The following is a 71,559-nucleotide window of genomic DNA, read 5'->3' as shown; positions in this document are numbered from 1 at the left end:
GAAAGCACTGATCTGAAAGGATATATGCACGTCTTTGTTCATTGCAGCATTATTTACAATAGCGAAGATTTCACAGCAGCCCAAGTGCCCAGCAGCAGATAAGCGGAGTACATCATACACAACGGAATACTACTCACCCACACACCCAGAAAGGAAATCTTTCCTTTTGGAACAGCACAAATGGAGCTGGTGAGTATCATGCTCAGTGATGGGAAGTAAGCCAGTCATAGAAATACAAGTTCCTTATGGCTTCACTTATATGTGGAATCTAATGAACAAATTAAACTACATCAAAATAGAAACAGGATCATCGATATAGAGAACAGACTGACAGTTGTCAGAAGAGAGGGAGGTTGGGGGACTAGGTGAAAAAAGAGAAGGTGTTAAGTATAGAAAAGAATTCAAAGACACAGACAGCAGTTTGGTGATTCTCAGAGAAAAAGGGGTGTGTATAGAAGAGGGTTTAGAAAGGATAAATTGTGATGGAAGGAGACCTGACTTGGGGGGAGGGGCAAGAGCAGTGAGACACACAGTTCAAGAAACAGATGATGTATTATAGAACTGTTTATCTGAAAGCTATATAATGTTATTACCAATCTCTCCCCAATAAATTCAATTTAGAAAAATAGCACATGTGACAAACGCTACAACCTGGATGAACCCTGAAGACATGACTCAGTGAAAGAAGCCAGTCACACAGACAAATATTGTGTGACCCCGCTCACATGAGGTCCCTGGATCTGTCAGTTATAGAGACAGGTAAGATAGAGGGTAGCAGAGGTGGAATGGATGCAGTGTTGTTGTTTAGTGGGGCCAGAGCTGCAGTTGGAGAAGATGAGAACAGTGATGGAGATGACTGTGGTTACAGCAGCCCCACAATATGAATGTACTTAACACCACTGAACTGCACACTGAAAAACAGTTAAACTGTTAAATTTCATTGTGTATATTTTTCTGTGATAAAAATGTACCAACAAAAACAAGAATAGAAGGCAGTTTCCTCGGTGCTGGGAATCTGATAGAGAGCTGTTCCTTATCTGGACAGCATGGCGAATGCACGTGATAAAAGAGCACAGGACTCAACACTCACACGAGAAAATGTGCGCAAAGGGAATCAGGAAGCTTGTCCTTACTGGGTGGTTGGGTCACAGCCAATTACCTGGTTGTGAGCTTTTTATAAGATATTATTGAGGAAAACCGGATTAGATTAGCTGGGCCACATCTGCATTATCTCTTACAAATAATGTGAATCCACAATTACATTTTTTTTTAAAGGTTAAAGGATAAAAGGGGTGACCAAGATTTGGTTTTCTTGTCTCAGAGATTCAGGCCCAGCAAGTCCAGTTGGGGCCCGGGCTGAGTATAAGGAATTGCTGAGGGAACTGGGAGTCAGTGGGGTTGTGAGTCAACCACCAGACCAGTGACCTCCACAGCTATGTTCTCGTCCCATCACAGGCTTTCCTCGGCCTTTAATAAGCTGCAGTGTCTCAGCCACTCCTTATGTGATCACTAGTGGGAACAGCTCCTTCACTGTACCACATGGTTTCTTAAAGGAGCTTCCAAACCTTTAACCTTCTCACAAACACGACATGGGCAGCACAGTCCTCCCACAGTGACCCTCTGCTTCATTAACCACATCCCCCAAGTGACAAGGATGGGAGTGTTGTGCCATTCCAGGAACGCTGGGCCAGGGTCCTGTCAACAGAGCAGATTCACTTCTTGGTGTCTTGGTTGGGTTGAGAGACGCTACCCAAGGACAAGGATGAAGGAAGGCAGTGTTGTCATTGGAAGAACGTGCTTTTAATCATCTACAGATCCCAACTCCAGAAACGACACATATGCTCTGTGAAAGGTCAGGGAGGGTAAACAATTTTTCTGTGTGTACTCGGCAGCATGGTGCTCAAGTCAAGGTAATAATAATACCTTGTCTTCATATGCTCTCTCCCTCCAGAGATGGCTACAATTTATCTGTCAACTTTACCGGAAGATGAAAAAAAAGTAATGCTGGTGAGTGAAATCAACACATCCCCATTTTTAGGGGGTTAACCAAAGATGAGAGACAGAGCATTGCTCATCAAAGGTCTGACACTTTACTTTGTGGTCCAGTCAGGGAGGGTCTGCTTGTTCATCAAAGACTGAGACATTAGGGCAATAATGTGGGCTGTCATGAAAAATATTTCAGTGTCTGAACCCAGTAAAATCTTGCTCCTGTGTACCGTGACGTAGGCCAGGGAGCCACCAAATCTTGTCCTCTCCACACAGTGACTCAGGGCTCCAGCCTCCTCTGGCCTGTGGATTCAGCTGGCAATGAGCACAGACCACAGGGTAGAGGTTGGACAGAGGAGTGCTGTCAGGAAGCCCTGGGAACAGCCACTCATGGCTGTCCTTGCCTCTGGCCAGCCCTGACTCCCATGGTGAGAGAGGCTCAGAAACGCAGAACACCACAAACACCCTGCAACTTGGCACATAGGACAGCACACTCACCCTCTTGTTTCTGTACCTGAGCAGCCAGACAATGCAGTCACCTCCTTCAGGAAGAACACCCAGAGAGAACAATAAAATAAAAGTACCTCATGCCAATCCACATGGCATTTCAAAGTACTTAGAGAAAAGAAACCCCTCCCCATGTATTTCTACTTGCTGTCCAAACCCTTTGTCTTCCTTCCATTTCTTCTTCTCAAATGAAGAGAACACATCATTCTGGAGCCACCGACATGGAGCAGGTCAATGGCCAGCTGTCCACCCGATGATGACAATACGGTTTCAGGACAGAAGAGTAACTCGGACTCCAGAGAGAAATAGCAGTGGGGAGACGGGGATAGAAGTGAGAACCTGACGAGTGACCAGCGCAGTGGTGAGCTGATTCATCTTGAAGGCAGTGAGTCCTAGCACTGCTCTGTGAGCAGGACAAAAATGACTCAGAGGGGACTGGGCCAGGGGCCTGTGGGAGCCACAGTGGGTGCTGCCCTGGACCCTTCCCTCTTCTCTCCTGGCCTGGCTCTAAAGCCATGGCCTGGGCATTAGCCTCTCAAATACTGAGAAATAAACCATCTCTGGTTAGGACATGGGAAAACGCGGCCCTGGACTCTAAAGTATTGGGGGAAATCCTTCTAATGTTTGTTTTTTTTTTCTTTTCTCTTGCCAGTTTTCCCTGAAAAGCATCCTGTTATATGAAGCTTCAACACAGCTCATGGCGGGTGAGGAGTCTAAGTTCTGAGAGAACCAGAGCTTCTAGCAGAAGGAACAGGAAGGTGGCTGAGAAGCAGAGGGAGAGGAGCTGTGGGTGAGCTGGGCTTGCACAGAGCACACCCCAGAGGCCAGCACAGGCTCTGCACATGGTGGTGCTGAGGTCACCCCCAGAGCTGCTGAGGTGTATGCTTCATATGCTCCACAGCCTGACACAGTGGGCTCTCACCTCTGCCACCCAGTGGTGGGAAGACAGACTGTGGAGCCTGCCCAGTAGGGGCAGCGCATCCATGCCCAGCCTCATGTGAAGTCTGGAAGGAGAAAGGAACCGCATGTGAAAAGGCAGAGGTCAAGGGCAAGAGGCCAGGGCTGTAGAGCCCCAGCCTGCAGACCCACTACACCCTGCGCTTTAATTACAAGCACAAGCTCATTTTTGCCAATAGCACAACATTTTTGCAACAGTAAGAATTGTAGGTTTGCCTTTGAAGAAAAAACTAAGTCAAATTACATTAGAGATTTCAATGTTGGTTTGTCACATCTTTGATAGGTATTAGCTGAACCCAATGTAGTCATCATTTCACAGTGTGTGTAAATCATACCATTGTGCTCTCTGCCTTATACTTGTATACTGCATATCAGTTATTTTTCAATAAAGCTGGGAAAAATAAACAGTGCCTTACTAAATGGAAAAAATGGTTATAGATGTAGTGGAATGCATACACCATAACTAAAAGAAACAAATCAGGATACACAGGTAATAAATAGTATCCTCTTGCCCTGGAGACAATGCTCAGTATTGAGCATTGATCTAGGAACCAGGAGGTCATGCATGGAGTCCACTTCAGGTCACATGCCCTGGCTGTGGGTCCAACCCCAGTAGGGGGCTTTTAGGATGAAGCTGATCAATGATTCTTTCTCATCCATATTATTAGTTTTTTAAATATATTTTATTGATTTTTTTTACAGAGAGGGATAGAGTTAAAAACATCCATGAGAGAGAATCATTGATCTGCTGCCTCTTGCACAACCCCTACTGCAGATGTGCCCGCAACCAAGTACATGCCCTTGACTGGAATCGAACCTGGGACCTTTCAGTTCACAAGTCTAAGCTCTATCCATTGAGCCAAACCGGTTTCGGCTCATCCATATTATTATCTCTCTTTCCCTCTTCATCTCTGAAGTCAATACAAATATATTAAAATAAATAAATAAATAAATAAATAAATAATATCACCTCAAAATGGTATTTTAATATATAAATTTACAAAAGACCAAAGGAAATAATTTGAAATGTTCACAATGGTTAACCTTGGATTGTGGAAATATGTTCTTTTACTTTATACTATTCTTTTTAAATTTCTACCCAAGATCCTGTATTATTTTTATAATGAGGAAAAAAATTTAAAAACATTTAAGGAACTCTTTTTAGTGTAGATGCATTTTGTATCCATGTTCAGTGACATTCCACTTATCTTTGAGAAACTTAAAAAAAGTGCTTTGGGTTGTGAAATGCCCTTTGAAAAGCATTCTTGCACTCTACCAGTTCCTGAATGAGAACACTGCTCTTTGGAGATGCTGGGTCTGTTTGGAAAAAATAATGGGGCAGGGTTGTGGGTGGGGTAGGGCTGGGGGCAGTGCAGAGCTGGAGGTGAAGTAGGGCTGGAGGTGGGGTAGGGCTGGGGGCAGTGCAGGGCTGGGGAGGGGCAGGGCTGGGGAGGGGTAGGGATGGGGGCAAAGCAGGAACTATGAAGAGAGGCTCCTGGGCAGGATGCCTCAGGTAAACAGCTCAGGCTGCATTTGAAGAATTTCACATTGGAAGGCTAATGTCTTCATAAAGGCTCAGACTTGATAAACTTCAGACATGAGCCACAGCAAATTTTCTTTTTAAAACGGTTTTTGCTATTCTTACTGCAAAATAATTGAATAATGCTATATAGATCATAAGAGGAGCATATTTATAAATAAAAGATTTTTAAAGGATTAAGAGCTCCTAGGTCACAGCTCTATGGCTCTGACCTCAGCTGGCTCTACACAGGCCAACAGGCAAAGTGGAAGGAGCACTGGCCCTGGGTTCTCATTTGATCTCTGCTCCGGATTCCCTTTGTGGTCTTAGAGATTTCACTTCCCTTTCTGGGTCTCCTAGCTACGTCTGTAGAATGAGGGTAAAATTAGAAAATCAGTAATTGTAGGTTCAGATTTCTACAACCTTCCTAAATATCTCAGCAATAATAAACCTTTCCTTGGACTAACCTTTCTGGTAGAAACACTTCACAAAAATGTAAACACATTTTTATACTACTACTCGTTTCAAAAGTACAAAATCCCTATAAAACTTATCCTAAAACATTTTGGTCGATACTATTAAACAGCCACCACCACGTGGGACACTCCAACTCTGGGCCCCTGAGAGGTGCCAAACAGGCTGGAACCAGCACCCAGTTGTGCTGAGTGGGGGTTGGGGGTTCACAGAGTTTTTGGCCAGAGGCTCTGGGCAGGTGAGAGGGAGGGCACTCACCTGGTGACACTGAGGAAGGGGTCTGGCCCAGCACTGCCCCTCACCAGCTTCAGCTCCAGCTTCCCCCTCAGGTTAGCAAGCCGGTCCAGCACACAGGAGGAAGAGGAGCTCCTGCAGGAAGCTGGCCTGGACCCCAGGCAGATGCTCTTGGACTGTCAGGAGGGGCAGCATCCACACCAGCTACCCTCGGACTCCAACGGCTCCTCCGCCCGCGGGACCCTGGCAGATCCGGGCGAGGCAGCAGCGCGAGCCAGGAAGCCCAGCGGGTCCTGTGACTCTGACTCGCGGCCCCCCCACTCTTGTCCCCCTCACCCATGAGAGAGCCTGTGGCCAGATCTGCCGCTGCAGCGCCACCTGGTGGGGCCTCTGCGCAGTACCAGGAGGCCACCCTGGCTCCTTGCTGCCAGGCCTCCTTTGCTCAGCAGTGTGGGTTAACTCACCCACCCAGAATTGCTTTCTGACAGTCTGTCCCTGCAGAATAACTTCAACACAGGACACTTCTGCATTTTGGCCAAGTCAGTGTTGAGAGCCAGAACTTTTCATTAGGTCACTGGTTTGCTCATCATCATGTAGAGCATCTGAGCTTTTAAATTTTTACTTATTAAATGTTTGTATTAAAGAAGGAAATAATTTTTTGTAGATGTGATAAAGGAGGGTATGTCATTATATTATCTATATGCCAGCTGTCAGCAACTTATATTCCCTGGGTGAAATCTGGCCTATTGTCTGTTTATATATATATGTTCCATGAAATAAGAATAATTGTTATTCACTTTTTAAAAGTTAGAAAACAATATTTCTGATACATAAACATAATATGAAATTAACATTTTGGTCTCCATAAGTAATGTTTGACTGGAAGGCAGACATGTACATTCATTTACATATTGCCTTTGGCTACTTTCATATTCCAATGGCAGAGTTGGATAATTATGACAGAGATGGTATTGTCTACAGAGCCCAAACCATTTACTACCAAACCCTTTACACAGAAGTTTGCAGACCTTTATCTTACACAGAGTAGATGAAGGCCATGTGCATTATTATTAGCATTGTATTTGGATTTCTAATGATTTTAAATGTGTCATATTGAACATTTAAAAATCAACAAAATATGCCTGGCTAGTGTTGCTCAGTGGTTGAGCATCAACCAATGAACCAGGAAGTTACAGTCTGCTCTGAAACCCAGTTATATGCTGGGGTTGCAGGCTCAATTCTCAGTGTGAGGTGTGCAGGAGTCAGTCGATCAATGATTCTCATCATTTATGTTTCTACCTATCTCTCTTCCGTCCTCTCTGAAGTAATATATATATATATATATATATATACACACACATATATATATGTATGTATATATATATATATAATAAAATAATAAATAAATAAAATGAACAAAATATGGTAAATATTCACCAGTAAAGGAATACATAAATAGTTCTGAAATACTTATATGAATAAATATTACAGGGTAGTTAAAATCAAGAAAGAATTATTTGTCTCAAAGTAGATAGATTTTAAAATTTATGATAATATAAACAAAAAAGTTTGGGAATGTTACATAAAATATACCTGTATATAAATCCAGAAAGATGAACTAATACTACATATGGTTGATTGATATATATCTATAGTAATAAGACTGTAATCTGCTAATTAGACCAAACACCCTTCCAGACGACCTTATGGACCAAGCCAGGCCTGCAAGGGAAGCCTGGGTCCTGGGTGCCTGATGGCGGCCAGTAGGGAAGCCCTGGTCCTGGGTCCCAGAGAGAAGCTGGTGCTGGCAGCTGAGGGAAGCAAGGCCTACTCTTGCATGAATTTCATGTTCCAGGCCTCTAGTATATACAATAAATAATTAAATACCTATATTAGAAGAATGATTAGAAAATTTATAATGTAAATATAAATAGAGAAATTGGACTGAAAAATGATACCTACTATTACTGTATTGTATTATTTCTTTACTATTGTTTTTTGTTTCTTTTTAAAAAAAATCTTCACCTGTATATATGTTTATTGATATTAGAAGGAGAGAAAGAGGGCGAGAGAGACGGGCAGAGGGAGAGAAAGAAAAACCTATGTGAGAGAGAAACAATGATGTCTGCCTTATGTATGTGCCCAGACTGGGAATCGAACCTGCACATTTTTGGTGTATGGAACAATGCTCCAACCAACTGAGCTACTCAGTCCTAATGTTTCCTTGTTTCTTAAAAACTGAAAATATAAAGAAAGAGGGCAAGATGTGGTCACTATACTACACTGTTTATTCTACATCTATTAAATGTTTTCTGTACTATAAATATAATTAACATAAAAAAGGAAGACAACGTGGCTGTGGAAGTATTTGTTGACAAGAGAAATCTAAATGGTTTAAATGCAATTCAAAGTGCAGTTACCACCAAAAATAAATATAATTGATGGAAATCATTGGATTCTGATAACTTATCAGAGAATCATTAAATTTGACTAGCTTATCCTAAAATAAAAATTAAAAAAAAAACCAGCCAGTAGCTTTTCTAGAATACACAATAGATATATTCATTTTTACGATGCAACAAGGAACTGTTTCTAGATAAATGTGAGACACTGAAACCAAATAAAAACTGAGTTTCCTTATAGAAACTTCATTGTTGGGGAGAAACCAAGATGGCGGCATAGGTAAACGCCTAACTGCAGCCTCACACAACAATTTCAAAAAAATACAACTAAAATACAAAATGGACATTATCCAGAACTACAGGAAAGTTGACTGACTGGAAATTCTACAAGGAGAAGGAAAGAGAAAACCAGAAGGAAAATCAGAGGTGCTGCAAAAGCCTAAGGTACAGAGACACAGTGCATGTGTGGGGAGAGGATGGAGCTGGAGAGGGGGCGGAGGCTGAGTGCCTGGCTGGCATTTTCTAACAGGAAGGAGATAAAAGCTCCGAACTGTGCTGAACCCCAGTTCTGGGCGAGACCCTGGGGACCCAGGTTCATATAGAGGGAGTCTGGGCTGTAAAGCGGAAACTTAGGGGAGTGGCAAAAGGCAGTCCCGGAGGCATGCATATTTCGTGCAGAGAACGGATGGTTGACTGTGCTGCTGGATTGCCCTAGCAGGAAGGAGACCAAAGCTCTGGAGTGCTCTGAATTCCACTTCCAATCCCACTTCCAACTGCACTGAACCCCAGTTCCAGGCTCATTGGGGGAGAGCCTAGACTGTTTGGTAGCTGGCAAAACTTGAGGGTGCCTTTCTCTCAGAGGTGCTTGCAACAAGTACCAAAGGACACTGAGGAACACTGAGACTCAGTAACCTCATAGGGTGGGGCTGACTGTAAGCCAAGGCTGTAGGCTCTACCCTGAAACTCCGCCCCATCCAAGCACAAAGGCTTTTGCAAGTTTTCAAGTCTAGTCGAATAAGGCTGTCTCCTGGTATAGACACAGCTGATCCTCACAGCCAATTGACCTGGAGGTCAGTTCCTCCCAGTGATACCAACAACAATAAAACTTAACTACAACAAGGCTGTGCACACAGTCTACAAAAGTGGGCACCAAGAGTGTCCACCTCAGGTAACTGGGAGACTGACCCACTGAACACATTAGCACACAAAGCCACCCTACCAACTCAGGGAAGCAGAGAAAATGCAGAGACAGGGAAACAGATCACAAACAAAAGAAATGGAGGACAAAAAACGACTGGATATAGAGTTCAAAACCATGATTATAAGTTTTTTCAAGAATTTCCTAGAAAAGGCTGATAAAATAAATTAGACCTATGGGGATATAATAAGGGATCAACTAGAAATAAAAAGGGATCAACCAGAAATAAAGAATACATTGTCTGAAATAAAAAATATTATACAGAGTCCTAAAAACAGAATGGAAGATAGCAAGAATCAAGTCAAAGATTTGGAACATAAAGAGCCAGAAGACTCTCCTTTGCATAAGCAAGAAGACAAGAGAATCCAAAAAGTTGAAGATAATGTAAGAAACCCCTGGGACAACTTCAAGCGAACCAACATCAGAATTATGGGGATCCCAGAAGATGAGAGAGAGCAAGATACCGAAAACATACTGGAAGAAATAGTGACAGAAAACTTCCCCCACCTGGGGAAAGAAATAGACTTACAAGTCCAGGAAGCCAGCAGAACCCCAAACAAAAGGAATCCAAAGAGGACCACACCAAGACACATCATAATTAAAATTCCAAGAGTAAACGTCAAAGAGAGAATATTAAAAGCAGCAAGAGAAAAGCAGGTAGTTACCTATAAAGAAGTAACCATATGATTGTCAGCTGATTTCTTAACAAAAACCATGCAGGCCAGGCAGGAATGGCAAGAAATATTCAAGGTGATGAATAGCAAGAACCTACAGCCAAAAGTACTCTACCCAGCAAAGCTATCACTCAGAATCGAAGGCCAAATAAAGAGTTTCACAAATTAAAAAAAGCTAAAGGAGTTCATCACTGCCAAAACAGAATTATATGAATTGCTGAAGGGGGTTATTTAGGAAGAGGAAAAGATAAAGATAAAAATTATGAACAACAAATACATAACTATCAACAAGTGAAACTAAGAACCAAGGGAATTAAAAAATCTGATGAACAATATTAACTGGTGAATATAATAGAATCAGAGGTATGGAAGGGGAGTGAACTGACGATTTTCAGGGAAAAGGGGAGAGGGGGTGTGGGAAGAGACTGAACATAAACTGTGCACCTATGGATGAGGACAATGGGGGGTGGGGAAAGGACAGAGGGTGGGGTGGGAACCTGCTGGAGGGGAGCAATTGAGGGGGGGAATGGGGGAGGAACACATTTATAATAATCTGAACAATAAAGATTTATTTTAAAGAAAGAAAGAAAGAAAGAAAGAAAGAAAGAAAGAAAGTCCTCCAAGTGTCCCAATCAAAAAGGTGACTCTATATTCTTAGTATTTTTCTAAACATTTACTGTCCCCTGCAATTCATTTGCCCTGTGTGCTGTCTTTTACCCACGCCAAGTCTTTAAACTTGCCGATACTTTATATAATCTACCAGATGACTCTTACGATTCATGAACATTCTGAAGTTACAAGAAAAAATACTTGCTTACACTTGCTAATACACCTTAGTTCCCAATATCTCAGAAGCAATATTCTAAAAGACCACAAGATGGGGTATTCCTGCATACAAGTAAAATGCTCAAAGCAGTGCACTGAGCTCCCAGGTTTCAAGTTCCGCTTTGACCAGGAAGGTAGTCATTGCCCACACGTGGCTGATTTAAAATTAAGTAAAAGGAGAAATCACACTCCTAAGTTGCACTAACCACATATCAAGAACTCAATAGCCATGTAGGCTACTGGCTACTGTACTGAACAGTGCAAAATAAAACATTTCTATTCTCACAGGACTTTCTAGTGATTTTAAAATTAGTTTTCTTTAATTTAAAAAACAGAGGAAGTTTTAGAAAGTGCTGATTCTTTCTACTATTCATCATGCTGAACAAGTGGAAAAAGACTTAAAGGACCAGTGATAGAATTTTGGTTATTTGAATTGGGATTTAAATGTATGCTGGAATATTACAAAGCCATTAAAATAGTATTTTCTTAGAATGTGTGGGAAGGTTTATGGTATACTTTTAAGGACAAGAGGAAACAAAAAGTATGTGTACATATATTTTTATAAATACCTGTACATACACATTTGAATATATAATTCCAAATTTGAAAATTTTATACTGTGCATACACATACATACCTATATAAAAAGAAACAAAGGGAAAAGATCATACTGTTAATTGTAGGATGTGAAATTATGAAGGATTTTTTTTGTTTGTTTCTTCTTTCAACATGCCTTTATTTTTAAATTTTTTCCAATATTAGGGAGAAAAAAATCAATAAAAGAATAGACTATAAAAAGAATGTGGAATGTTTTGATCTTTTGCAAAAGCCAAAATAAGTCTCAGAAGTTTCAGTAATTCACTTAAGAAAACACACACACAACTAAAGATTTTTTTGATTTATATAAAGTTTGGAATATCTGCTCAATCTGTCTGCATAATTCTTGTCACCAAGGCAGCTGTCAAGGCAAATGTCATTCATAGGATGCTCCCATGTCTACAGAGCAGCTGCGGGGTCTCTGGAGTCTCTCTGTGGCTGCCTCTGTCTAAATGCTGAGCCCAGTGTGACATTCATTCATTTATTCGGAAGCAGTCCTGTCAAACATTTCCTATGGTCAAATTGTTCTGAATGAAAGTCTCTTCTGTGTCCCTATTGCTAGTCCTAAACCATAAAAATTCTTTTCCCACTGGTGCTTTTGGAAATTGGTTGAAATTAATGAAGACATCAGTATGTGTCTTACGAACAAAAGCTCAGACTCGCCATCAGGGAGAACGAGGACACAGGAGGCAGCTTGCTCTGGGGGAACCGACTTGGCTGGATCTGGCCTCCTGTCTTCAGTTCTCTGACTTCAGTTTTCTGCCTTCTAAAAGGGGAGGCACATGGGGGACCATTGTGGGATTAGAACAATATATGTAAAGTGCCTGAATTATGGGAGAAAGCTAGGTGTTTTGTTTTTCTGTTTTTTTACTTCTTATTATACAGATGTTTATTTAACAACAACAAAATAATCAATTTTCCCCTTTTATCAATTATTTTGAGCATTGTGAGATTTTATACTGTTTGGCCAGGTGTCAGGCTGTGTTTAACATTTGTGAAGCTGGAGGTGTCAGTGGCTCCAATTTCCTCTGAAGTCTCTCTCTCTCTCTTTCTCTCTCTCTCTCTCTTTCTCTTTCTCTCTCTCTCTCTTTTCTGCTGCCTTCAGATTACCTTAAGAATTCCTTCTCAGATAGTTTGCTTCATGGACAATGAGTTGGCATGCACTCATGGTTGAGAGGGCTGGAGAGTGTCACACCCATGGCAACAGGGGCGGAGTCTTCGCATCTCCTATGGTCTTACCAGGGGCAATGGTAAGGTTACTGCGAGGAGGTGGGGAATGAATGGTTTTCTTTACGAAAATGAGAGGAGAAACTGTGAAAGGTGAGATGGGAAAAATAAAAATCACAGATGACTCCTCAGGCAGATCAAATTTGAAAAGATCACCTAAAACAAATGGAGCATTTGGAAATTAGTTTTCTCAAATGCTTTGCATACACTTACATACTCTTGAAAAGTCTTATTGTATCCTGTTTTGCAATTGTTCTTAAATTTTCCATCAGGGAAGGTCTGTATGGATAGGAAGTAGAAGCCACACCTTCTGAGCTCTGGTGACTGTGGGAAGAAATGAAGAGATTGAGGACAGAGAGCTGCAGATGCCCCCTGTTCCCTCCTCTGCAGCCAGGACTCTCAGAGGGGAGAGGGGGACATACAGACACTGGGGTTAGTATTGGAGGGTGGAGGACTGCTCCTCTGGGATTATCAGGGCAGACAGTGAGACCCAGGAGAGATGCTGCATGTCCTCACTCCCTCTCTGGGTGAGTAGAACTCCAGAGGTAAACTTGGAGTAGGACCCCAGGCCTGGACCCAGGATAGCTACTCCATGAGAGACAATAGGAGATACAAAGACCCTGCCCCTGTTGCCATAAAAACAAAACAGCTCCTCCTCCCATCCCCATATAATACCAATGCAGAAGAGACTAAATTTAAAGACAGTAATCAGGCCGAAACCGGTTTGGTTCAGTGGATAGAGCGTCAGCCTGAGGACTCAAGGGTCCCAGGTTCAATTCCGGTCAAGGACATGTACCTTGGTTTCGGGCACATCCCCAGCTACAGGATGCAGCTGGTGGATGTCTCTCTCTAATTGATGTTTCTAACTCTCTATCCCTCTCCCTTTCTCTCTGTAAAAAATCGATAAAATATATTAAAAAAAATAAAAATAAAAATAAAGACAGTAATCAATTCATGAGGCTGAACTCAGATGACCAAATACTTTCTTTTCCTCCTCTCTCCTCTATCCTCTGGAGGGGCACTCAAGAGAAAGTTCATTTAGAAAAAAAAAAAATAAATAAGCTGTATTTCCTCTGCACATTTAACATAATGAATACATTTGCAACTTTGATCTGTACTTATCTTTATTCATACGAAACTCTAACTATATCTGACATTTATTCTTAAAGTTTTTTCTTCTTGGCTACAATGTCCAAAGGAAATGTTTTATTATAAATATAGCACTGTGGCTTCAGCTGTTGTATTTCTATAAAAGAAGCTGAGCTTCCTTTCTCCAGATACTGAGCAGGGGTCTTGTGAGAATAGCATAAAAGCTCTTATCAGGAAAGAACACTTCCCAGTGTCCTATCTAATAAAAGAATAATATGCAAATTGACCGCACCTCTACTACACCTACACGCCATGCCCACCAGCCAATCAGGAGCGAGTATGCAAATTAACCCAACCAAGATGGCTGTGGCCACAGAGTGAGCAGGAGGCTTGGGTTTCCCTAGTAATGGAGGAATCCAAACTTCCTGCACACCCTGGCTATCCTAGGCTTCCACTCAAGGCTACAAAATTTCAATTATATAAGATAAATAAATCCCAGACTCCAGGGACTTCACTTGGGTCATCAAGCCTCCTGCTTGCTCAGTGATGGCAGCCATTTCTGTTGGGATCCAAGGCAGGCCAGGACAGGCAGAAAGCGTGGCTTCCTCCATTGCCAGGGGCAACCCTAACCTCTGTTCTCTCCAGCTTCTTGGCTGCTGACATTTATGTTGAGATATAATTGAAACTTTGTAGTCTTGAGGGGAGGCCTGGGTCTGCCAGAGTGTGTAGAAAGCTTGGCTTCCTCCATTTCTAAGGAAACCCAAGCCTCCCTCCTGCTTGTTCAGTGGCCACAGCCATCTTAGCTGGGGTTGATTTGCGTACTCACTTCTGATTGGTTGGTGAGTGTGACTTGTGGGTGTAACAGGGTGATGGTTAATTTGCATATTACTCTTTTATTAGATAGGATTTGTATTTTGGTTTTGACACACTTCTTGCTCCACCCCCACTTCTATGGATGCATTATGGGTAAGGACATGCCCAGAAGAAATACAGTTATAAGTAGAGTTATATGGCCTTTTTCTGTCCATCATCCCAGAATGCAAATGAAGTTCTCTACCCAGAAAATCCCTTTTTTAAACCATATATCCCAGGGGTTATGAACCATTATCTGTCTCTATTGGCCTACTCCTCCTACTTTGGAATATGTCTTCAATAAACAACACTTTGCTTTACTTTACTTTTTATTGAGCTTAACATATTTTCTGCATCAAAGAAAAGAACCCAGGTCCCAGCTGGTAACCTCAATCAGTGACAGAAGGAGGGGGTGATGGGGCATGTGCAGAAAATGCTGGGTATGACATGTGCCACTGAACTGCTGATTATAAGCAAAACTCACTCAGAGAATAGATAAGATTTCACTAACAAAAATAATAGCTTACTATTAAAACAATAAGAAGTAACAAAGCATATGCTTGTGACTTACAGAAACTGGTAAATAAACAGAAAATGGTCATGCTGACAATTCACTAAAAGTGGTATTACCACTTGGTGACACTTAGTTTGGCACTCCCAACCTTTTCCCTTTCTTGCCTCAGCATGTGTGCATGGAAACAAAGGACACAAAGTCATAAGAAAAAGAGAAGCTCTCACAGAACAATGTGCATGCTCTTTCCTTCCTCCAATCTAGATCCTTAAACAGTCACAAACGCATGCTCCATCAAGCCATCTGATGCTTAATTAATATATGTTTTTAAGTAGGGAATCTCTAGAAAAGTCAATTCCTCAAACTCAGAAATAGATAATTTCCTCTAGATTTCTCCTCTTTAAATCCTTGAGGTAGAATTACAAGCAGAGGGCAAGAGCAGAAGCTCAGAGGCCAGGCAGAGGACATTGACACAAGGAAATCATGACCCCAGGAGTAACCTCCTGGTTCTCTCTGGGAACTGTCACAGATGTGGTCTCCTTCCCGCAAAGAGTTTGCAAACTGTCCAAGTCAAAGGCAGACTTAGCCCTTCCCCGAATCAAGCAGGTGCCTAGTTCCCATGGCCCTGAGCAGCTCAGGAGGAAATGGTGGTGGGGGAAGGGGAGGGCAGCAAGAGGTGTGTGAACCTATAACGAGGCAATCTGTGAGACACAAGGACAAGAGAAACAGACACAATATCTGGAGCAACTCTGCTTGGACAGTGGAAAAAGCAGTTTGAAATTCACATAACTGGCTTGTCCAATATCATCCTTCTACTCTTTTTTTCTTTATTTCTTCTTTAAGGTATAGATGTTCTTTCTTTTGTCTCTGAACACCCACTTCTTACAAATTCCTGCTGTTGGCCATCCCCTACTGTGAATGCCCTCCCACATCTTGTGTGGTTCATGGTTTGGGCTCTGGAAAAGGGGCCAAATGCAAATGAAAGAGAAGACAAGAGATAATTTGGAAATATTGGGGGACCAGGCAGGAGCCCAGCTCAAGAGAAAAAAAACTCTACTTGGGCTCTGGCCTTGTGATCCTTTTATTCAATTTGGGATCCACCTTAGGCAGGCAATTTCCAGTAACAGGCAAACTAAGGATTTACATGACTGTCTGATGGGGAAGTTGCTTTAGCTACCATTGTCTGGACTAAACAGTGGGTGTACAGCCCTGACCTTTGCCAGAGCATAAGGTTCACCAGCCTTCTGGGATCCCTGTCCACACCTCTCTGCTAGTAAAGACAATGGGTGGTTTCCCACATCCTATTATGAGTTTTCTGACCTGTCCTCTGCCTGTATCACTCTGATACGTCACTATACTTACTAAACCAGTCTTTTATTTGAACATTGACCCTTTGCACAAGTAGCCTGAAAGCCCACAATGCTTTTTCTCTAATGAGAGGGCTTAAAGGTCAATCAAGATCACAGTGTCTTGTGTGAAAACACCTCTCAGTATCTGCTAAGCATCTCCCTGATGGGAGCCTGCTGGCCTGCCCCCAGATCCTGCCATCGGCTGGAATTGTTTCTTAAATTTTCCCTGAACATTCCCTTCTTCCTCAATAAAATAAGAGGGCTTGTTTCACTTATGAGATTAAATGATTTTTAGACAAAGATGATTTGTATGGGCTTAAGAGTCAGAGTAACGGTGTGGAGCTGGCAGCAGAGAGATGCTGAACATTTGACAATCTTTGAAAGGATGGAACCGAAGGATAAATGCACACACAGCATTATACAACTAGAAAACTTTCATCATCCCCCTGATAAATTCTGAGTAGCACCTAAGATATTACAGGCATATTCTGCACATAGCATCTCTGGTTAACATTTTCTTGATAGAAAACCTCTTGTTTTCTAATTAACCAAACTCCATACTATGTGTATTTCCCTCAGTGCAACATTTTTCAGCTAAAGTTTATATTAAAAAAAATTGCATATACATCTTCAAATTTCCACATAAATCTTTCAGTACAATTACAAGTGGGATAAGCCCTCAAGTTACATTTGAACACAATTGACAAAATATCAGAATCACTTGTTCTTTAAAAAGAATATTAAGGGTCAACAAAGGGGAGAGATGTTGCTGGTTTAAAGAGAGGCACCATTGGGTCACGGTACCTCATACAAATAAAGAAAAGCTTTTAGCGAACTCTTTAATTGTCTGCCAATTAGGAAGTCAAGTTGAAAAAAATTTCTATTTAAACATGATAGTTTGTTATATATATGAATGTTTATGTGTTTTAGAGAATTGATTGTGAAGTTGGAATGAAAACCTATTGTACTTTATCATGTTTTTAAATTTTTAAAATAATGTGATATAAGCTCACAGGTAAAATTGTATTGAAGTCAGAGTTTCAGGAAATACTTATAGTTGGATTCAATTGAAAAATTATATATATATATATATATATATATATATATATATATATATATATATATATATAAAATCATCATCCTCACCTGTTACCAGCAGATTCTACATAGATAAGTAGATAAGTACTGATCATTTTCATTTGTTTGGGAGAAAAGAATCAGGAGGTGAAATGGGCTGTCAGTAGAAGGAATGTTCTGTTTTTCTTTTCTGCTTTTCTTTTCCATGAATCTCTCCCAAAATACTTTAATTCTTCTTAGGCCTGGTTTCCTTCATCCTTTTCTGGACCACAGCCTCTATGAAAAGATATGGTACTCAGGCCCTCTGCCTCTCAGGGGCATGGGAGCTGGCCACCTGCCTGTACCTAGAAAATCACCCTTGCCTGAAGGACAGCTGGTACAGACTGTGGGGAGGGTGGCTTATATTAGGCCATGCCAGCCCCTTCCCACACTGGGATTCTCTCTGAGCTTGCATCTTCTTCATTTTCTCTCTCGGTGTCCTATTTGCTCTGCTCACTTGCTCAGCTGTGATTTGAGCTTGGCCTCTCTCTTAGACCCTGTTTATGATAAAACTTCCCCATCCACCCTGACAAAGCACTCAAGCTGGACAATAAATTAGGGAATGAAAAAGGTGGACCTTCATTGCCTCCTCCTCCCACATGTACATTTTATAACTTAACAACTGTCAAACATTCCAGTGTAATTTATAATGGTTAATATTCAATTCGATAGCTGTAACATAGTTTATTAAACATACCTAGTTTGTTGAATGTTTATTTTAATTTTAGAACATATAGGAATAAATATTATTATTTTTAATTTTTAATCCTCACCCAAGGATAAGTTTATTGATTTTTAGAGTGAGGAAGGGGAGAGAGAGAGAGAAAGAGAGAAATCAACAGGTTGCTTTCCATGCACTTCTGACTGGGATTGAACCCAAAGCCTGAAATATACCCTCTGACCTGGAATTGAACCAGCAGCATTTGGGTGTGCAGGATAATGCTCCAACCAACTGAGCCACGCTGGCAGGACATAAATATTTTTTTGAATAAATTACTTAAAGTTCTAATGATTGTTTGCAATGATTTTTTTTAAAATATATTTTATTGATTTTTTTTTTTTTTACAGAGAGGAAGAGAGAGGGATAGAAAGTTAGAAACATTGATGAGAAAGAATCATCGATCAGCTGCCTCCTGCACACCCTCTACTGGAGATGTGCCCGCAACCAAGGTACATGCCCTTGCCTGGAATCGAACCTGGGACCTTTCAGTCCGCAGGCCGCCGCTCTAACCACTGAGCCAAACCGGTTTTAGTTCCAATGATGTTTCTTATTGTTTTCATTTTAAGAGAGTCAGAAAGTACTTCTTTCTCAGGAAATAGCTGGCAGCAAAAACCTGGTTATGACTTTATGGCATTTTAAGAAGTTGCTGAGCAGCTAGTTGGTTTATAGACCCAGAACATGGATAACAGGTGGCCTTGTAGTAGTTTCAGATAAGTTGAATATCATAGGGTCTACCACATCCTTAGGAGAGCAGTGATGAGAATAATTGTGCCATAGTTACATAATTATCTTGGCAAAGGGAAAGTACAAAGGACCATTCACAAAATAAGTTGGCAAAGAGAACCTAAACAGTACAACCAAAGGTACAAGAAAAACTCTAAAAATGATATTTTATGAAGACCAGTGTCAATAGCAAACCGACTATAAGAAAGTGAGTGATTCTTGACTTAAAGTTTGCCAAATTTTGGAGCGATGCCCCTCTCTGGAAATGCCTATATTTTTATTTCTTTAAGTAGTAATATGGTAATTTCTGATTTCCAAACAAATTAAAAGGTTTCCATCATTTTTCATATCCTTTACTCCCAATTGATTATAATGTCAAGTTTTCTGGACAGTAGTTTCCCCATTCTTTATCCACAGTTCCTTCTTCTAAGGTTTCAGTTACACATGGTCAAGCACGGTCTGAAAATATTAAATATGAAATTCCAGAAATAAGCAATTCATAAATTTAAATCGCACCCCATACTGAGCAGTGTGATGAGATCTCATGCCATCCCACGGCATCCAGCCCTGGATGGAAAGCACCTCTCTGTGCAGCGAATCCATTCTGGGTGCTCATGCCCACCAGCCACTGACTATCCATCTTGGTTATCAGGTCCACCTTCTCAATGTCTCAGTGCTTGTGTGGAAGTAACCCTAATTTCACTGAGTAGTCACATTTATGAAACTTTTATTACAGTATATTTTTATAATTGTTCTATTTTACTGTTAGTTATTGTTATGAACCTCTTACAATAATAATCTCTGTTGATGTTAGTCCCTAATTTATAAATTAAACTTTATCATAGGTATGCATGTATAGGAAACAAATGTAGTATCTACAGGGTTTGGTACTATCTACAGTCTCAGGCATCCACTGGGGACTTGGAGCATATGACCTGTGGGTAAGGGGGGACCACTCTATTTCTAATTCTCAGTCTGAATGTGTGTGTGTGGTTTAATTATTATTTTCCCTAATAGCACCCAGATGTTCCACTAAGGAAAACCATTCCCTTTGTCCTTCTGAGAGTAAACCTTCCTGAGGTTTAGTTGATAATATTATGCTCCAATCCTCTTACGTTTATAACCCATGTGACTCAACCAGGATAGTATGTACTCTGTGCTCCAATAATGGTTTAAAGATGTGCAATAGCCCGAACCGGTTTGGCTCAATGGATAGAGCATCAGCCTGCAGACTGAAAGGTCCCAGGTTCGATTCCGGTCAAGGGCATGTACCTTGGTTCCGGGCACATCCACACTGATCAATGTAACTCTCTCATTGATGTTTCTAACTCTCTATCCCTCTCCCTTCCTCTCTGTAAAAAAATCAATAAAATATATTTAAAAAAAATAAAAATAAAGATGTGCAATAATTCAGACTTCAAGAACCAGCTCATGACATTCACCAGGCCATTGAGATTTGCTCAGGTTTGTCTAAAAAAAGAAAAGCTCAGGATTTTTCTTTCTGATATTTCTGAGGAATCAGTAGCCCCAGCACCTGCTGGCAACTATCCTAATCTATAAAAGGAAACCAGGAGAGAGATAAAGCATGCAGAAAAAAGAGAGCTCAGACAAGAGAATCATGGATAAATGACAAATGAGCCAAATATATATTCCAGTAAGTACCTTTATTCTAAGGCCAAATTATATTGAGATCTTTCTTACTTGCAAATACAAGTGTCCTAGCTTATGCAGTTGTTCTCCAAAAGCAAGATCTGATCCCCACAGCTTTGATGGCTCATCTGCCATTAGAGGAAGAATTCAAATTAAAACAGGAACTGGCACAAACACAATCACTGTGAACATTTCTAACCCATTTAATGAACTTGACCAGGGCAGAAAATAAAAACCCATGGTATCACCCAACCATAATTTATTTAAACTAATGGAAAAGTGTTTTTAGCACCAATGCTAAATGGGTTTTTAGTCAAGGAGTTTATCTTAGAAAAAGCAAAATAAATTTAACAAACATCAGTGAAAATAATTATGCTGCCATTTATCTCATCTACTTATTTGAGAAGCAGTACCTGTTTATGAAACTGTTGTAGTGTTCTTGTGTCCTCATATGGATATTTCTTTTTTATATTAAGGAACTGTCCAGATATATATATATATATTTCCACAGTAGAAGCATGTGGGCAGTGAGGGCCAGTAATAAGGTGGAAAGCAGAACAGTGGTCTTGAAATATACAAATCATAGAAAGTCAGGCTTGCCCTCATTCAGATAAGATAAATGTTTTTAAAAATTATATTTTTAACTTTTAAAACCTTTTTATTTTTTATTGCACTTTATATTAAACTAGAGAACCAGTGAACAAATTTGTGCTCCAGTGCTTGACCTGTGTGATTGGACTGAAAGAGGCTCTACTATATCCCCCAACAGGTTCTGTATTGCAAGAGAGCACAGGCCAGGACCAGGGACCCCACCAGTGCATGATCGGGGGCCAGGGAGGGATGTGGGAGGTTGGCCAGTTGGGGAGGGAGCATGGGTGGGCTCTAGAGTGTGTCTGGCCCATCTCACTCAGCCCTGATTGGCCAGACCCCAGTAGCAAGCTAACCTACTGATTGGAGTGTTTGCCCCCTGGTGGTCAGTGCATGTCATAGTGAGCAGTTGAGCAGTCTTAGCATATCTATACTAATAAAAAAGTACTATGCTAATGAGACTGGGAGACTTTCCAGGAGACCTTCTGGACATCCTTCTGGACAAAGCCATGGTGGTGGGGCCAAAGCAGAGGTGGTTAGGGGCAATCAGGCCAGGAGGGTAGGGCAGTTGGAGGTGATCAGGCTGGCAAGGGGGGGGGGCAGTTGGGGGTGAGCAGGTTGGCAGGCAGAGTGGTTAGGGGCCATCAGGCAGGCAGGCAGGCAGATGAGTGGTTTGTAACCAAGGGTCCCAGATTGCCAGAGGGATGTCCAACTGCCAGTTTAGGCCTGATCTTCAGTGGGACATCCCCCGAGGGGTTCCAGATTGGAGACGGTGCAGGCCAGGCTGAGGGACATTCTCCCCCCTTGTACACAAATTTTATGCACCAAGCCACTAGTCTTTAGCATATTATGCTTTATTTGGTTGAACAGCAAACTGGATGACTGGACATTTTGCATATTAGCCTTTTCTTATGTAGGATATATATTTTTTTATCATTAAAAAACAATCAACAGAAATCCTGCCAGACGTTAAAGTCATCCCAATTCTAACCTAATTGAAGTCAGAGTGTGGCTTTGTTCTTGTTTTTTAGCTACAGAGGGAGGGAAAGAGACAGAGAGATAGAAACATGGATTGACTTCCTCCTGCAGGCTCCCTACTGAGGACTAAGCTGGTAACCCAGGCATGTGCCCTGACCTGGGAATCGAATTGGGGATCTCTTGGTTCATGGGTCAGTGCTCAACCACTGAGCTATACCAGCCAGACAAAGCCAGAATGTTTTTTTTGTGTGTGTGTGTGTTTTAAATATATTTTTTATTGATTTCAGAGAAGAAGGGAGAGGGAGAGAGAGACAGAAACATGAACATTGAGAGAAAATCATTGACTGACTGCCTCCTGCACACCCCCTACTGGGAACTGAGCCTGCAACCTGGGCATATGCCTTGACTGAAAATTGAACCAGTGACCTCTTGGCCCTTGCGTCAATGCTCAACCACCGAGCCACACCTGGCTGGGCAAAGCCAGAATATTTTAAAGCCCAAAGATAGAGGACCTGCTGGGGTCCATTCTCACAAGTGACCTCTGGGAACAAGGCAACACATAATTCTATGGACCATTGCTCCCACTCCAACAGTTTTCCAGTGAGCCATGGCATGGTAAGTGTATAAATTAAAAGATATTAGACAATTTTATAGCAAGTTGACACTGTTTTTAAATCTGTGTAAGCTAATAACAAAAAAGTATATATTTTAATTAATTATATTTTATCCAGTTTTGTATTTATTTGTTGTAGTTTCATGCGAGATCAGAATTTTAAAAATATATATTTTATTGATTTTTTTACAGAGAAGAAGGGAGAATAAGGAGAGGGATAGAGTTAAAAACATTGATGAGAGAGAAACATTGATTCAGCTGCCTCCTGCACACTCCTTACTGGGGATGAGCCCACAACCAAAGTATATACACTTGATCGGAATCGAACCTGAGACCCTTCAGTCCATAGGCCAACACTCTACCTACCGAGCCAAACCAGTCAGGGCTAAGATCAGAATTTTTTAATATAAAAAGAACTTTAAAAAATTAATAAACCAGTTGCTTCACCTAATAAGTATAGGTTGTGTCATTCCACCTGGTCTTTGGGTATGTGTGAGAAGTAGAGTTGTGAGAGAGCATCATATGTCACCTAGATCCTACATGCATGGGGCTGACTCACTTCATCACAAATGTAGGATGCATATTTAGTCAAACCTGTATATTTGCAGGGATTTGGTGAAATTGGGCAGAAATAAAACCCACAAAATCTCCTTCCCCAGCAATTTCCTTTTCTTCTCTGTCTGTCAGTGAGAATAAAGCACACAAGACAGGTAATAACAGATTAAATGTTTATTATTACTCTTTCAAAATTCAGTTATGTAATTCTGAGCAGAGCCTGAAAAGAGGATGGGGAGGAGGGACGGTCAGAATTTGGTGGTCAGGTTTGAAGTGTGGGAAGAATATTCTCTTCTTGGGTGAATCTTCTCACTTGGTCCCATGTCCATGATGAGCGATTTACTAAACTCAGGTCATTGACTCCCACTTGACCTAACCCTTGAACTTGCAGACATAAGGTAACTCCTTTTTACAGTCATAATCTTTCCATAACAGATATCCTGGAGAGAGAGAAAAATTGAAGTGAATGGAGCTGGTGGAGTTGGTTACCTAACAGAGAGGCACCTTGGACTCTGACCTAGGATTCAAAACCCGTCCCTCATCTCCACCAAGGTCCCACTTGAGGATAAGGAGACCCAAAGAAAGGAGAGATAGAGGAGATGGAAGAAGACAAGCCAACATTGCCTTTCCTAGTTGAGAAGATTCCCTGAACTTCAGATCCATAAACAGGGGCAAAGGGGATGGAAAGGCTGGCAAGAAGGGAGCTCCTATGTCTCTTACCTGAGCTTCCTGACAGGCTCCCGCAATGGTCAGGGTTTGTGATGCTGGCGGGGTCTTTCTCCCAGGCAAAGTAATCCAACACATCATTATTACTCCACTCCCATCCACCGGCATTGGACTCAAGGCCCTAGATAGTAGAGAATAGAGCCAGGTATGGTTGAATGGCTATTGGAATTTTTGCATAGCCCTCTCTGGAGGATGCTTGATCCCCTCCTCAGCAGGCTGGCATTTGGTTTGTTATTTCACATGTTGCCACAGAGCTCTCCACTGGGAAATTCTCCTCAATGACTTGTTCCTATTGTCCAATTCCAAAGCCATAATCGCAAACAACAGTGGTCCCATTGAGAATAACATGTTATGGGCTGGACAATAAATAGTGCATCTGCCATCACCCTCCAAACCTCAAAGACAATATCTGTTCTATAGGAAGAAATGCTTCTTATCTCAGCAAACTCTGTGTACACTCCGTAAACTCAGAAAATTAAATCACAAGGCTTCATGTGTAAATGTTATAAAAAGCTTGACAGGAGATAGATTAATTTCAACTGGAAATTGGATCCTCAACAACCATTAGCTCAATGCCTTACCTTTACCTCAAACAAACCCTAAAATCTCTGAGCTCCAGGTCTCTCTAGCATAATTCCCACAGAGGCACATGGGACAGGGAGGAGGCCTGGGTAAAAATAGCAGCTAGAAAGGTAACAGACAGGAGATGTTATCACACCTCTGTGGGATCATGGAGCCCAATCCAGATGAAATTGCAGGTGTTCAGATTTTTCTTGACCAGAGAGGCCAAGAAGTTTGCCTCTGCTCCACTGAGCACAGATGCAAGAGATCCTGAAGGTCGCTTCTGACAGGCCAACTGTGTGGGGAAGACAAACACTGAGAAAGCTTGAAATGTCAGCGGGGGAAGCTAATGTAGGAGAGAAGAGGTGTGTGTGCAAAAGATGAGGGTGCTGACTCTCACCCCCAAGACGTTCTGGAGAATGCAGACCCCTGTCCCATCAAATGTTCTTTCCTTATCACCTCTTATTATAAAGGCATCTACTCACATCCGCATCAATCCAGGTTTTTGGTGTCCTAAACAAGGCATAACAGTGGGAGCCAAAGGCATAAGAGCCTCTGGGACAGCTGATTTTGGGGAGAGACTCCTCCTTGGTATCTTCACCTGAGGAGGAAGGGCATAAAGGAGAGGGATGGAGGGAAAAGAAGAGTGTAAGCCGGTGCTGGAAAGTCACCTTTGTGAGTATCTGGAAGGAAAGTGCTTGGGGAAGTGACATCAACTCCTGAGCCCCTCACCTCTGGACAAATTGATCTCAAACCAGCCTCATTAAATGAAGGACCATCTCTTTCTGTTCTACTCTTCCCCTTTATTCAAAAGTCCAACACTTCCCCCACTCTGAGCTGACTGTTCTCACACTGGGTCCTCCAATCATTCTTGTGCATATCTCACCGCTGACCCTTCATGCTTTCTCTCTTCACCTGTCCATATAAATTAAAGTCCACTCACAAAATGAAAACCATTTTACTCCATTGTTAAAGGACCACTGTGGTGCCTCCCACCCTGAGTTTCTCTGAAGGAGGGAGTGATGATGGAGCAATTGCAGACAGTTTCACTTGGTGAGGCTATTCCTCACCATAGCCCCATGGATCACACAGGAGTCTTCCTGGTCTTGTTGGTTCTGAGCATTCCCCGGGAACCCAGTCCTATAGGCAGAGAAAGCTCACCTTGCACCTGAGATAGGAGCATCAGGCAGGAGAGCAGCAGCCAGGACATTCTGGGCAGGGCCATGGGAGGCAGCATCATGTTTCTGACCTGAAGAAACAATCAGAGATCGTTAAAGAAATGCGTTCAGAGAAAGGTCATTAAGAAAAACGGTTCTCCCTCCTGTCTTTCCCCTTTGGTTAGTCCCTTGGGGATAAATTGATCTTAGTGACATTTATACCCTTCTGTGATTCTGGAAATAATTGGAGAATCTGCACACCTTATTTCCCCTGAGACCTATGTCTTTGAAGTCCAGAACCCTCCACTAGCCTTCTCCCAAATGTGTGAGGTAGCCCCCTGCCATTGCTCTCACATTCTCTCAGCTCCCACTTACCTCTCCAGGTATCTGGGATGGTTGGTCAAGTCAGAGAAGACTAGGCTTTTATAAGGGGATCTGAGGGAGGGGTCTGAAAGGAATAATAGGAATCCCGGACAGGGATAGCGGGAAAGGGCTTGGCATTGGTTCAAGGAGGTTTGGGGCATGGGGAGTAGACTGTTCCAGGAAATGGCTGGGAATTGCCACAGCTGTTGTTTCTTTCATCTTGGCAGGCATGTACTTTGCCAAGAAACAGATGAAGTTTGCTCTTTCTCCTGCTCTTTCTTGTTACTGGCCTGTGGCACATGTGGTATTAAATTTTTAAGGGGGGTACCTCCTAAAGCAGTTCTTTTGGTTGATATCTCACTTCTATAAACATATATATATATATATATATATATATATATATATATATATATATATATATATATATTTGGCACGCACTGATTGATGGCTCAGTGTCTTGGAGATGTCTCTGTGACAGATGCCAGTAACGTCATAACGCCACCCACCAGTTGGAGGAGGGAGAACCTTATATATAGTACAATTAAATCAATGATGGACTGTAAGGGGAGGTGAGAATGAGAATTATAAGGGTCACAGATTGGTGAGGGTATAGAAAGAACTGAAGCTAAGTACCAGTGATGGTTCAGAGTTATCTCTTAAACATGGTAGCTAGTTTGGAAAAAAAAAAGATCATTATTTATTCAGAATCATCTGTCAAATCAATATATTAACCAAGATCTAAAGCAAATCAGATGAACAAACTCATCTTGCCAGTTGTCTGAGAGGTGGAGCTTTTGTGATGGATAATGAATGAAAGAATGAAAGAATCTAAAACCTAAGGATGATGACAGTCCAATGATGCAGAGCCAAAATAAGTTATTAAAGTCACTTTTTAAAATTTACTTGAAATAATCTGATATTAAAAATAAGTTCCCAAATGTGAGATTTTAGTTTCACATGACAGCTCACAAACTTCACTAAAATGTAGTTCTTTTTGTTTTCTTTGTTCTTCCTAACAATCCTTCTTAACCAGGTACTGAGAATCTGTTCAAATACTCTATTTGGAAAGTCGCTCTGAGGTCATTTAAGTCCACTACATGGTGGTAAAGAGGAATGTGCACTCTTGGAGTAACCAAGGCTAAGCTTTAAGAAGCTTTCTTTGCCAAAAGATAAGATGTCCAACTTGTATATCTTATTCCATGTTATCTCCCATGTCTGGCAATATTACTATTTGCAAATAAGGCTCTGTATGGTTATTCCTAGAATTAGTACATTTTGGAAATGTTCACTTTTTTTAACTTTTTAAAAATATATTTTATTGATTTTTTTACAGAGAGAAAGGTAGAGGGATAGAAAGTTAGAAACATCGATGAGAGAGACATGGATCAGCTGTCTCTTGCACACCTCCGGATGTGCTCTCAACCAAGGTACCTGCCCTTGGCTGGAATCGAACCTGGGACCATTCAGTCTACAGGTTGATGCTCTATTCACAGAGCCAAACCAGTTTCAGCGAAATGTTCACTTTTAAGCAACAAATATGCCTTTTTCAAAAAATGGTGGAATGTGGTGAGTTTCTGGGAGAAGACTCAGCAGAGCCCATATAAAAATAGCCCTGAAACACATTTTATTGGAGACTTACCCCTAAAGCACACCCCTATGGGTCATGATAACCAAATATCCAGGATGCTAATTTATTGCCTTGGCCTCATCTCAAGCTTCAGAAGAAATGGGGGGAAAAGCAATGAAAGGAGGCCCATGCACTTTGTGAAACAAGGTAGAATGGCCAAACCTCAAACTCCCTGAAACAAATAAGGTAAATTATCAAGCACTCCAATGCTCATACCATAGCTAGTTACTGGAGTTTATTTAGCCCTATGCAAGTAATGAGCAGCAACTATCTTGTGATCTGTAATTATTGGGAATAATGAAGGTTTTATAAGGAAACTCAGATTTGATTTGCTTCAGTGTCTCACATTGGTCTTGGAACAGTCCCCTGTTACATCAGAAGAACCAATATATCTATTGTGTGTTCTAGAAAAGCTATTGGCTGTTTTTTTCCTTTTCTTTTAGGATAAGCTAGTCATAATTTAGTGGTTCTCTGATAAGCTATCAGAATCCAATGATTACCATCAATTTTATTTATTTTTGGTGGTAACCGCAGATTTGAACTGCATTTGCACCATTCACATTTCTCTTATCAACAAATAAAAGCAAATACTTCCACAGCCATGTTGCTTTCCTTTTTTATTACAAGTTGTATTTATAGTACAGAAGACATTGAATAAATGTACAATAAATAGTGCAGAATAAATAGTGATCACATCTTGCCCTCTTTCTTTATATTTTCAGTTTTTAAGAAATAGGGAAACACTAGGACTGAGTAGCTCAGTTGGTTGGAGCATTGTGCCATACACCAAAAACGTGCAGGTTCGATTCCCAGTCTGGGCACATGCAGAAGGCAGAGATCATTATCTCTCTCTCACATAGATTTTTCTTTCTCTCCCTCTGCCCCCCCCTCTTTCTTTCTCTCCCTCTAAAACCAATAAACATATATACAGGTGAGAATTTTAAAAAAAGAAACAAAAAAACAATAAAAGAAATAATACAATATAGTAATCGTCAGTATCATTTTTTAGTACAATTTCTCTATTTATATTTACAGTATAAATTTTCTAATCATTCTTCTAATTTAGGTATTTAATCATTTATTACATATACTAGAGGCCTGGAACATGAAATTCATGCAAGAGTAGGCTTTCCTTCCCACAGCTGCCAGCACCAGCTTCTCTCTGGGACCCGGGATCAGGGCTTCCCTACTGGCCGCCATCAGGCACCCAGGACCCAGGCCTGGCTTTGTCCACAAGGTCGTCCGAAAGGGTGTTTGGTCTAATTAGCAGATTACACTCTTATTATTATAGATGTATATCAATCAACCATATGTAGTATTAGTTCATCTTTCTGGATTTATATACAGGTATATTTTATGTAACATTCCCAAACTTTTTTGTTTATATTATCATAAATTTTAAAAATCTATCTACTTTGAGACAAATAGTTCTTTATTGATTTGAACTGCCCTGTAATATTTATTCATATAAGTATTTCAGAACTATTTATGTATTCCTTTACTGGTGAATATTTACCATATTTTGTTCATTTCATTCATTTATTTATTTTATATAAATTACTTCAGAGAGAAAAGAAGAGAGATAGAGGTAGAAACATCAATGATGAGAGAGAGTCGTTGATTAACTGCCTCCTGCACACCTCACACTAGGAATTGAGCCTGCAACCTCAGTATATAACTGGGTTTCAGAGCAGATCATGACTTCCTGGTTCATTGGTTGATGCTCAACCACTGAGCACCAGCCAGGCATATTTTGTTGATTTTAAAATGTGCAATATGACACACTTAAAATTATAAGAAATCCAAATACAGTGCCAATAATAACGCAGAGGGCATCCATCTACTCTGTGTAAGACAAGGGTCTGCAAACTTCCTGTGTAAAGGGCTTGATAGTAAATGGTTTGGGCTCTGTAGACAATACCATTTGTCATAACTCTCCAACTCTGCCATTGGAATATGAAAGTAGCCAAAGGCAATATGTAAATAAATGTCCATGTCTGCCTTCCAGTCAAACATTACTTATGGACACTAAAATGTTAATTTCATATTATGTTTATGTATCAGAAATATTGTTTTCTAACTTTTAAAAAGTGAATAAAAATTATGCTTTTCTCATGGGACATATATAAACAGACAATAGGCCAGATTTCACCCAGGGAATATAACTTGCTGTCACCTGGTATAAAGATAATATAATGACATACCCTCCTTTATCACATCTACAAATATTATTTCCTTCTTTAATATAAAACATTTAATAAAATAAGTAAAATGTTAAAAGCTCAGATGCTCCAAACCAGTGACCTAATGAAAAATTCTGGCTCTCAACACTGTCTTGGCCAAAATGCAGAAGTGTCCTGTGTTGAAGTTATTCTGCAGGGACAGACTGTCAGAAAGCAATGCTGGGTGTATGAGTTAACCCAAGCTACTGAGCAAAGGATCCAGGGTGGCCTCCTGGTACTGCGCAGAGGCCCCACCAGGTGGCGCTGCAGCAGCAAACGCGCTTGGCTGGCCAGCCTGGCAGACCTGGCCACAGGCTCTCCCGTGGGTGAGGGGAACAAGAGTGGGGGGGCGGGGGGCTGCGAGTCACAGGACCCACTAGGCTTCCTGGCTCGCGCTGCTGCCTCGCCCGGGTCTGCCAGGGTCCCGCGGGCGGAGGAGCCCTTGGAGTCCGAGGGTAGCTGGTGTGGATGCCGCCCCTGCTGACAGACCAAGAGCATCTGCCTGAGGTCCAGGCCAGCTTCCTGCAGGCGCTCCTCTTCCTCCTGTGTGCTGGACCCGCTTGCTAATCTGAGGGGGAAGCTGGAGCTGAAGCTGGTGAGGGGCAGTGCTAGGCCAGACCCCTTCCTCAGTGTCACCAGGTGAGTGCCCTCCCTCTCACCTGCCCAGAGCCTCCGGCCTAAAACCCTGTGAACCCCCAACCCCCACTCAGCACAACTGGGTGTTGGTTCCAGCCTGTCTGGCACCTCTCCGGGGCCCGGACTTGGAGTGTCCCACGTGTTGGTGGCTGTAGTGGGCGTGAAGGGTTCCTTCAAAGGGTGAACTTGGGCTTGTCAGGTATTTAAAACACTTGGAGGATTGGGTTTTCCCTGGGCCTTGCTCTGGGGGCAGCCAAGGGGTCACTTTCATGAAGAGTGGGACTTGGGAGCCTGTGGGTCTTGGGATAAAGCAGGAGAGTGGAGAGGCTCCATCCAGTCACCACGTGGGACCAAGAGCCCCACTGGGAGCCCAGGAGCCCATTGGGGGTCCCTCTCTGTGCACAGCTGCTCCCCTGTCATTCCGGTATGGGTTGCATTTGCTCCCTGGACCTGGATGAGTGGGGGCTGCTTCGCTGACAGGAGGCAGGCAGCTGGGGACAGAGTTCCAGCTAGACCCCAGGAGGGCCCCTAGTCTATTAGCCAGGCACTGAGGGGACCTGCTTCTCTAGGGGTTGGGTCTCCAGCCAAGGGACAAAGGATCTGCAGTCCCCAGAAAGTGAACTACCTGGTCAAACAGGGTGTGTGTGTGTGTGTGTGTGTGTGTGTGTGTGTAGAAGGGGAGGTGAGCAGGGGAGGGTAGAGAGGAGAGCTGAGGGAAGGGAATGAGCAGGGGCAGAGCTTTTATTCCAGGCCCTGGGAATGTGTGTCTAGGAGGGAAGTCACCACATGAGCCCATATACTCCTTAGTGTTTATTCAGCAGTGACTGGAGTGCAAGGATGATTGTTAAATTTAGGTTGGTTGGTTTGTTGGGTGGGTGGGTGATTGGGTGTCTGGTCGTTAGGGTGGATGGGAGGTGGTTGGTTGGTTTGGTTTCAGAAGGAATAACACCGAGAGATAATCATCACTCTTGACTGAGCGCCCAGGCATGGCCTGGCTGGGTCTTGGCTGGTAGGGCTGTCCTCCTCAGGCTGAGTTTGGGACTGTCCTGAGAGAGATGGCAGCACTTCTAGCCCTGTGGGCTGAGGCTGGCATCCTTGCTGCCTAGCAGGCTGGCTGTCCACTGGGCTTAGTGGCAGGAATGATTCCCACTCAGCTCCCTTCCTCACAGGAGAGAATAGGTGACATGTGACTCTCAGTCCTGGCACTAAGCTGATGTCAGGATGGAGCAGACCCTACATGGAAGTATTTCAGCTTCACAAACCATTTGAGTGAGTTAAATCACATCTATTATGTTTTTTTAACTGTAAGGCAGAAAATACAGCCACATTTTTATTGGATGTTTACAAGAGTTGATTTTTACCTAAAGAAAATTGACATCACTTCTTTTTCATACTTGGGAAGTTATTGAATTTTATTAAAAGTGACATATAGTGCTCAGCACATGTGTATTGTCTGAGACTATAACACAACCTTTTCATACCAATACAAAGAATATGCAATTTATGTTTTAAAAGGATAATACTAAATTTGCTATTTTGGGTTATAGGTCAGTTACTAAGAAATGTTTAATAGTATCTACCAAAAGGTTATAGGATAAGCTTTATAGAAATTTTGTACTTTTGAAATGAGTAGTTTTATAGAAATGTGTTTACATTTTTGTGAAGTGTTCCTACCACAAGGGTTAGTCCAAAGAAAAGTTTATTATTGCTGAGATATTTAGGAAGATTGTAGAAATCTGAACCTACAATTATTGTTTTATAAAACTTTGTAGAAACCTGCCAGGACCGGTTTGGCTCAATGGATAAAGCGTCGGCTTGGGGACTGAAGGGACCCGGGTTCGATTCCGGTCAAGGGCATGTACCTTGGTTGTGGGCATGTCCCCGGTAGGGGGTGTGCAAGAGGCAGCTGATCGATGACTCTCTCTCATCGATGTTTCTAACTCTCTATCTCTCTCCCTTCCTCTCTGTACAAAATCAATAAAATATATTAAAAAAAAAAAAACTTTGTAGAAACCTTACGAGGTCTAATTTTACCCTTATTTTATATAATAGACGTAGCTAGGAGACTCAGAAAGGGGAAGTGAAATCCCTAAGACCACAAAGGGAATTCCTATCAGAGATCAGAAGAGAACCCAGGGCCAGTGCTCCTCCCACTGTTGGCCTGTGTAGGGCCAGCTGAGGTTAGAACCATAGAGCTGAGACTTAGGAGATCTTAATCCTTAAAAATATTTTATTTATAAATATGCTCCTCTTATGGTCTATATAGCATTATTCAATTATTTTGCAGTAAGAATAGCAAAAAACGTTTTAAAAGAAAATTTGCTGTGGCTCATGTCTATGAGCTCATGTCTCAGTTTACCAAATCTGAACCTTTGTGAAGACATCAGTCTTCCAATGTGGAATTCTTCAAATGCAGCCTGAGCTGAGGACATGAGGCATAGGAGCCCAGGAGCCTCTCTTCACAGTGCCTGACCCACCCCTAGCCCTACCCCACACCAAGCCCTGCTCCTCCCTGCCCTGCCCCTCCCTAGCCCTACCCATCCCCAGCCCTGTCCCACCCTCAGCCCCTGCTCCATTATTTTTTCCAAGCAGACCCAGCATCTCCAAAGATCAGTGTTCTCATTCAGGAGCTGGTAGAGTGCAAGAATGCTTTTCAAAGGGCATTTCACAACCCAAAGCACTTTTTTTAAGTTTCACAAAGATGAGTGGATGGTCACTGAACATGGATACAAAATGCATCTACACTAAAAAGAGTTCCTTAAATGTTTTTATATTTTTTTCTCATTATAAAAATAGTACAGGATCTTGGGTAGAAATTTAAAAATAAGAGTTTAAAATAAAAGAAACAACATATTTCCACTATCCAAGGTTAACTATTGTGAATATTTCAATTTCAAAGTATTTCCTTTGGTCTTTTGTAAATTTATATATCCAGATACCATTTTGAGGTGATACTATTTATTTAATTATTTATTTTAATATATTTGCATTGACTTCAGAAAGAAAGGAAGAGGGAGAGAGAGATAATATGGATGAGAAAGAATCATTGATCAGTTTCATCCTAGAAGCCCCCTACGGGGGAGGGACCCACAGCCAGGGCATGTGCCTGAAGGGGGCTGCATGCATGACCTCCTGGTTCCTAGATCAATGCTCAACACTGAGCACCCCTCCAGGGCAACATGATACTATTTATTACGTGTGTATCCTGCTTTGTTTTATTTAAGTTTTGGTGTATGCATTCCATATATCTATAATCATTTTTTTTTCCCGATTTAGTAAGACACTTTTTATTTTTCCAGCTTTATTGAGAAATAATTGATATACAGTGTTGATAGCACAATGGTTTGATTTACAAACATTGTGAAATGATAACCACATTGGGTTCAGCTAATATCCATCAAAGATGTGACAAACCAACATTAAAATCTCTAATGTAATTTGAGTTAGTTTTTTTCTTGAAAGGCAAACCTTACTATTGCAAAATGTTGTGCTGTTTGCAAAATGAGCTTGTACTTGGAATTAAAGCGCAGGGTGTGGTGGGTCTGCAGGCTGGGGCTCTACAGCCCTGGCCTCTTGCCCTTGACCTCTGCCTTATACATGCCTTTCCTTTCTCCTTCCAGACTTCACATGAGGCTGGGCATGGATGCGCTGCCCCTGCTGGGCGGGCTCCACAGTCTGTCTTCCCACCACTGGGTGGCAGAGGTGAGAGCGCACTGTGTCAGGCTGTGGAGCATATGAAGCATACACCTCAGCAGCTCTGGGGGTGACCTCAGCACCACCATGTGCAGAGCCTGTGCTGGCCTCTGGGGTGTGTTCTGTGCAAGCCCAGCTCACCCACAGCTCCTCTCCCGCTAATTATCAGCCACCTTCCTGTTCCTTCTGCTAGGAGCTCTGGTTCACTCAGAACTTAGACTCCTCTCCTACCCATGAGCTGTGTTGAAGCTTCATATAACAGGATGCTTTTCAGGGGAAACTGGCAAGAGAAAAGAAAAAACAAAACAAAAAAAACCCAAAAAAAACATTAGCAGGATTTCCCCCAATACTTTAGAGTCCAGGGCCCCGTTTTCCCATGTCCTAACCAGAGATGGTTTATTTCTCAGTATTTGAGAGGCTAATCCCCAGGCCATGGCTTTAGAGCCAGGCCAGGAGAGAAGAGGGAAGGGTCTAGGGCAGCCCCCACTCTGGCTCCCACAGGCCCTGGCCCAGTCCCCTCTGAGTCATTTTTGTCCTGCTCACAGAGCAGTGCTAAGACTCACTGCCTTCAAGATGAATCAGCTCAACCCCATGCTGGTCACTCGTCAGGTTCTCACTTCTATCCCCATCTCCCTACTGCTGTTTCTCTCTGGAGTCCAAGTTACTCTTCTGTCCTGAAACCGTATTTTCATCATTGGGTGGACAGCTGGCCATTGACCTGCTCCATGTCGGTGGCTCCAAAATGATGTGTTCTATTCCTTTGAGAAGAAGAAATGGAAGGAAGACAATGGGTCTGGACAGCAAGTAGAAATACATGGAGAGGGGTTTCTTTTCTCTAAGTACTTTGCAGTGCTATGTGGATTGGCATGAGGTACTTTTATTTTATTGTTCTCTCTGGGTGTTCTTCCTGAAGGAGGTGACTGCATTGTCTGGCTGCTCAGGTACAGAAACAAGAGGGCGAGTGTGCTGTCCTATGTGCCAAGTTGCAAGGTGTTTGTGGTGTTCTGCGTTTCTGAGCCTCTCTCACCATGGGAGTCAGGGCTGGCCAGAGGCAAGGACAGCCATGAGTGGCTGTTCCCAGGGCTTCCTGACAGCACTCCTCTGTCCAACCTCTACCCTGTGGTCTGTGCTCATTGCCAGCTGAATCCACAGCCAGAGGAGGCTGGAGCCCGAGTCACTGTGTGGAGAGGACAAGCTTTGGTGGCTCCCTGGCCCACGTCACGGTACACAAGGAGCAAGATTTTTCAGACACTGAAAAGTCCTTCATGACAGCCCTTATTATTGCCCTAATGTCTCAGTCTTTGATGAACAAGTAGACCCTCCCTGACTGGACCAAAGAGTAAAGTGTCAGACCTTTGATGAGCGATGCTCTGTCTCTCATCTTTGGTTGACCCCCTAAAAATGGGGATGTGTTGACTTCACTCACCAGCATTACTATTTTCTTCTTCCAGTAAAGTTGACAGGTAAATTGTAGCCATCACTGGAGGGAGAGAGCATATGAAGACAAGGTATTATTATTACCTTGACTTGAGCACCATGCTGCCGAGTACACACAGAAAAATTGTTTACCCTCCCTGACCTTTAACAGAGCATATGTGTCGTTTCTGGAGTTGCAATCTGTAGATGATTAAAAAGCATGTTCTTCCAATGACAACACTGCCTTCCTTCATCCTTGTCCTTGGGTAGCATCTCTCCTGGGCCCTGTGCCCAGGACCTAACCAAGACACTGAGAAGTGAATCTGCTCTGTCGACAGGATCCTGGCCTAGTGTTCCTGGAATGGCACAACACACCCATCCTTGTCACTTGGTGGATGTGGTTATTGAAGCAGAAGGTCACTGTGGGAGGACTGTGCTGCTCATGTTGTGTTTGTGAGAAGGTTAAAGGTTTAGAAGCTCCTTTAAGAACCCATGTGGTACAGTGAAGGAGCTGTCCCCACTAGTAATCGCATAAGGAGTGGCTGAGACACAGCAGCTTTATTAAAGGCTGAGGAAAGCCTGTGATGGGATGAGAACGTAGGTGTGGAGGGCACTGGTATGGTGGTTGACCCACATCCCCACTGACTCCCAGTTCCCCTCAGCAATTCTTTATACTCAGCTCGGGCCCCAACTGGAGTTGCTGGGCCCGAATCTCTGAGACAAGAAAACCAAATCTTTTTATCCTTTAACTTTTTAAAAATGTAATGTGGATTCACATTATTTGTAAGAGATAATGCAGATGTGGCCCAGCTAATCTGACCCAGTTTTTCTGAATAATATCTTATAAAAAGCTCACAACCAGGTTATTGGCTGTGACCCAACCACCCAGTAAGGACAAGCTTCCTGATTCCCTTTGCGCACATTTTCTCCTGTGAGTGTTGAGTCCTGTGCTCTTTTATCACGTGCAATCGCCATGCGGTTCAGATAGGGAACAGCTCTCTACCAGATTCCCAGCACCGAGGAAACTGCCTTCTATTCTTGTTTTTGTTGGTATATGTTTATCACAGAAAAATATATACAATGAAATTTAACAGTTTAACTGTTTTTCAGTGCGCAGTTCAGTGGTGTTAAGTACATTCATATTGTGGGGCTGCTGTAACCACAATGATCTCCAGCACTGTTTTCATCTTCTCCAACTGCAGCTCTGGCCCCACTAAACAACACCTTTGGTCCCCTCCACCTTACCTGTCTCTATGACTGACAGATCCAGGGACCTCATGTGAGCGGGGTCACACAATATTTTTCTTTCTGTGACTGGCTTCTTTCACTGAGTCATGTCTTCAGGGTGCATCCAGGTTGTAGCATGTGTCACAATGTGCTTTTTTCTAAATTGAATTTATTGGGGAGAGATTGGTAATAACATTATATAGCTTTCAGATAAACAGTTCTCTAATACATCATCTGTATCTTGAACTGTGTGTCTCACTGCCCTTGTCCCTCCCCCCAAGTCAGATCTCCTTTCATCACAATTTATCCTTTCTAACCTCTCTTCTACACACACCCCTTTCTCTCTGAGAATCACCAAACTGCTGTCAGTGTCTTTGAATTCTTTTCTTTGCTTAACACCTTCACCTTTTTCACCTAGTCCCCCAACCTCCCTCTCCTCTGACAACTGTCAGTCTGTTCTCTATATCGATGATCCTGTTTCTATTTTGATTGTAGTTTAATTTGTCCATTAGATTCCACATATAAGTGAAACCATAAGGAACTTGTATTTCTATGACTGGCTTACTTCCCATTACTGAGCATAATACTCACCAGCTCCATCCATGCTGTTCCAAAAGGAAAGATTTCCTTTCTGGGTGTGTGGGTGAGTAGTATTCCGTTGTGTATAATGTAGCACAGCTTTGTCTCCACTTATCTGTTGCTGGGCACTTGGGCTGCTGTGAAATCTTCGCTATTGTAAATAATGCTGCAATGAATAAAAGCATGCATATGTCCTTTCAGATCAGTGCTTCAAATTTCTGCAGATATATTCTCAGAAGGGAAAATGCTAGGTCATTCTGATTTTTAATTGTTGAGGAAACTTCATACTGCTTTCCACCTTCATGCTGCTTTCCACAGTGGTTGCACCAATATTCCCACGTGGGTTCCCTTTTCTCCACATCCTCATCAGCACGTGATGTTTATTTATGATAGCTGTTCTGACAGATGTGAGGTGATTTATGATATTTATTGATGATAGCTGTTCTGACAGATGTGAGGTGATTCCTCACTGTGATGTTCATTTCTATTTCTGTAGTGATTAGTGATGCTCAACATCTTTTTATTTGTGTAATGGTCATCTGCAGGTCCTCGTTGCAGAAGTATCTACTTAGGTACTTTGCCCATTTTTAAATTGGATTGTTTAATTTTTTTATAATGTTGAGTTTTATAAGTTTTCTGTAAATTTTGGATATTAAGCCGTTACCAGCTGTATCATTAGAAAATATGTTCTCCCATTCAGTGGGTTGTCTTTTCATTTTGTTGATGGTTTCCTTTGCTGTGTGTGCTAAACATTTGTTTGATGTAGTCCCATTTGTGTATTTTTTCTTTTGCTTCCCTTGTCCAAATAGATATATCAGAATAAAAAATATTGCTATGAGTATTGGCTTTATTTTCTTCTAGAATTTTTATGGTTCAATTTTTACATTCAAGTCTTTAATCCATTCTGACTTTACTCTTCTATAAGGTATAAGAAGGTAGTCTGCTTCCATTTATTTTTGTACTTATCTTTCCAATTTTCCCAATAACATTTATTGAATGGACTATCTTTAGTCCATTGTATGTTCTTGTGTCCTCTGTCAAATATTGAACATAAATGCATTGGTTTATTTTTGTTCTTTTTATTCTGTCCAATGATCTATGTGTCTGTATTATGCCAATACCATGCTATATTTATTACTCTGGTCTTGTAATATAGTTTGAAATCAGGTAGCATGATTCCTCCAACTTTATTCTTTCCCAAGATCACCGAGGCTCCTGGTGTTTGATTTTCTTTGATTTATGTGAGTGTGTGTGTGTGTGTGTGTGTGTGTGTGTGTGTGTTGGTTTTTTTTTTCTCTCTCTTTTTTTTTTTGGTACTTCTATACACATTTTTGTGATATTTGTTGAAGCTTTCTGAAATACGCCATTGAACATTTTAATGATGTTATCTTATCTGTGAACACAATATATGATTTTATTTGTATCTTCTTTGGCTCCTTCCTCTTTCTTTCTTTCTTTCTTTCTTTCTTTCTTTCTTTCTTTTTCTTTTTCTATTTTCCTTTTTTGTTTTCTTCTTTTCTTTCTCTTTCTTTTTTCTTTTTTTATTTCTTTCCTTCCTTCCTTTCCTTTTTTCCCCCTTCCATTCTGCCTTTGTTTTTGTATGTGTGAATCCTCATAATAAGATATTTTTTCCTTTGCTTTTTGAGAAAGTGTGGAAGGGAGACAGTGAGCAGAGAGGGAAGGAAGGAAGGAGGATGGAAGGAGGTAAGGAGGGAGGGAAGTGAGAGATAGAAAGAAAGAGAGAGAGCTAGATATGAGACCCATGATTCATTGCTTCCTGCACTCACACAAATGGTGATACCAGGAATCAAAACTGTAATACAGGTATGTGCTCTTGACCGGAAATGGAACCTGTGGCCATTTTGCACTCTAACCATTTGGCAAAACCGATCAGGGTTTCAATTTCTTTTCTTCAGTGTCTTTTAATTTTTTGAGTACTGGTCTTTTATATTCTTAGTTAAATGTAATTTTAGGTATATGTTTTTATTTGAATGTAAATTAGATTTTTTTCTTAGTTTCCTTTTTCAGAGGTCATTATTGGAGTGTAAAAATGCAGCTGATTTCTGGATATTTATTTTCTCTCTTGCTGTGTTCTGAATTCATTTATCAGTCCTACAGTTGGGTGTTTTTTTGTTTATTTTATTATTATTATTTTTTATGGAATCATTTGGGTTCTCTGTATACATTATGTCATCTCCAAATGATGACAGTCATACTTCTTCCTTTCCAATTGAAATGCTTTTCATTTCTTCTAATTGCAGTGGCTAGGACTTCCAGCACTATGTTGGGTCCGTATGGTGACAGCAGACATCCCTGACTTGCTCCTGATCTGAAGAAAAACACTTTTACCTTTGTCCATGGAGGATGCGATAGCTTTGTCCTACATGATCTTCATCCTGTTGAGGTGCGTTCCTCTATTCACGCTTTGCTGAGAGTTGTTAGAATGAATGGGTGCTGAGTTTTGTTGAATTCTCTTGATGCACCTATTGTTATACATGTGTGATTTTACTCTTTATTTTGTTTATGCTGTATCATGTTCTTTATGTGCAGATACTGTACCAAGCTTACAAGCCCAGAATAAATCCCACTTTTTAATGTGTTACTGGCTCCAGTTTTCCAATATTTTGTTGAGGATTTTAGCATCTGCGGTCATCAGGGATATTTGCTTACAATTTTTTTCTTTCTAATGTCTATTCTGGTTTTGGGATTAGCATAATGCTGGACTCATAAAATGAGATTGAGAGTCTCCACTTGTCTTGAATGTTTTGGATGAGTTTGAGGAGAACAGGTATTATTTCTTCTCTGAATGATTGATGAAATGCACTGTGATGCCATCCAGTCTAGCACCTATGTTGGATGAGAGGTTGTTTTTTCTTTTAATCCTCACTCAGGATATTTTCCCCAATGTTTTTGTTTTTTTGTTTGTTTTTAGAAATAGAAGAGGGAAGTAAGGATGGAGAGTAGGAAAGAGAAAGGGAGGGAGGGAGGGAGAAAGGGAGAGAGAGATGAGACACATGCATCAAATGGTTGTCTCATACACACACACACCTCAACAGGGGGTTGGGGTGAACCTGCAATCCAGGTATTTGCCCCTGACATGCAATTGAACCCATGATAATTTGGTGTGTGGACCATAGCTCTAACCACTGACCCACAATGGCCCGTGCTTCATTGATCTCTTCTTTTTGACTATTTTGTTTATTACTGTTCTGATCTTTATTCCCACTGATTTCATTTATTCTTCAAATATCTGATATTAACATCCTTAAAAGCATTCTTTAAAAGATCTTGCATCTGGTATATTGCTTGCCTTCACTTCATTGAGCATTTTTTCTGTTCTTGAAATCGGGGCATGTGTCTTTGTCTTCACTTTTTGGATGCCTCTGTGTGTTTGTTTCTGTGTATGAGAATCCACATCTGGGTAGTGTGGCTTTGTGTAGCAGGTGTCCCATGGAACCCAGTGGCAGAGTCTTCTTGATCACCTGAGCTGAGTGCTCCAGGGATGTCCCCTGTGTGTGTTATGTGAACCTTCCTGTGGTTGATTCTCGATTACCATTGGCCCATGCATGTATTGAGGCGATGCTCAGGCAATTTGGCTGTGACCTCAGTGGACCCTGCCTACAGTGTATGAGCTGCTAACAGGCATTGACCACGTGGAGCACAATTCACCTCAGCAGGGTCTGGTGCTTGCTTAGATGTCTCTTTGGATATGGTGCTTGTGAGGCTGACCCTGGGAGTGTTGGTCCTTGGGCATCGTGGGAGGGACTCTGGTGCTGACCAATGTCAGATTCTTTATGTGTCTGGCCTAGGGCAATCTATTTGGATCTACAAAGCAAGTCACATTTTCTGACAGCCACTGCTGAGGCTGAGTGAGCTCAGGAAGGTCCAAGCAAGGCACCCAAGCTGGCTTTTACTACCACTGAGCCTGGGGACAGGCCAGCAAAAGTCCCAGAGAACCCCGTGTTCTGCCTCTCTGTGTGCCTCCATCTGTTGGGTGCCAGTGAGCCTCAGTCAATGACAGAGCCTCTGCAAGTACTCAAGTTGCAGGAGGATGGTTCTCAGGGAGCCCCCAGGTAGAGCTGAGTAGTGTTCACCAGATTGATGCAGGTTCAAGCTCAGTGTCAGTGTTGGGTCTGAGGCGACTCAGCAGAAGTCCTAGGGTACACCAGGTCCAGCTGCCATGCGCTGGGTCCTCACACATCTTTGAGCAGGGTATAGAAGATGCACACATGGCATTCTTTGTAGAAGGAGAATGAAAAAGTCAAAAGAGGCTGCTTCCCAGGATTTAAGATGTCTTGGGTCTGTAATCTGAGATCAGCTGTGTGAGCCTCAGGGCTTTTCAGAGGTTCTGTGGATTCTCAAAGGCCAGAGAGCTGCTTCCTCTTGTGGATGATCCTGGGTCCCCTGGGTTGAAAGGAAGAGTATGGCGGGATCATGCAGGTGTGATCAGGTCATCATTTGGTGAAAAGCAGAGTCCTCTCATGCTTGGCGGATTTTAGCAGCCATCCCTTCATTTCCATCCTTAGAGAACTGCAGCTCTCTACATCTTCCCACCACAGGCATGCTCAATGGCTTCCAGGCAGCACTGTTCTGCCTTCTTTCCTGAAGGCTGGGTGAGCCAGGCTGGCTGGAGTGCAGGGAAGGGAGGATGGAGGCCCCTTTGGTGGGTTGAAATGCTACTAGGACCATTAAGGCTTAAATTTATTTTTTCTGTGTCTGCTCCCACTCTGGGCCTAATTAGCCAAAGTGATGCTTAGCTCCCTCTCATGGACGCACAGTTCTGCCTTGCACCAGGCCCCATGTCACCAGATCAGTGCAGGGAGCAACTGGAGGAAGAAGACAGGGCATTCCTCTCCCAGCAGTGCAACACCATCACAGGCATGATGCCACCTGGAGAGCTACCACTGCTGGAGTGAGCGCTGAAGGCTTTTAGGCACAGAGTGAAATGATCTTATTTATATCTTTTCAAGATCACTCTGATTTGCAGTTTTATTTTACTTAAAATTGTTTGACTAATTTAATTCAATTAGAGATGACGTTCAATATTAGTTTCAAGTGTACAAAATATTGGTTAGATATTCATATAGCATATAAAGTGATCCTCTGACAAGTCTAGCATGAAATATCATTTTAAAAAGTTTGAATCCTATTCATGAGGGCTCCAACCTGATAACCTAATCACCTCAAATACACACCTTTTATTTGTTTTTAATCAAACTTATTTGAGTGACTTTCATTAATAAAATTGCAAAAGTCAGGTGTGCATTTTCATAATGCATCATCTGTATACTTTTCAGTGTGCTCACTGCCTTCAAGTCTCCTTCCATCACCATTTATCCCCCTTATGCCCACTTTTCTCTCCTTCATCCCCACACTCCATAACCCTACTTCCCATCCCCCACATTTCACCCCCAACTAACACCCCACAACCCACACCTGCCGGCCCCCAATGCCCACAATTACACCAAGCCCACCCCCCATAATTACCATCCACCTCCACTCCCACCCGCCATCCTACATCCCACACTCTGCACCACCCAATTTCAACCCCCACCCCACCTCCCTCTAACCATTCTCCCCCACTCCCCCCCCCCTTCCCCTGCTTGTGATTTGACATTTGAAATGATATTTGAGATGTGTCTTGAGGGCTCAGGTAGGATTCAGACAGATGAAGAGGGTGAGACTGTGCTTCAGGTACAGAGAGTGGACACTCAGCCTGGAGGCAGGAGAGATGAAGACTGGAGAGACCAGAGCATATGCCCCTCAGGTGCCTGTGAGTGAGGGGTCAGGGCAGGGAAAGAGAAGACCCTCCATTGAGGGAAAAGGGAGCAACCACAGAGCAAGGGAGAAAGGGGGCCCCCATGGGAAGACAGGCAGGAGGTCAGGGGACCAGGGAAAGGGGAAGGGCTGAGGAACAAGGGCTCCACCATGGGAAAACAGGGGATTCTCCATGGAGGGGTGTTTCCCCTGTTACCTATCTCTACTCCCATGTACCCCCTTCCCTGGCCCCTTCATGGATGGTGCCCTAACTCCACTCTCCTGCTCAGACTATGTGGGGTCTTTTCTCCTTCCTGCCCTCCTACCATCATGGGGGATGCCTTCTACCGCCTGCCCTGCAGGACCTGAGCCTAAGTCCTTGCTGTCTCAAAGTAGGGCTCCCTCCTCCCCCTCCCCAGCCTCTCCTCTGCATGGAGGGTTCACTTTACCCCTTGCCCTGCCATCTATTTAAGGACATGAGCCTAAGTCCTCTCTGTCTCAAAGTAGGATTCCCTATCTCCCAGCCTCTCCTCTCCATGAAGGGTTCTCTGTTCCTAATCCTCAATGCCTTGTCCCCTCCATGTGGGGTTCTATCTCCTCCCCACCCTTTTCCCTCAAAGTGAGGTTCCCTGTCCCCATATCCTGCCCCATCCATGGAGGGTACCTTCTCCTCCCTGCCCCTCCCAGTCAAAGTTAGGATCCCTGTCCCCCTGCCCTCCCCCCTTCATGGGTAGTTCTGTCTCCTCTCTGGCCTGCTCTAAGTGGGTTCTCTCTCCTCCTGACCTGCCCCCTGCATTGAGGGCTTACTGTCCAACTGCCCTGCCCCTCCATAAAGGGTTCCTTGTTTCCATTCTCCCTGCCTGCCTGCCCCTCTAACTGGGTTTCCCTTTCCTCCTTCTCTTTCCTTGGCATGGAGAGTTTCCTGTCCCCACTATCCTGTCTCTCCAAGTGGGGTTCTCTGTTCCCCAGCTCTGACCCCTCTCTGAAGGAATCCCTGTCCACACTTCCTGCTTGTAGGGTTCCCTGTCCCCCTGCCCTGTCCCCTCTATGGAAGGTCCCCTCTCCTCCCTGTCCTGCCCTATCCATGGAGGTTTCCTATCATCCTGCCCTCGCCTGTCCAGAGGGAACCCTCTCGTCCCTGCCCTCACCCCTCCATTGAGGGAACCCTCTCCTTCCTGCCCCTTTCCCCTCAAAGTTAGGATACCTGTCCCCCTGTCCTGCCCCCTTCTGTCTCCTCTCTGGCCTGCTCTCTCAAAGTAGGTTCCCTTTCCTCCTGACCTCCCCCCTGCATTGAGGGTTCCAGGTCCACCTGCCCTGTCCCCTCCATAAAGGGTTCCTTGTTTCCATTCTCCTCCCTGCCTGCCTCCTCTAACTGGGTTTCCCTTTCCTCCTGCCCTCCCGGCTGCATGGAGGGTTCCCTGTCCCCCTGCCTTGCCCCCTCCATGGAATGTCCCCTGTCCCCATGCCCTGCCCCCTCCCAGGAGGGTTCCCTGTCCCCCTGCCCTGTACCCTCCATGGAGATTCCCTTCTTCTCCCAGCCCAGCACCCTCCATGGAGGGTCCTCTCTTCTCCCTGTCCTTCCCCCTCCATGGAAGGTCCCCTCTCCTCCCTGCCCTGCTCCCTCAATGGAGGGTTCCCATCCCTCAACCCTGCACCTTCCATGGAGGATCCCCTCTCCTCCTGCCATGACTCCTCCATGGAGGGTCCCCTCTTCTCCCTGCCCTGCTCCCTCCATGGAGGGTCCCTTACCACCATGCCCTCTCCTTGGAGGTTCCCCATCTCCCTGGACTTCCCCTCCAGAGAGTCCCCTCTCCTCCTTGACCTTTTCCCCCATCCCTCTACCCTGCCCCTCCATGGAGGGTCCTCTCTCCTCCCTGCCCTGGCCCCTCCATGGAGGGTCCACTCTCCTCTTTGCTCTGGCCCCTCCATTGAGATTCCCATCTCCTAGGGTCCTCTCTCCTCCCTGCCCTGGCCCCTCCATGGAGGGTCCCCTCTCCTCCCTGCTCTGGACCCTCCATGGAGAGTCCCCTCTCTCCCTGCCCTCACCCCTCAATGGAGGGTTCCCATCCCTTACCCTGTCCCTTCCATGGAGAGTCCTCTCTCCTCCCTGCCCTTTTCCCCCATCCCTCTACCCTGCCTCCTCCATGGAAGGTCCTCTCTCCTCCCTGCCCTGGCTTCTCCATGGAGAATCCATCTCCTCCCTGCCCTAGCCCCCCATGGAGGGCCCCTTCTCCTACCAGCCCTCACCTCTCATTGGAGGGTTTCTCTCTCCTACCCTATCCCCTCCATGGAGGGTCCCCTTTCTTCTCTGCCCTCACCCCTCAATGGAGGGTTCTCAACCCTTAACCTGACTCCTCAATGGAGGGTACCCTCTCCTCCCTGCCCTGGTCCCTCCATTTAGGGTTCCCATCCCTTACCCTGTCCCCTCCAGGGAGGGTCCCCTCTCCTCCCTGCCCTCACCCCTCAATGGAATGTTCCGATTCCCTACCCTCTCCCCTCCATGGAGTGTCCCCTATCCTCCCTGACCTCACCACTCAATGGAGGGTTTCCATCCCTTACCCTATCTCCTCCATGGAGGATCCCCTCTCCTCCCTGCCCTCACTCCTCAATGGAGGGTTCCCATCCCCTACCCTGTCCCCTCCATGGAGGTCCCCTCTCCTCCCTGACCTCACCACTCAATTGAGAGTTTCCATCCCTTACCCTATCTCCTCCATGGAGGGTCCCCTCTCCTCCCTGCCCTCATCGTTCAATGGAGGGTTCCCATTCTCTACCCTGTCTCCTCCATGGAGGATCCCCTCTCCTCCCTGCCCTCACCCCTCAATGGAGGGTTGCCATCCCCTTCCCTGTCCCCTCCATGGAGGTTACCTTCTCCTCCCTTACCCAACCAACCCCTCTATTGAGTGTTCACTGCCTCCCCTGCCCTCACCCCTCCATGGAAGGTCCCCTCTCCCACTGCCCTGGCCCCTCCATGAGGGGTCTTCTGTTTCCCTGCCCTGTCCCATCACTCACAGGCTCTGAGAGGTATGTGCTCCAGTCCCCAGTGTTCATCTCTCCTGCCTCCAGGCCATGTCCACTGTCTGTACCTGAAGCACATCTCACTGTCTTCATCTGCCTAAATCCTGCCTGGCTCTCAGAACACATGTCAAATATCATTTCAAATGTCAAATCACCAAGTCTTCTTTAAAAACATAAACCTTATGACCCTTTCTAGTGCCTAAAAGCCTTCATGCTGTGACAGAATTTTCAACCCACACTGTGGCTCCCCCCACCCCCTTCCCTTTACTGAGTCCATCCAGCCTGGTTGTCCTTGTCCAGGGGCACTGCCTCTCCTTTTGGGGTGGCTTCCCCAGGTCTCCATGTGGCCAACTCTCTTTCAACAGCTAGGTCTAAGTTTAAATATCTTAGGGAGCTCTTCCCTGAGCCTGATGGGGATTCACAGTGCTGGGGAGCCCCTTTATAGCCCTATGGGGTACACATGGCAATAGGTCACAGTACTAACAGATGTCAGAATGTTAAGAGAGGTCATAGACGTAACCTAGCAACCCTTCGAGGTCAGCCAGGTGGGCCAACCTCCTAAGTTTTTCTTGTGTTGTTGTTGTTCAAAGTCAGTGAATAACATTTTATTGATACCAACACACCCCAGGCCCTCTTCAGAAATCGCAGGTGGTGTGGCTCATCCAGAGGTTGTGGCCCTCAGTAACCAGGGGTTCTTGAAAGTGACAACTTGGTAATAGAGTTGGTTAGAGGACCATGAGGGACTCAACTTGGCTGGCTGGCTTTGAGGCTGGAGGCAGGGACCAAAGGTCAAGTATTTTTGTGAGCCCCCAGGAAGCTGGGAGTGGCTTTGGCAGGAACACATAAGGAAATTGTCCCATAAGGAATGGTTTCTGATACAAGGGCCTTCGTTTGGGTCACCAGGGGGTGTGGCCAGCCTACAAACCACCACAGGCCCCTTGCCCAGTTCACCCCATGTCCCAAGGGAACCCCCACCCTGATTGGGGACACCCTTCATTGCAAACCAGATGGTCCCCACCCATGCACCAGGCCTCTATTCTTATAATAAAAGAGTAATATGTAGATTGACCATCATTCCAACACACAAGATGGCTACCCTCATATGGTCAAAGATTCTGCCCCCATGTGGACAGAAGATGGCTGCCACAAGATGGCCAACAGGAGAGGACAGATGGGAGGGACCAGGCCTGCAAGGGAGGGCATTTGGGGGTAATCAAGCCTGCAGGAGAGGCCAGTTAAAGGTGACCAGGCCATCAGAGGAGGGAAATTGGGGTTAACTACAATAGGTCTGCAGGGAAGTGCAGTTGTGGGGGACCCAGTCCTGCAGGGGAGAGCAGTTGGGGGCAAACAGGCTGGTAGGAGAGCAGTTAGTTGTAATCAGGCTGTCAGGGGAGTGGTTATGGGATGATCAGGCTGGCAGGCAGAAGCAGTTAGGGGCAATCAGGAATGCAGGCAGGTGAGCAGTTGGGATCCAGCAGTCTTGGGTTGTGAGAGGGATGTCTGACTGCCCGTTTAACACCAATCCCCCTGGGGTCAGACCTAAATGGACAGTTGGACATCCCTTGAGGGGTCCCAGATTGGAGAGGGTACAGGCTGTGCTCATGGACCTCACCCACACCACCTGTGCATGAATTTTGTGCACTGGCCCTGTAGTTTTATTATAATTAGTCCTGAACCTTAGTAAGGTTGCAATGAGGTCATGTTGTCTTCCTTTGACTTTGCACCAAGACTGGCTGGTTCTGAACGTAGATGGTCCATGGCTGCTGGGCTGCCTTGTTATGAGGTCAAATCCTGGGTTCAAAATAAGACCACCAGAGGCTGATGATTAATTAAAAATGCAGGCAAGGATTTATTGAAATATCTGGCCAGGACAGCCACGAGAGCACCACAGGCAGGTGGTCTCCACACAACTGCCCCGTTTCAGAGGTAGGCAGTCCCTTTTAAAGGTTCAAACCACATGAATTTTTCTTTGTTCTAAATTCTAAATACTAAAGAATATGTTCTAAAGCAGGGGTCCTCAAACTTTTTAAAGTGGGGGCCAGCCGGACTATATGAACTACTAATTCCTACTGTAACACCTCGGCTGCGCTCACTGCCCAAAAAACCTGGCGGGCCAGATCAGACTCCTCTGCGGGCCGCATGTGGCCTGCGGGCCGTAGTTTGAAGACGCCTGAAGACTGGGGTCAGCCCACAGGGTGGTTGCTAATCATATCCTGCTGGACATTGGAATGTGGCCCTATCTTGCAATAGCCAATAACACAGAAGCAGAGCTCAGAGGTTAGTCTCTAAAGGTTATCTACAGTTTCTATCCCTGAAGCTATTGAGTCACTGGGAATCAATCCCTGTGGTTCTGGTCCCAGGCAAGGAAAAATTGCCTTAGCCTCCAGGTCTCCACCTGGAAGCTGAGGTAAGTATTCCGTGTTTAATCAGGCAGGAGCCAGACTTAGCAGGGTTAAAATTCAAACAGCAGTTTTTACCAAAGTATGATTGCTACTATATTTCACTGGGACCAGGCTATATTTAGAAGACCTTATGAATAAGTGAGAAGAGAAGGCAATAAAGATGAATTACACTGTGATATGGTAATACTTTCAAAAATAAAGATAAATTAAAAATAATTGCACTGAGATATGGACTCTCTTCTATTTATTTTACAAGCCCAGAACAGAACTCATCCCCAAAGGATGCTATCCTGCTTGGTCTACACTGTAGAGTCTACAGCCTTCTACAGCTTGAGCTCATGAATCAGGGGTCAGTTTGTCTCACCAAAAGTCAGTACACCAGAACAATGCTTCTCAAACTTTCCTATACATTTAAATCACCTGGAAATCTTATTTAAATGAACATGATTCAATTCCTTGAACCTAAGATTCTGTATTTCTAAAAAACTTATAAGTGATGCTAAGAAGACTATATTTAGAATGTCAAAGCCTGGAGCATGCCCTTCTCACTAAGAATTTAAGGTCATGTCTTAGGCCAGTATTTTCCCTGACAAAGATCAACTCAATCTTTATTGAACCTAATGACTTTCTGCATCTAAGATAACATACCTGTGGAATGTCAGGGTAACTTGTAACTTTCCTTTGTCCGGACCCTTCAGGGCCCAAAAAGGGCACCAGGGTGGAGACCACAAATTCCCTCATTGTAACTGTTACCCTGTTAATTGTTAACTATCCTGTACCCACCTAAGTAAAAGAAGCATGAGTCCATCATTTCACTTTTTTTCCAATCCCAGAGGTTCCCCTCCCTCCTCTGAACAACCCAATGCTGAACTCTCTGTTACATACTGTGTATTTTCACTTGCAAGATTTGCTCCTCTGTTTTTTGCTATGTGCTACGTAAGCAGATATTTAATCTTGGATAACGTGACCAGATTTTAACATTGGTAAAGCGGGACACCATTGAGGGGGGTGTTCTTGATTAAAAATTTGGTTTATATGGAGCACCAAAAATTTTCATAGAAATTTTCTATGAAAATTTCAACATAAGTATAATTTACAAATATAATAAATTAAAAAATTATGTATAGTATTATTTTATTCTTTGGCATATTTCTCATTTGAGTGAATTCTAACAACTGATCAGCAATGGGAATTTTGATAAGCAGTTCTCAATAATCAGTTCTCAACAATTATTTGTTATTATTAAAGTTTAACATTATAGCAGGGACCGGTTTGGCTCAGTGGATAGAGCGTTGGCCTGCGAACTGAAAGGTCCTGGGTTCTATTCCGGTCAAGGGCATGTACCTTGGTTGCGGGCACATCCCCAGTGGGGGGTGTGCAAGAGGCAGCTGATCGATGATTCTCTCTCATCGATGTTTCTAACTCTCTATCCCTCTCTCTTCCTCTCTGTGAAAAATCAATAAAAAATATTTTTAAAAAAGTTTAACATCATAAAATTAACAAAAATAATATAAATAGCCACATGGCCGCTGAAAACTGTATATTTCCTTCCCGTTCTCCCACTGTTCCCTAGCTTGTCGTGCATTCTTTCCCAAAATCGGGCTTTTATAAAACACAGTGGGACGCGGGACAACTTGTTAAAAATGGGGACTGTCCCACCAAAACTGGGACGTCTGGTCACCTTAATCTTAGAGGATGTAAGGATAGATTAAACTTTTTCCTAATGTTTTTTCCCAACCATTTCTGTTTATAGAAGTAGCCAGCTCATGCTTCTAATTTTCCCTAGTTCTAGTCTCTGGGCTGGCCCAACTCTCCCTCTAGTGGCCACTTGTTTAATCTTCCTACAGTTACCTAAAAGCTAAAGGCCAGAGATTTTCAACCTTTTTCATCAGATGGCACACAGTAACTCATTACTAAAATTCTGTGGCACCCCAAAAATATGTTATATTTTTTTGTTTATTTAACAAAAGTTAGATATAATTTTGATTCACTCACACTGGACAGCTATCATTGTGTTGGCTGTTGTCATTTTCTTATTTGACATTCTAAGGGAAAAAAGGTCAATGTCTCTGTCTAAATAGTGAGGTAGGTGTTGCATGTTTAAAATTTCTTGCAGCACCAACAGGGTGCCATGGCACACTAGTTGAAAATCACCGCTTTAGACTAGTGTCATTCAAAACTTGGACTGTTATTTATAAAAAAAAAAAACTACCTTTTAAATCTCAACTCTGTTCACATACACATATATAACTAAAATAAAAGTTTCAAAAAATAGTATTTTCTGGCTTTCTGTGGACTTTTCTATTCTGGTCTCCTTTCATTTATGTTAGTTTAACTACTAAGTGGATTTAATAATTTCAAACACCAGTAATTTGCAACACATTAGACTACTATTAAAACTGAATTTATCTTGTTATCTACTAATAGGTATTTTTCCCAAATAGGGATACACACACACCTGTAACCAACGTCCTGATAAGCTGCCCGCCCTATTCCTTTCTTTTATTTTCATACATTTGCTTACAAAGACTTGGAAAATCCCTGCAGTAAGGAAACCTGCTTCACTTTGCAGAACTTAGTGTTTTCTTAATCTGACTATTGAATGAGTATTCCCAAAGTATACATAAGCAACAAAATTAAACAGTTTATGAGTAGCTTCTAAATTATGGGTAATTCTGCTTTAAACCAAGGAAGAAATCCACAAACAAATGCAGGTGCCAAAATGCACAATAAACTGTAGCAGAGATCTGAGGGGCTGGTGTGCACTGACCCCCCTGCAGTGCACTTTAAAAACCATGGAAGATGAATGGACAAATCTGATGTCTATTGTTGTAGGAAATTTGGAGGTCAAGAGGGAAGAACTCTTCTCAAGCTAAACGGGGTGAGCAAGTGGCAATCAGGTCATTCAGAAATAGGGTCCCTCAGTTCACCTCTTCTCCAGATATCCAGATGCTTTTTTTGCACCTGCTATTACTAAATGGTTGTCTCCCAAAATCTAGAAGGAGGGTAAAGTCAATGCAAGAGGAGTCACCAGAGGCCCAGAAGTTTGTGGGTTTGTGCTGATTTAATTCAGAAAAAAAAAATTGCCTAGTTCATTGGTTCACAGGGACTGGCAGAATAATAACAGGATAAATACATAGTTCTCAAAAACAGTTGAAGAGTGCATACATGCTATGAAAGTGGTGAGAGCAATAGTCAGCTGGACAAGTCCTGGAAGTCTGCAGGAAGCATATATGGTATCTGAGCAACATGGCATTATCCCAGGAAGAGAGTCTATGTCAGAAAAGAAGCCAAGGTCAGAATGAGACAGTTAAAAGTCTTGTTCACTGCAGTGAAATTCTGTTAGGGTGCCTTCCTGCCTCCCTTTTTTCTAAGAACTGGGTCTCATCCTCAGATCCTACTCAAGAGGTTAGTGTAGCTCCCATAATAACACCATGTGACTTCTAATATTCCTTACTCCTGCTGATGGAACTGGTACTGGGGTGAATACCAAGTTCTAGCTAGAATACACAGATTTTCTCCTGAAAATGAACGTGTTCATTGAGGATATAGTTAATCTTTTGAGTTCACAATGTATGCCCCTTTTCATGTTCTGTTGAAATCAGTTTGCAAACATTTTGTTGAGGATCCTTACTACTACAATTATCAGGGACATTATCCTTCAGTTTTCTTTACCCGGGGCATCTTTTTCTGGACAGATTTCAAAATGGTTACTTTTCTCTTCATCACAAGAGTCTGTTGGGGTTCTAGAATTAAACCCCTGGGAGAGTGGCAACCTCCTATGACTGCAGACTCCTGCCGTTTCACACTCTCAAACCCCAGTCCACCCTCAGCATCCCACAATGTGTCCCAATCCTATCTAATAAAGAGGGAATATGCTAATCGATCCTTATACCATCACAAAGATGGTGGTGCCCACAGCCAATAAGGAGGGAATACGCTAATTGACTTCCATGCCCTCAAAGATGGTGGTGCCCACGGCCACAAGATGGTGGCACCCAGTTCCTTCAGCCCCACACACAACCTAAATCCTATGTGAGCAGTGCCTTCATACTCATCACAAATTCACTGAGGGGATGTACATTAATCATTGTCCCAGGGGCCTGAATGAAATGAAACAAAGGCACACTTAGATTTTTCCTCACACCCCATAATTTCTCAGTTTTGCTATGAGACTGAAACACAAAGGCACACAAGTATTAAGTAAAACATTTATTGTGACTCTTTGAGACATAAGGCTATTGGGCATTCAAAGCTTGAAATTAAGAGGAGTAGGAGGGAAGGTCATAAAAGAAGAGGTCAGGATTGAGGGGGTGGGGAAAATATCCCTTTTTGGAGTGGGTCTTCACTTGGTCCCACGATGAGCTGAATCCCAATTCAGGTTGCTGACTCCCACCTGACTTAACCCTTAAACTTACAGATATAGGGTAACTTCTCATAGCAGTTATAATCTTGCCATAACAGATATCCTGGAGAGAGAGAAGAGATAAAGTGAATGGGGCTGTTTGATCTTGTGACTTAAAAGAAGACATCCCAGACTTTGGCCTAGGGTTCAAAGCCCTGCCCTCATTGTCACCAGGGACCCACTCCGGGGAAAGGAGACTCAAAGGAAGGAGAGGTGAGAGCAGGTGGGAGAAGACATACATTGCCTTTCCTAGTTGAGGAGGGATCCCTGAAGTACAGACCCAGAAGTGGAAGATGAAGGGATAGAAAGGCTGGCAAGAAGGGAGCTCCTGTGTCTCTTACCTGAGTTTTGAGACAGGCTCCCACAATGGCCAGGGTTTGGGATGCTGGCAGGATCTTTCTCCCAGGCAAAGTAATCCATCACATCTCTATTACTCCACTCCCATCCACCGGCATTGGGCTCAAGACCCTGGAAAGCAGAGAATGGAGCCAGGTAAGGTTGAATGGCTATTGGAATTTTTGCATAACCTACTCTGGTGGGCATTTAATCCCCTACTAAGCAGGCTGGCATTTGTTCTGTTATTCCAGATGTTGCCACAGAGCTCTCCACTGGGAAATTCTCTCTAACAACTTGCTCTTACTGAAAAAATCTCAAAGCCATAATCACAAACACCAATGGGTGCATTTGTAATTATCCTTTGAACCTCAAAGATAATGTCTATTCTATAGGGGAAAATGCATTTTGTTTTCATTTAGGATTCTGTCAGGACACTACGTGTAGGCTCAGTAAACTCAGAGAACTGAATTGCAAAACTTCGTGCACCAATGTTGTAAAAAGCTTCATAAGAGATAGATATTTTTTCAACTGTAAATGAGGATCCTCCACAAAACTCAGCTCTTCTCTTGGCCTTAAGGTCCTACCTTTATCACAAATAAGCCCTAGAACCTCTGAGCACCAGGGCTTTCTAGCATATTTCCCACAGAGGCACATGGGACAGGGAGGAGGCCTGGGTAAAAATAGCAGCTAGAAAAGTAACAGACAGGAAATGTTATCACACCTCTGTGGGATCATGGAGCCCAATCCAGATGTAATAGCAGGTGTTCAGATTTTTCTTGACCAGAGAGGCCAAGAAGTTTGCCTCAGCTCCACTGAGCACAGATGCAAGAGATCCTGAAGGTCGCTTCTGGCAGGCCAACTGTGTGGGGAAGACAAACACTGAGAAAGAGCTTGAAATGTCAACGGGGAAGCTAATGTAGGAGAGAAGAGGTGTGTGTGCAAAAGATGAGGGTGCTGACTCTCACCCCCAAGACATTCTGGAGAATGCAGACCCCTGTCCCATCAAATGTCCTTTCCCTTATCACCTCTTATTGTAAATGTATCCACTCACATCTGCATCAATCCAGGTTTTTGGTGTCCTAAACAAGGCATAACAGTGGGAGCCAAAGGCATAAGAGCCTCTGGGACAGCTGATTTTGGGGAGAGACTCCTCCTTGGTATCTTCACCTGAGGAGGAAGGGCATAAAGGAGAGGGATGGAGGGAAATGAAGAGTGTAAGCGGGTGTTGGAAAGTAACCTTGGGAAGTATCTGTGAGGCAAGTGCTTGGGGAAGTGACACAAACTCCTGACTCCCTCACCTGGATAGTTTAATCTCAAACCAGCCTCATTAAATGAAGGACCATCTCTTTCTGTTCTACTCTTCCCCTTTATTGAAATGTCCAACACTTCCCCCACTCTGAGCTGACTGTTCTCACACTGGGTCCTGTAATCATTCTTGTGTATATCTCACCACTGACCCTTCATGCTTTCTCTCTTCACCTGTCAATAAAAATAAAGTCCACTCACAAAATGAAAACCATTTTACTCCATTGTTAAAGGACCACTGTGGTGCCTCCCACCCTGAGTTGCCTTGAAGGAAGGAGTGATGATGGAGGAATTGCAGACAGTTTCACTTGGTGAGGCTATTCCTCACCATGGCCCCATGGGTCACACAGGAGTCTTCCTGGTCTTGTTGGTTCTGAGCATTCCCCGGGAACCCAGTGCTGCGGGCAGAGAAAGCTCACCTTGCACCTGAGATAGGAGCATCAGGCAGGAGAGCAGCAGCCAGGACATTCTGGGCAGGACCATGGGAGGCAGCATCATGTTTCTGACTTGAAGAAGCAATCAGAGATCATTAATGAAGTATGATCAGAGAGAGGGCAATCAGAGAACCCTCTGTTCTCCATCTTGTCTTTCTTTTAGCTAGTTCCCTATGAGTAAATTGAACTTGAAGACATTATTCCCTATGTGATTCTGGAAATAATTGGGGAATCTGTACACCCTACTTCCCTTGAGACCAATGTTTGTTGAAGTCTAGAATCCTCATTTTCCCAAATGTCTGAGGTGAACCTTTGCCATGGCTCTCACCTTCTCTCAGCTCCCACTTACCTGTCTTGCAGGTATCTGTGATGGTTGGTCAAGTCAGAAAAGACTAGGCTTTTATAAGGGGGTCTGAGGGTGGGGCCTGGAAGCACAGGGATAACGGGAAAGGCTTGGCATTGCTTCAAGGAGGTTTATGCTCTGGGTTACAGCCTCTTTCTGGCAATGATCAGAGCTTTCCTTAGGAACAGGTGAAGTTGGGAGTTTACCATCCCATTCCCGGATTTCTTGATCTGCAAAACTTCTGGGAATGAAGGCAGCTCTTGGCACAAATTCCGAGGTTACATGGTTTAGAAAATGTGTCATTGGTTAGATAAGGAAAATGTCAATAGTGTGTTTTTTAGAAACCTTAGCATATGAATATATATATATATATATATATATATATATATATATATATGTATATTTCTGTATATGGAAGTGCAATTAAAATACAAATAAGGCTTTCTTGATAATTTCATAAACTAATTTAAACATTCAGAGGAAAAAACAAAGGACCATGGATAGTCAACAAATTTCTGAAGATAAACAATGAGGTAAGGAATTTTTTGACAATACAGAAGGCTTTTTATTATAAAATAATACAGATATGGGGATAGCAAATTTGATCAGCCTGAGTGGCTCAGGAAAGCAAGGCAAAATCTGCAATGCCATTTAATTTAGCCTCACATGTTGCCCATGGCCATTTCTGCAGTATCATGATGGTAAAATGTGTCAGCCTATCTGAAATAGCAAGAAATTACACAGCATGAGAGTGTGAATACTGAGAAGTAGGGATCATTGGTGTTAACTTTATAGTTTTCTACCAGAGTTGGAACCTGGTACTTTATCAGTCATGGATCTGAAGTTCTGTGTAAGCATTTTGGTTCTTTTTTCTTTTCTCTGTCTCCTAGGAGATCCTTCTGAATCTATGTGAGACATACCATTTGTATGTGGGAGGAGGAGTGTCACTCGGTTTCATCCAGTAGCTCTCAAACTTCTAATAAACTTGAATGTAGATGGCAGTAGGGGTCAAAGTGTTTATCTCCTACTTGCTAAATAATCTGATTCCTAGGCCCTACCCAGTCTAAATGTTCAAATAAGAACTGATTTATTGTCACTCTCCTGTTTAAAACCTTTTCATGGTTCCTTTATTATGGACTCTCTTGATTACTTCTTGCTGTACACGAACCATTTCAAAGTTAGGAGATTAAAGTAACAATTTATTATCATTTTGCATGGTTCTGTGAGTTGACTGGGTTTACGTATATGGTTTCTCCTTGGGGTTTCTCATGCAGATTGTGGCTGAATCTTTAGTCATCTGAGGGATCAAATGAACTGGACCTCAAAGTTGATGACACATGAGTGGCCGTTGAAGCTAACTATTGGCTGAGGGCTCAGTTGGGGCTGTAGCCCTCAGTTGACATGTAGCTTAGATTTCTTATCACACAGAAGTGTCAGGATAGCATGACTTCTTTCATTGTTGGTCAGATGGCAAAGTCCTCTTAGAATAGGTTAAGAAATGTCATAATGCTTTCCCATCGTACTCTATTGGTCAAGCCTGAGTTTGTATTCATGAAGAACATGATGCACACATCGTGTTTATTTAAAACTTAATCTATTTATTCACAATGGTTTAGATAATTATAGCAGTTGCCTTTAATTGCATAATACCTTAAAGGTTTAGGAGACTTGGATCTTGATGTTATTTCTTCCATTTAATGTGTCATTTTGAATAAATGACTTTATCTTTGCCTCCTTGCCTCTGTGTTTCTTATGTTTTCAATGAGGATGCTGGCCATAGAGGTCTCAGAGGCACATTCTATAATCCTACTATTATTGGCTGGAATGCTGGAATATCAGAAATGTGTATCAAGAAACACTCTGGAAAATAGTTACTGAGCCCATATTAAAATCTCAGATAGTCTTTAAGAAGGCCACCTTTTTTTTTATCTTATTGCACCAGAGGGATTATTTGTGAGCAAGTGTGGAGAAAAGTACACTACCAGAAAACCTATATGGAAACGGAGCCATTGCAGAGAATTTTCACTATATTATTGAGGTAGATGGTTACTATTTAGCTATTAGAAACAACTGATTTCCAAAATGAAAACACATAAGCTAGGAGCTCCTTGCATATCTGCATAAAATATTATACTTAAAGAATCAGCTCATCATATTTTCAATTCAATTTCTTTATTCAAAGTGTAATACTTTGTTAAATTCTGCGAGCTCGGCCCCTATGGTGCTTGAGAAGAAAGAGCACTTTGCTTAAAGAATGTCATATGGCTACTGGCACATGTATGAAAAACGATCAGGGAAGAATTCAGCTATTAAAATATCATATTTTTTCAGAAAATCTTTTTAAAACAGTAAATCTTCATATCTGCTGTTTCTAAGTACTCTTGTTCTACGAGTTAATGTGAGTATAGTAGGGAGACTGTGTACATTAATACTGACATTTGAGCTAAATCAAAGAACAGAATAGGGTCCACATGTTGATGCAGCAATAGGTTCTATGAAAGAGAATGTTCCAAAGGTCAATTTTTAGAAAGCAGTTTACTAAAAGAAAAGGAAAAAAGGAAATCGAAGGATTAAGTGCAGGAAGCAAACATCGGGTAATCTGAAATTCTTCAGATATCTGATTTTGTAGGTTAGAAGATATCTGATTTGACGGTTAGCTAGAACTCAGAGTGAAAGCAAGTTTTGCTCCTTAATCTCTTATTTCATGGTCTGGAGTGGAAAGAAGAGGACTTTTATAGAAAATACTACTCGGGCTGAAACTGGTTTGCTCAGTGGATAGAGCGTCAGCCTGTGGACTGAAAGGTCCCAGGTTCGATTCTGTCAAGGGCATGTACTTTGGTTGCGGGCACATCCCCAGTAGGGGGTGTGTAAGAGGCAGCTGATCGATAATTCTCTCTCATTGATGTTTCTAACTTTCTATCCCTCCCTCTTCCTCTCTGTAAAAAAATCAGTAAAATATATTTTAAAAAATACTACTCAAATCCCAGTGCATAACATCAAAAGCTTTTCTTTTTCATAATTTTTTTCCCTCTTATACATCAACCTTTGTTGCTTAGGGGGGAATGGAGACATGAATAAAATTCTATTTTAACTGAAGGGACAATCAAGAGTTAGGCCAAATTAAAATATAGACACCAACCTGAGTACATATTAGCTAGAAATGGAATAGTAGGTAAGTAAGGTAAAATAATCGAATACCCCAAACTATTGGTCAAGCCAGTGTTTGTATTCATGAAGAACAGAAGCACGCATCATGTTTATTTAAAAATTAATCTATTTATTCACAATGATATAGATAATCATACCATTTGCTTTTAATTGCATAATACCATAAAGGTTTAGGAGACTTGGATCTTGGATCTAGGCAGAAGAGGAATGGTGTGTCTCAAAGCTGAGATTGATCCAAGAGGACTGAAGATAGTCAAAGAGCAGAACTTTCTGAATACAGATTCAAGAGGACATACTCTCGGGAATGGTGAGAATGATGCTTTCAGCCTTCAGAGGGAATTAGATGACTCAACCAGACTAGGGAGCCTGGGTGTGTGGAGTAAAGAAACATGGGGTTGGGATTCCCAATAGGATTCTTAGGCTGGAAATTATCTGAGAGAATATGAATGTTTCAAAGTTATGGTGCTCATTTTCCTTTATTTGAGAAGTTCCCAGAGCATCCAGATACCCATGCTTATTTGTCACCATGCCAGCCCAGACAGTGGGTGAGTGGAAAGGATAATCAGTGAGGCATAGTGATTAAAGGTTGGGCTCTCAAGTCAGACAGACCCATCTCAGCAGGTTGAGGTAGCAATTAAACAAAATAACGAATGAATATCCTTAAAAATGATGCTGGATACATATAGTCACACAGTAAATGACAGCTAATAATAACATTATCTTCAGTGCTTGATAGTGTCTCAATAGATGCTCAATAATTTTCACTGGAATAACATACACGCATAAATATGGTGTGAAGAGGTAAGTCATGGAGCAGTGACTAATCCTCTGAATTATTCATGTAGCTCACCTACGAGATGATCTGACTTTTAACAATGCTCTCTTGAGAACTTCAAGCTAGCAATGCTGCCCAGCCTCTTGCTTTCTCTGCATAGCGTTAAGTGCAATGAAATGGTCTTTATTTTAAAAAGGTGATTAGATGTTACTAATTTAGGAAAGCACTTTCCTCATAAATTCAGTCACCATGGAATTGCCAATGAATTTATGCAGATACTCATCTGATTATAGGAACCAGTTACTCAGCACTACTGGTAATTTTGTGCCTATCACTGAGCCAAGCACTCTACATAAATTATCATATTTAATATCCAGATCATCATTATGAGACAGTTATGCTTACGTTGTTTTTCACACAAGAAAATGAAACTTTGGAGAGGTTGAACTTGGTTGTGATTCTTCTTTAGAAAGAGGATTAAAACCCAAACACTAAAGCTGTGGTCTTAATCAATGTTATTCACTTCTGGATGAAAGATATTTTTTTCTAGAAAAAAAAAAAAATAGAGTATTGGCCTTTGCTGCAAGACCATTAACTTCTGCACTATGTGAGAGGAAATGTTTTTTCTAAGATATTTAATTTACCATTGGGATAGATCTGACATTTAGAAGACCCTAACCTAGAAAATCAGATTTCTGATATAATATGTTCATGGAGAGGACTGAAATTCTGTGACCAATGGCCATGTGTGGTTATTTGCTAAGCTGCATTAACCTAATGGACACTAAGAAAAAGAATGTGTTCAATAGAGTTAACAGATCCTCTTTATGTACACAAGTACAATACTAACAATTCTGTTTCCAGACAAGCACTGATATTGTTCCCGTAGCTATAATAAATCATGCAAATGCTGTGAGCTCCAACTTCTCTTTGATTGAGACAATTGTCTAAATTGCCAATTCCTTCCATTATTTCTGGCATTCAGCAGCATTGAGTTAAATTCTGAAAAGATCCAATTAATTTCTCTTTGACATGATAGGTTTTTGAAAGGTTTCAACTGAGTTGATGGATTCATTAATTTTAAAACATCTTATTTGCTTTCTGCTAATGGAATTTTCAGCAGGTGATTGGTTACCTATTCTAACCCTCATGCAGAGTTTAAATGCCATTTTATACAAAGATATTTACTGCACGTAATATTGGTCTAATTAATTTTGGAGAGCAAGCAGAAATTGCTCTAAATTATTCTTGTCTGCAGTTGCACCACTGGCCTTGAAAATGCCATTGGGATTTCATGGTAATGCATGTGTTCTCACATGTGTGAATTTAGGTGCACATGTATGTGTACATAGGTTCAGAATAGTGATCTTGCTTTGCAAAACTGAAGACATGTATTCCAAGATTCTTTTTCAGGTGGAATCTTTTCCCACAATTGTTCCAGCTGTAGAGCTTGACTGCAGTGTATTCTAGAAAATCCTTCTGGAATGGGAGGTATGCTAATTAGCATGTCTAAAGAGCACAGAGAAAACTCAATAAGAGGACAGCCTTCCAAATTCAGAACAATAAGTGCGAGGGATGGGCACAAACAAAAATGCATTAGATACAGCTTTCTTCAGCCAAAGGGATGGACTGAGGATAAATGTCAAGGTCTGGGAGATATAGTGGTTTCAGGCCTCAGCCATTTGCCTGGCATTTGGGGGATCTGAGATAATTCAAGAAAATATCAAGAGTCTTGGGGAATGGCGCTGTCGGTTGTAAAGGGTAGATTTGCAAAACTGGGTTATCAACCCCTGATGAACTCAGGTGCAAACCATAAAACAAAGGCTGGAACTCAGGCAAGCTGAGTAGGCTGATAGTATGAGAGTGATTTGTCTCAGGGCAACCTGGGGATCTAGTCCAAGTTCAGTAGCTTCTAGGCTGGAAGCATGAAGCATGAACTCAGATTCCATAAGAGAGTGGGTAGATCTACTAAAACACTTGCCACTTTTGATTGGCTGTGTGGTTTCAGCAACACTGGCCACTTTTGATTGGCTGTGTGGTCTACATAAATGGAACCAGTGTGGAGAAAATGATACTTAAACCTACCATGTTTTCTCCAGTTTCAAGCATTTGATTCAGGTCCCTCCTTCCTAATGAAGCACACATCTTCTTCTTCCTTTAAACATCCCCCAGTTTATTTCTACTTATCACTGAGGCCCCTGCTTAAACATCACTTCTTCCTTTTAAGAAGTCCTTTCTTGAAATCCTGTCTAGATTGGCTTCTTCTGCTCTGTGCTCATTAGTTACCTATGCCTATTTCCCCTCTAGGCTAGAGGCTAGTGAAGGAAGAGACTAGTTTTCTTGCCTACTGCTATATCTCAATCATTAACAGTGGATCGGATCTGAGTCTGAGCCAACAGAGACTCACAGTAAAGGGATTTTTCTCAAAGCCATGTGACTATAATTATTGGAGCCGGGGCTCAAACCCAGGTTTCCTGACTTCTAATCTGGTGGGGTTTGGATCTAGATAGTACAAAAGAATTCTGCAGTGAAAGACTGGTGTTCTGAATCCTGAATGCCATTTGGCTTGCTTGGACAATCAATGAATTTGGAAGAGACTTCTCTGGTGTCAGTTCTTCACTCCTGAGAAATGGTGTACCCGTGATCCTTTCTACTTCAGAGGTATGATGTGAGAATGTAATGGGACCAATGCCGTAAAAAATTGTTGAGAAAACTATTCTGTAACCATGGACAGGAATACAGGTGATAGTAACATTCTTCTTTTCACACTTTTCATAGTGCTTTTCATCTCAAGTGTCAACTGCACTTCATAAGGTCATTCAGTCTAGGATTTTAAACATATAAACTGTGTGTGCATATTTCGTGTGTATAAAACCACAGTCTACTATATCAAACTGATGTCCAAATAACTCCTAATCCAGCAGTAGGACTTGCATTAGCCTTTAGTTCTTAAAAACAATTTTTCTTATATAAAAATTTATTGGAGCTTATTGTGATGAACATTTATATTTTTATGTCAAATGAAAGAGGTGAACACCCCTTTGCTTTAATTTATTGAAGGGGAAGACCAGTAGGAAGTTAAATCTCTGGATGCTTGTTCTCTAGCCTCCAATGATTTAACACATCTGGTTTAAGGGAAGACAAGTATTGACCTTGTACCCCACCAGCTGCTCACGCCTGCTGGCATTCCAATTGCAGGGAATAAGCATGAATCAAAACAGAACCTTCTCCTCTGTAGAGGATATGGCTCACAGTCCAGCATTACTAATGGAGACTAATGAGTGGGTGGTCAGGGTTCAAATGGAGAAGACAACAGAAAAATGCCAACTTGTTCAATTATAATATTTAGCAGAATAGGCTTCCTTTGGTATTCTTGGCTTAAAACTCAAGGCAAAAGCCAAGTTCCTTGACTCAGTGACTGTCACCATTTCCCACCCCACCCCACCCCCCTTCATAAGCAATGTCTTCCTGTTACTCTAAAGTCTAAAACATGTTTTAATCATCTTATGGGGGGGTGGGAGTGGTTTGTGGTAAAGTCCTGTCCCTCTGACTATACGCTTTATACATACTTTAAAGTATTAAGGTTCTGTTTTTTCATCTCAGAGAATTGGGCAGGTAGCAAGCAAAGCAGCATGGGCTGCAATTTGACAGCACAGTCACCAAACTGATTCCAACAGCAGGTGGTGGCCATGGATGTGGTGCTGTTTTCCTGGGGGAACAGCCTAGTTTACACCAGGTTCTGCCTCCAGCAACATTGTGCTGAAGAGTAGAGAACTGTGTTTTCAGGTCAGAAATGGCTTTGCATATAAGTGTTGACAGTTCCTTATTATGTGAGGTAAGTCAAGTAATTTAACTTCTCTGCTCCTGTCTCATCAGTGACACAGTGGAGACACTATCTCAAGATTCCTCTGAGAATCAAAGAGAAACACTGACTTTCCTGGCACAGCACGAGACAATGAGGCTGGCACAGCCCTTTAGATCCAGTTGCATGCCTTTGAAATAGAGCTATTAGTGGGATTTTAAAACAATGTGTTTGCATCCCTGATCACTCTTAGTTCTGTTTAGCTGTCTGATCCCGGTGTTCAATAAATCCAGCCTCTGCCTAGGGAGACCACTACCGCATTGAAGCTCAAGGTCTATGCCATAGACTCTATGGCAATTCATAGTCCTGCAATTTAAGATTTCATAAACTAGAAAAAGATTTTTAATATGTTGTTTATTGATTTCCAAAAGAGGTAGGAAGAGGGAGAGAGAGAAACATCAATGATGAGAGAGAATCATCGACTGGCTGCTTCCTGTATGCCCCCTCCTGGGGATTGAGCCTGTAACCCAGTATGAGTCCTAGCCATAGTCCAGCCTCAAATTCCTGATTCACCAGTCAGTGCTCAACCACTGTGCCACATTAACTGGGTTAGGTCATGATTTTTTAAAATTTAAAAATTTAAGGGCAAAGCTTGGAGGTCTTAGTGATGAGGTCTACCCTAAGAAGTAGCATAGGGAGATACAGAAATAGAACATTGGAGCAGGTTCTCCAAAATGGAAACGGAGACTAAATCTTTAAACAAAATCTAAATTACTATGTCTGAGTGTGAAAGGAAATGCAGTACCCTACTCCCCTGGGCTTTGGTCTGGGCTGATTTTAGGGCTAAGATAATACAAATCTTGGATGGAAAACCCAAGAATAGGGAAAGTAATCTGAGCTTTTCCAATGTGGCACACTCCCGCCATGCTCCCTGTGGTACAGGAGGAGTCCTGTTAACAAGGAGGCATCTAGGTGGATGAACCACATGTGATCCTCCTGACGCCTTCGATGGCCTGTGGTGGCACACATGGATCTCACTGGGTGTTCCTCCATGTGTCAGTGGGAGAAACAGGGTGTGTGAGAGGCCTGGGAGGACTGGTGGAGGCCTGCATTTGGGATGAGGACGTCCTGGCATGTGACAGCCTAACAAATGCAGGCAAATGGCAAGGCAGAGCCTGGTAAGTGGCAGCGGGAGCCACATTAACTCCAGAGAGAGCGAACGGGGCAGCCACACCTTTTTAGTCCACAGGAGAGGATGCTTGATGTCCAGGCAAGGTGCACAGGGCAGATGCAAAGGCCCTGGGGCCAGGCAGCCCTCCCTCTGCAGCCATGGAGCTGCTCGAGCTTGGCCTGCACCTTTCCTCTTGGAAAGGAGGGTGGAAGTGACTTCTTGAGGCAGTAAGAAAAACACGGGTCATTGACACTTTGAAATTAGCTTGATGTTGAGATGTCCTCACATATGCAACCAGGCCTTTCCAGAGGCCATGGAGCAGAAAAGCCACATTTAAATATTCAAATAACACTCTTCATGAAATGAATGGAAACACACAATGAGAAAAGGCAGGGGCAAGATGGGGTGAGTCAGCACCCTTTGCAGAGGCTGTAGGTAAGATGAAAAGTCTACACTCCTTGAATCCTGGGAGTCAAGATGTCTGTGTGTCTGGTCTGCCTCCACGCTTCAGCCTCCCCCTCCTCTGCTGCTGATATGGTTACAGGACCAGAGTTTAAGTTCAAGCAAGCTGCACACAGACAGAACTTGCCCTGGGCCAGTGGCACCCTAGATCTGGACTTAGGGAAATTATGTCTGGTTAGCAGCTAAACTTGCCAATTACCCAAATGAAGAGTTGCCTCATCTGTCTTATTTGTGTTTAGGGGCAGAGGACACAGAGGCAGAATGACAGTCTCCAATTGTTACTGATTGATTTCAGAGAGAGGAAGGTTTAAGTGCTTATTAAGTGCTCATATATATTTAGTGCCTCAGCATATTAGCATTTCATAAGCCCTGTGCATGTGTAGTGTACGGCAATCATTTAGCACCCTGGTGCCTCATGGCGACTAGGTATGTTTTGCTCCTTCCATCTCGTCCTATGTATGTTGAGCACACAGATATTCCATGTACTAACCAGTTATCTGTGCTTAACATAACTTAAAATATTTCTATTGTCAAGGATGACACAGTCTTACAAAAATTCATCTCAAGAATAGAAATCAATACTCTATGAAAACAAATCCATTTTTTTTTACATTTACAACCTGATAGCTTATTTACTTAGAAGATAAATTCTAAACTACAAATTAATGCAATACCTTTGCCTGTAAAGTTAAAGTTTCTCCCCTTTTTTTCTTTATTTCCACCACCGCTGAGAATGAGCAGTCCAGAGCAAGATGAAGAGATTCACAGTCAAAGAAAAAACCACCTGGTTTTCTGCTTTTGAGCTGTAGTTCACAGAATGTCACAGAACACTTCGAAGAGCAGCACGGGGTCCAGTGAATTCATTACTGGGCTCCACACCTCCTCTCCCGCCCTTTTCCTTCCCTGTAGTCCCTGTCTCTCCCCACTCAGCCTGCATTTGTGCTCAGTTCTTTACATCTGTCCCCTTCCCCCACTGTGGCTGTCACTATCAGTCCCAGCTCCAGGACATAGCAGTTCTGGCTTTGCCTTGGACTCTTCTCTGAAGTGGGAGCCCGGACTGAGGCCGCCTGATTTCCCACAGACAGGCAGCGGCTGCCTAGGTGCTCACACATTGGACGGCTTCCTTCCAGAAGGGGGACATTTACAGGAAAAGTATCTTATAAAAGGGAGACATGAGCAGCCCCTGAGCTGTTTCCTGTTAAGGTTTAGGCGGCCAGATCCTAAAGAGCCTGTCCATTCTAAAAGGATCCCCAGCTGGAGTCCTGCAATGGAGTAGGTTTGCCAGGTCTGAAGAGAAATAGCACAAAAAGGTCTGTGTGTGTGTGTGTGGGGGGGGGGGGGGGGGGGGGGAGATGAGAGTGTGGTGGGTTCAGTCACAAACATCACCTACACAAGGGAGCCACAGGTCAGTATCTGTGAATGGGAGTGTGATCGCATTCAATTGCAGGTGAGAACCCTGCAGTTGAATCGCATTCAATTGCAGTGACTTCCCCTTGAAGTGATGAAGTCCAGGAAGTCCAGGCCCCTTATGCAAACATCACAGGTCCTCTCTCTGATCTCACACTGCCTTTGCAGGGACTCTGCCTGGCATAACCCTCTAGACAGCCCCACAGGGTTAGTCCCTCTCCCCTCCCCCCTCCCCCTTTCTTCTTCCCCCCTTCCACCAATATCTCAAACAAGTTGTCCCCTGTGAGATTCTGGTCATGCTGTCCCCTCTGCTTAGAAGGCCTGTCTCCCTTCCCCTGTCTCTTTTCTGTCTGAAGAATTCTCTGCCCTCTGCCACTGCTTGCTCAAGCCAGTATCACAGCTCTCAGCAGGGCTGGCCTTAGTATTTTGCAAGTGTCCCTCTTTCTAATAAAATTTGTCTCTGGAGGCAGGAACTGTGTCTCAACTCATCTCTGATTCTCACAAACTACGCCAGGTTCCCCGCACATGGTAATTAAATTAATTAATTCCCTTGATTCATTAATTAATACAGAGGTGTTCCTGCAAGTGGTTCTATCTCACGCCCTGGCATGGGCTGCAACATCCCTAGACACATCTCCCACTGACGGATACTGATTTACTGGGCTTGAACTGATGACCAATTTTGCTTCCTTGAGTAGAAAGTAAAAAAAGCCCAACTCCTGCCTGACAGTTCCTTGGCTGCTGATGTGGTAGCAGAACATTATGTCAAAGCCCAAGAAATTGAATTGCACTCAACCGTGGTGGGCGACACACACAATTAAAGATGTTGATAATTAGCATTTATGAACACAATTTAAGATTAAATCGTTACTAAGGGACTATGCATGAGGCTTGAGGTTTCCTTTTCCTGGTGAATACTCTTCTTTTCATGCTGGAAATCAATTAAGCATGAGGAGCAAAGTGGGAAAATTGTACATTTTCATGATGCTTTTCTTTGAATGAAGACAAAACAAGAAAGGAAGAGAAAAAGGCTGAGCTCATCTGACTCATGGCTTGGTGGTTCTCGTAAAGAGATAAATGCTTACTTGCAGTCAAATGGATAATTGATTTTTTAAAATTTGAGGACTGGGGAAAAGTGCCTCAGTCTAGTGAATTTCAAAATGAAAATGAGGGAGTCCTTTAAAAAAAAGTATATCTTTTTTTGATTTCAGAGAGGAAGGGAGAGAGAGAGAGATAGAAACATCAATGATGAGAGAGAATCATTGCTCAGCTGCCACTTGCACCCCCCCTCCCACACTCACAGGGGATGGAGCCCACAACCCAGACTGGGAATTGAACTGTGACCTCCTGATTCATAGGTCAACACTCAACCATTGAGACACAATGGCTGGGCTAGGGAGTTCCTCATTGATAGCTTTTCCTGTGAAACTTGAAAGAGCTTCTTCTATATTACAGAAAACTTCTATATTACAGAAAAACCGATGGTAAAGGAGTTCAAAGCTCAGGGTGGAGGGATTATATCAACCAGGAGGGACATGGTGCTTTGCAATTTGGTGATGTACTTTAGGATCCTGAAACGTTGCCTGCCCCTGTCAAGAACAATCATGCCCAGAAAAAGGTCACCCTCCGCTCTGCCTGACAGCCAGCCCTGCCTCAACAGTTCTGCCTGCGAGGTTCCATCAGGTGTCACATAGAAAACTCTTCTAGAAGAGGGCCACCCTTGTGCTTAACAGCTTGTGACTTTCTAAAATTGGACCCCAAGTAAAATGGTGATGTTAATAGTTGGTGAAGGTTTGGTGAGAACTAAAGTATAGATTATATTTTATATATTTATCATCTATCAAAGATTCATGTAGTAATCTACTGAGTGCATAAATCTGTGAGTGTATGTGTGTGTCTTAGTGTGGGTGTGTACAGGTGTGTATTGGAGTTTCATACCAGCTTAGCCCTTTTGTATGTAAATGAGAGTCAATATATCAAATCATTTAAAAGCATGAGCTTTGCCACCTGTCAGACTGATGTGTGCACACTGGCTCTGCCTTTCAGTAGCTGAGGGAAATGATACCCCCTCTTAGGCAGAACGTCATCTTCAATAAGATGACACTTTGGTAGAGCGCCTGGTTCATAATAAATATCAATCCATGCTGGTCATTAGTATTGCAGAAAATGTCTTCATCTCTTTGGCAGTCTTCAAAGGTCAAGCTTCAAGTGGCTTCAAATATTGAATGATCAATATTTCTGTGGTTCTAGTTAGACTTCTCACGTTGGCCACGGTGCTGCAGTGAAGGCTGGCCTCCAACTCTGGTCCTTTGCTGTCCTGTGCCTGCCTTTGCCCTCTTCAGTGGATGCCAGGAGCTGCCACACCAGAAAGTTGTCACTTAATACTCTGAATCTCTATTACTTGTGAGCTGCTCTGAGAATAAACCCTACAATGTATTCCAGGTTTATCTTCTGAGAAAACCAGAGAACATTTCCAGGGGCATATAGTCTTGGAAAACATCTGTTACTATGACTCTTAAGCCCATACAAGTCATCTTTTTCTAAAAATCACTTACTCTCATAAGTGAAACAGGCTCTCTTGTTTTATTGAGGAAGAAGGGCATGTTCAGGGAAAATTTAAGAAACAATTCCAGCCGATGGCAGGATCTGGGGGCAGGCCAGCAGGCTCCCATCGGGGAGATGCTTAGCAGATACTGAGAGGTGTTTTCACACAAGACACTGTGACCTTTAAGCGTGCTCAGTAGAGGAAGAGCATCATGGGCTTTCAGGCTACTTGTGCTAATGGTCAACGTTCAAATAAAAGACCAATTTAGTGAGTACAGTGACATATCAGGGTGATACAGGCAGAGGACAGCCAGGAAATTCATAGTAGGGGAGGGCCAACAGCAGGAATCTGTAAGAACTAGGTGTTCAGACAAAAGAAAGAACATCTTTACCTTAAAGAAAAAGAAAAGAAAAAAAAAAAGAGTAGAAGGATGATGTTGGATAAGCCAGTTATGTGAATTTCAAACTGTTTTTCTCACTGTCCAAGCAAAGTTGCTCCAGATGTTGGGTATACGCTTCCTTTGTCCTTGTGTCTCACAGATTGCCTGGTTATAGGTCCATACATTCTCAGCCCACCTCCTGCTGTCCTCCCCTTCCCCCACCACTGTTTCCTTCCTGAGCTGCTCAGGACCGTGGGAACTAAGCACCTGCTTGCTTCGGGGAAGGGCTAAGTCTGCCTTTGACTTGGGCAGTTTGCAAACTTTTTGCGGGAAGGAGACCACATCTGTGACAGTTCCCAGAGAGAACCAGGAGTTACTCCTGAGGTCACGATTTCCTTGTGTCAATGTCCTCTGCCTTGTTTCTGAGCTTCTGCTCTTGCCCTCCGCTTGTAATTCAAGCTCAAGGATTTAAAGAGGAAAAATCTAGAGGAAATGATCTGTTTCTGGGTTTGAGGAATTTACTTTTCTGAAGATTCCCTACTTAAACAATAAATAAATTAAGCATCTGATGGCTTGATGGAGCATTCTATTGCGACTGTTCAAGGATCAAGAATTTGGAGGAGAGAAAGAGCATGCACATTGTTCTGTGACAGCTGCTCTTTTCCTGATGCCTTTGTGTCCTTTATTTCCATGCACACACACTGAGGCAAGAAAGGGAGATATGGAGGCACTGACTGACTCTCTGTCCATCCAGGTCTCCATCCAGATTTCAGTTGATCTGACCCCAGGGTTTGTTACCACAGGTGGGGGTTGAGATGGGGAAAAACAAATACACACACACACACACACAGGCACACGTGATGTTGGTGCATATAAAAGACAAATTGTGGGTCAAAGAATTGGGTGTTTGATATCTTCCATTTATTCACCTTTTAAGCTCTTCCTGCTATGGCAAGGATGATTCATGATGGGTGGTTACTCAGTGAGTCACTCAGGCCTCAGAGATCTGGGCATGCTAAGCTTGTCCTGAGAAAACCAGAAAACATTTCCAGGAGCATATATTAGAATCTCGTAAAAACAATCTTGTTTTTGTAATGACTGTGGCTGCTTTCTCCGTGATTACATGAGCAATAAGCACTCATTACAAATCACTGGAAATTGCAAAAAAGCACAACAGGCTGAATGGAAGGTTGGCTGGACCTCACTTTTTGGTTAGGCCATAGGCTTGGTCATCTCAGGGGCAGAGAGGCCAGGCTCCTGGAGACTGGCACGAGCAAAGCAGGCATTCATGGCACCGAGGAGACCTCAGGATGTGACCGGGTTGCTGGGTGCCATGCTGTGGTTTTACCACATCCCCTGAGCTTTGGCAGTGAGTCTGTGGTACCCAGCTGGGGAAGCTGCCTCTGGTCACCACTGTCCTGCCATCACTCTGGGGATTAGAACAGTGGGGAGCCCTGGAAATTGCAGGATGCAAGGGTTTTTTAGGCCTGTGGAGACCTAGACACTGAACCTGGACATGGATGGAATCCGCTGCAGAGTCAGGCCTGGGTTTGGGACACAATCTAGCTGCCTATGGAGTGTGCTCAGTGCCCAGAGAGATGGCTGAGAGCCTGGCCTCTCTGAGGAAGTTCCTGGCTCATAAGCCAGAAACACTGAAGACAGGCTGGGGAGAGAGGCTCTGGCTGTTCAGCAAGGTGGAGCCTCAGAGCCCTGACACCAGCAATTCCAAGAAATGGTCTAGGTCTGGGGTCATTTCTGCTCTAATGACCAGGAAAAGTGAGGTTGCATTTTTTTGGGTAGGGTAGGAGTATGGGTGAGAACATGGTCATGCTTGGAGTCTGCTAGTGATGTTCAGGACAGAGGCATTTCTGTGTTACCTTAGGACAGCCCACCTGAGGATGGCATCTGTCACAGGGCTATCGATTAAAGACCCTAACATTTCTCAGCAACTAAACTGTGTCAGGAGCTCCGCTTGCTTATGGGAACTGATTCCCGATTGGCAAGACCAAGGTGCCTGCAGCAAAGGCCAAAACAGCCATGGGGCATCGTGCGCAAAAGGGCGGAGTGCAACAGGGGAATAACTGCGCATGCCTAGAAGTATATGGCATCACAGCCTGTAGACAGGAAAGGCTCCTTCCAAGTTGGGGCAGAGGTGCCCTTTGAGTGTGAGCTCGCCTTCTCCATTCCTGGATGAAAGAATAAAGCTTCTGCTCTGCTTTACAGAGCTCAGTCTCCTTCCCTTGGCACCAATGTCACTGGGCAGAAGGACTTTGGTTTGGTCACTGATATAGGAGGGTCAGT

The 71,559-nt window shown here is 43.0% G+C and overlaps 2 protein-coding genes, 1 long non-coding RNA gene and 1 other non-coding gene across 4 annotated transcripts in view; 1 reads left to right on the top strand and 3 right to left on the bottom strand.

The window, feature by feature from the left end:
* The window catches only part of LOC123652231, a 10,832-nt gene extending 7,414 nt beyond the window's left edge, over nt 1-3,418 (top strand). Inside the window, exons 2-4 of the long non-coding RNA XR_006741459.1 lie at nt 1,792-1,794; nt 2,688-2,854; nt 3,146-3,418. This is a non-coding gene — a long non-coding RNA (uncharacterized LOC123652231). The remainder of the gene's footprint in view (nt 1-1,791; nt 1,795-2,687; nt 2,855-3,145) is intronic.
* Nucleotides 3,419-23,504: 20,086 nt separating this feature from the next.
* Nucleotides 23,505-48,773, bottom strand: LOC118717592 (lithostathine-like). Its single transcript, XM_036435851.1, has 7 exons — nt 48,768-48,773; nt 38,467-38,470; nt 25,794-25,881; nt 25,118-25,233; nt 24,790-24,927; nt 24,066-24,192; nt 23,505-23,785 (listed from the first exon to the last, which is right to left on the bottom strand). Exons 3-7 carry the CDS (start codon nt 25,870-25,872, stop codon nt 23,718-23,720), a joined length of 528 nt encoding a protein of 175 aa, XP_036291744.1. The 5' UTR covers nt 25,873-25,881; nt 38,467-38,470; nt 48,768-48,773; the 3' UTR covers nt 23,505-23,717.
* On the bottom strand, nt 42,264-42,464 carry LOC118717846. Its single transcript, XR_004987610.1, has one exon. It is a non-coding gene; the product is annotated as a small nucleolar RNA SNORA74 (small nucleolar RNA).
* Nucleotides 48,774-52,925: 4,152 nt separating the features above from the next.
* LOC118717591 (lithostathine-like) lies at nt 52,926-55,595 on the bottom strand. Its single transcript, XM_036435850.2, has 6 exons — nt 55,556-55,595; nt 55,192-55,278; nt 54,519-54,634; nt 54,189-54,326; nt 53,473-53,599; nt 52,926-53,195 (listed from the first exon to the last, which is right to left on the bottom strand). Exons 2-6 carry the CDS (start codon nt 55,268-55,270, stop codon nt 53,128-53,130), a joined length of 528 nt encoding a protein of 175 aa, XP_036291743.1. The 5' UTR covers nt 55,271-55,278; nt 55,556-55,595; the 3' UTR covers nt 52,926-53,127.
* Nucleotides 55,596-71,559: the final 15,964 nt, after the last annotated feature.

Source organism: Pipistrellus kuhlii, unplaced genomic scaffold (assembly GCF_014108245.1).
Source record: "Pipistrellus kuhlii isolate mPipKuh1 unplaced genomic scaffold, mPipKuh1.p scaffold_m20_p_13, whole genome shotgun sequence".
Taxonomy (NCBI): domain Eukaryota; kingdom Metazoa; phylum Chordata; class Mammalia; order Chiroptera; family Vespertilionidae; genus Pipistrellus; species Pipistrellus kuhlii.
Note: the sequence above shows the minus strand (reverse complement) of the source record. Positions and strands in the feature narration are given on the sequence as shown.

Coding starts and splice junctions, on each gene's coding strand:
- LOC118717592 (XM_036435851.1), bottom strand. CDS start 25,872: ATGATGCTGCCTCCCATGGCCCTGCCCAGAATGTCCTGGCTGCTGCTC. Junction 24,928..25,117: donor AAACCTGGATTGATGCGGAT/GTGAGTAGATGC, acceptor TTCCCCACACAG/TTGGCCTGTCAGAAGCGACC. Junction 23,786..24,065: donor GAGCCTGTCAGGAAGCTCAG/GTAAGAGACATA, acceptor CTCTCTCTCCAG/GATATCTGTTATGGAAAGAT.
- LOC118717591 (XM_036435850.2), bottom strand. CDS start 55,270: ATGATGCTGCCTCCCATGGTCCTGCCCAGAATGTCCTGGCTGCTGCTC. Junction 54,635..55,191: donor GCTCCTATCTCAGGTGCAAG/GTGAGCTTTCTC, acceptor CTTCCTCCTCAG/GTGAAGATACCAAGGAGGAG. Junction 54,327..54,518: donor AAACCTGGATTGATGCAGAT/GTGAGTGGATAC, acceptor TTCCCCACACAG/TTGGCCTGCCAGAAGCGACC.